Raw genomic sequence first — 72,089 nt, 5'->3', positions numbered from 1 at the left:
TCAATCAATAATTTATATAATTAAGTCTTTCTCAATGACTAACTCTTATAGAGGGACAGTATGTAACTATCTGAAAACGTTTTCCTTATTTAATTTAAAGTGCAGAACATAGTTCTCCTTTCAAATTTTTTAAATTATATCTTACCTTTGAAAAAGAAGTTAAAGTTGACAGTCAAAATGCTCTTGAAATGTACTTCAGGAAGTAGTAGTCAAAATGGCTGTGTTTCTCTCTCTTTCTTTATATATATTCAGGTACATAACCAATCAAATGTCTTGAAATAATAGTAGAAAATGAAAGTAACATTTTAATTGGTTGTCAATTCTAACACTTCATATGTGTTTCTGTCATGTAATTTACCTCAGGATATTTAGTCAGTTCTACAGCATAATTTTCTCAATGGAATTCCATCAAATTTGGATAAATGGTAGGGACTGCTATGTAGTAGGGCCTATTCTATATTTGATGAAAGTGTCTCCAGTGGTTTTTCTGTAGATTACTTTGCCACCTTTTTTTAGCGAGCGCTCACCGGTGCGCGCCCCGGTACGCGTACCGGCAGCGTTACGGGAGTCCTCCATTTTGTGTATCGGTAGAATTGAGACACAAGATGGAGGGGAAACAATGTTCGGAATGGGTAGAAGGGGGTACTGTAGACACTTTGTGACCCTCTAGGTTTTCAGAGGGGGGCTTAGGACGCTGATATATGCAAAAATAAAAAATAAAATTTGAAAAATTTTGCGGGGAGCGCCCGGTACGCGCACCGGTAAGCGAACCGGGGAGCGTACTTTGGTGAAAAATTGTGAAAAAAGTTAGAAAAAGATAAACGTTTAGAATGATCAGAGGTAGGGTAGCTCTGAAAAGAGCTATTGGGTTCTGTGGCTGATTTAGGTACCTACAAGTAGGTTCCAATGCACAGTTTTAAATTCAGGAGGAATATTCTATTCCCCTCATCTGAGAAGTGCACACCATCTCCTCTGTAGATGTCTTGCATGTTGTAACACAAGTTATTGTTGTATATTGAACCCATTCTAAAGTTTCTCATGTAAGCAGAAAGAGAATAATTCACATGTTTCCGTGCTTTCTCAAATTGTGGATAAAATTGGTTGGACCAGTTCCATTTCTGTCTTTGGCATATATTGGAATATACCAAGGCAGTTTGGGGAAAAAGTGTCATCAATTGATGAAAGGTCAGGTGTCCTTTAAAAGCATTTCCAGACCAACCCCAGTCATAGTCACAAAATCATTTCCACCACAGTGCACTATTAAGAGGTCAGGGTTTGGCAGATGCATAAAACAATTATAATAAAAACATATAAAATATATTTTTCATTTAAAAGAAGAATACATTTTACAGCTTTTGATATTTGCTATTAAAAAACCATTGAAATTCACTGAAAAAACCATAGGTTATAGACCATATATAGTTAGGGATTAGCATTTACAAAACCTTGAAAATTCACTGAAAAAACCATAGGTTATAGACCATATATAGTTAGGGATTAGCATTTACAAAACCTTATTTTACTCACACAAAACCATTGAAATTCGCATATATAGTTAGTTGCACTAACTATATATCGCGCACCCGCAATCCACTGCTGATGATGTCACATATTACATCATTCATGACATGGTCAGTGACATCACTGATGACATCACTGATGACATCTCAAATGACATCACTGATGACATCACTGATGACATCTCAAATGACAACACTGATGACATCACTGATGACATTTCATTTGACATTACTGATCACATCACTGATGATATCATTTATGTGATAATACAATGAACCTCTTCAGACTCTAATATAACCTTAGATACAATCAGTGTAAACAGACACTCACAGACTGTCACTCATCCATGGAGTTACTCACACACCTAGTCAGTCATACAAAGAATCAATCACACCTCCATTTCCTCAACTATACAGTTATACACACCTTACTTATTCAAACATATACTAACACATATTTACTCTCTTATACAATCCCTGATACAAGTTCACAATGATCCATACAGCCACTCACACATTCACTGGCTCTTATGCACAGTTATTTATATATGTCAACTCTCACATGTACTGTGTTTTACGTATGTACTTACTTTGACATGTAGCACTGAGATATCCATTCACTCACCAATACACTCGTGCACACAGTCAACTGCCCATGCAGCTGTTTCCACATGCACTTTTGAACCCATACATCTAGTGAATCAACTGCTCACACATCTATTCACAGAGTCGTACACCTCCCAGCCACTCACACACATACTCAGTCTCCCATACAAATACTTGGGCAACCAATCAATAACCCATATAGTTACTCATATAGCTACTGATTAACACATGCAGCAGTTTACAGAACAACAGACATAATAATGCACAAATTCAGACAGTTTAGTCACTAACCCATGCACTCAGTGAGACACATTTAATCACTCACTCATACAGTCAGTCATGCACCTACTGAATCCTTCATCCAGACACTTATACATCCACTCATTCTTCAATATGTAAGACATATTTTAACTTTACAGAAACATACAGTCACTGGATGTTGTCATCAGTGATGTCATCAGTGATGTCATCAGTGATGTCACTGACCATGTCATGAATGATGTAATATGTGACATCATCAGCAGTGGATTGCGGGTGCGCGATATATAGTTAGTGCAACTAACTATATATGCAAATTTCAATGGTTTTGTGTGAGTAAAATAAGGTTTTGTAAATGCTAATCCCTAACTATATATGGTCTATAATTTATGGTTTTTTCAGTGAATTTTCAAGGTTTTGTAAATGCTAATCCCTAACTATATATGGTCTATAACCTATGGTTTTTTCAGTGAATATATATATATATATATATTATACCTTTGTTTATGTAACCAAATGTACATCCCTGAATGGCAGCCGAAATGTGATAAACTTTATTAAAAAATGTAAAACGTCTGGCCCAAAATGGATTAAATACAGTCAAATAGTATGTTTTTGGTTACAATATAACCATAAAAGCACATATAAACATATATAAAATATTTCATAAACAGACCACATACAAAACAGTTAAAATACACATTACAAAATTAATGGACAAAAACTCAAATAAAAAAACCTCTAAAACAACCCTCAGATATACAATGAATAGAAGCCAGTAGCATGATTAATCAAGCATAAAATCCCTTACCCTCAATACAGCTCTTAAAAAACAGCACACTTTAATTGTATGATCGTCAGCTAATAGCTGGAGAAACATCAGGGTCGGTCATGATTGCCTAAAGTTAAAGGACTCCAGTAAAGGCTTATTTAACATTTTCCTTGGTCCAGTAAAATACCTACAAAACAACATGAAGGGAAGGGTATCTTGAGCACACTGATGGTCGCAGACAGAGGGACCCAGGAGGATAAGCAAACTTTCAGAACCAGCCTATTCAGCTGAGATTCCCTTCTCGTACACACCTTGATCTAACATGTTAGTGGACTGAGAGCAATCTTATCAGCTATATACCAGGTTCCTAATTCCCCATGCAGAGATACAGCTGGTGTGCTATGGGGAACCTGCAACACCTGCTTTAAAAACACAATTTTCATGGGCTCAATGCTGTCAACTCTCGTATATCCCCGCAGCTCTCTGCCATGGACTATATATAGAAAATCTATATAGGATACCTATCAGGTAACTCTGTAATATGGTCCAAAATTGCCATTGAGGTGTTCTAGTGACATCATAAACCATGTGGCCAAAGACTGAGTGGTTTGTAAATGTCATTAAAACCATGGGATGGCAATGCAGGACCATATCACACCTGGTACTGTCCTGTATATTTTTGTGTAGTTGGCTTAAACAGGCTGGTTACTTCTAAGTGCTGCTAAGAATAACCCTGAGGTAATTTAAGATGACTAGGTTTTGTTTACATTTCTTGATAATTTTGTTGATTAAAACCAACAGTAACATCAATTGTGATAGTCAGTGGATTTAGGCGATTCTTGGTTTCAGCTTTTACCACATATTTATGGATTTACTCCATTTGCCACAATTTGTTTCTCAGATGGATGAAATAATAATGATAGACTAAGCGTTGCATAGCTATCAAGTTTCCTAGGCCCATGTGTGAGTCGCTCATTCATCCAAGGTTGATGCTTTACATTCTGGAACTTGTAGTCTAGTTATACATAAAACTGGGCAAACAAGAGAATTCATGCTAAGAGCTGACACAGGGTTACCCGCTAAGAGCCAAAACTTGAGCCATGTCAATATGTAATGTGAATATAGTCTCTTTCTCTCATTCTTCCTCCAACTCGCTATGTGCCTCGTCTTTCTCTTTCTTCCTCCCACTCTCTTACCCTCTGTCTGCTTATGATTGGTTCTTGCTTTCCTCTGTTTCTTTCTGACATCACTTTCTGGCTGGAGTGGGCATTGGGGGGCTCGAAGAATCAAGCTATAGTGCTCAAAGAGAGGCAGAACCTACAATTTCTCGGCTCATGTGGCTTTTGGCTCAAGGTTTTTAGGGAACCTTGGGCTAAACCAGGGTCGGCCATTTGGGATGAGCCAGGCTCAAGCTGTCAATGGCCCACCCACCTCTAGGTTAACCCATTCCTAAACAGGACTACAGATCCCTAAATGCAAACATCGTGGTCTCTAGACTACAGGCTACTCAAATATGCACCTCGAAGAGGTTAAATCACTTTTTGCAGAGAATATTCACTACGATACACCCTCCTGTCCTATCATTCATCCCACTTAAAGACTCTTAGGTGAAATACTGCGAAACGCAACTAAATAGTTCTATACCTGGCTCAAAAATGTGTATTATTGTCTGGAGTCACAACATCCACAGCAGCAGATTTGAATGATGACAGAGGACACAGCCTAACTTTGATAACACCAGAGCTACCTATGAACAGTCCTGTAAGTTTAAGCTGACCAGATGACTTCATGTCAACAAGGACATAATGCGCCAGACCTTGACATGTGAAGCAAATCAGGCGATTGAGGAATTAGTGTCAACTTTGGATGGGGCAAGTTATTTCACAACATTAGACATGGCCTCAGCTTACCATCAGGTGCCACTCATTAAAGACTCACAGGAGTTGACAGCTTTTATAACACCCATGGGTGCTTTCAAGTTTTTGAGGATGCCATTCGGACTAGTTTCCGCAGTGTTCGTGTTCCAAAGAATTATGAGTCACTTGTTCAAGGGTGTACCTGGAGTTAGAAGTTATCAATACAATGTGTTAATCTGTGGGAAGGATATAAAGGAACATGATGCTAGGGCAGCTCAAGTCCTACAAAAAAGCTTAGAGCAGGATTATCCTTGAGACGAGATAAATGCAAGTTTGGCGCTACAGAGCTTGACTATTTGCGTCATCATATTTCGAGGCTGGGTGTCAGACCAAAGAAGTTACTTGGTGAGACTATTGAGTTGTTAAAAGAACCTTCTACGAAAGAAGAAGTTGCTTCATTTTTGGAGATGGCTGAATCATATAATAAGTTTGTCAAGAATTTTGCAGACAAAACCATTCACCTCAGTAGTTTAATGGGCAAGAATACAGAGTTTGTGTGGACCAATGTATGTGGTGCTGAGTTCGAACAGATTAAAAAAGATCCTAAGAATGCACCTAATTTGCAAAGTTTTAAACCGGGTGATCCTTCCTTCATAGTCACGGATGTGAGTAAAAAGGGTCTGGGGGCACTGCTTTACCAAATACAAGGAGGTCAGGAGAAGTTGATTGCATGTGCCTCGAGGTGCTTAAAAGGTGCAGAATTAAACTACTCTCTGATAGAAAAAGAGGCGTTGGCCGTCTTTTGGGCTGTTCACAAATGTAAAAACTTTGTGTGGGGCAACTCTTTTATGGTCAAGTCAGATCATAAACCACTTAAGGACATTTTGGAAAAAAAAGTTGTAGATTTCATCTCAACAAGAATCAAAAGATGGGTGATATCCTTACAAGAGTTCAACTTTAAGTTTTAATATGTTCCTGGTAGTATAAACTTGTCTGCAGACTGCCTGTCGCGTTTAGTTGAAGTAGTAGAAACTAGGGGTGATTCAGATGAAGATGTACTGGATAATGAAGAGTTCGATTTTAGTGTGTGTGATGTGACATTAGGAGCTATAAAAGAGGATGAGTGGAAGGAGGAATTTAAAAAAAGATGTTGAATTAGTGTCAGTTATGAGTTTTTTAACTCAAAACCAAACCCACTGCCTTATCAAACCTTGGTCCTTAGTAGATCATGAGTAAGTCATTGTAGACTTTATTTTAACAAGAGGTACTAGACTGATTCCACCATTGAATTTGAGAAACCAAATTGTTAAAATGTCACATGAAGGCCATATGAGTATTTCTAAAACAAAGGAGCGCATCCAGCAAGACTTTTGGTGGCCAGGTTTAGACCTAATGGTGGAACGTGCAGTTCAAGAGTGTGTCTCTTGTCAATTAAGTGACAAAATACTAAAACCAAGACATCCACCAATGGTGTGTAGGAAATTACCATGCTGTCCCTGGGATGAAGTAGCAATTGACATAGTGGGACCATTACATGGGGAACAACAAACTCCTTATTTAATTGTTTTATTGGATCTATATTCTCGTTGGGTTGAAGTCAGTTCTGTGAGGGAGATAACAACCCAAGCTGTTATCAAATTTTTAGATTCAATATTTAAACGTGAGAGCTTTCCAAATTCGTTACTGTCGGATAATGGTCCTCAGTTTTGTTCGGGAGAAATGGAAGAATATCTTGTCAGGTGTGGTGTTGTACATAAAAAAAAATCATTGTATCATCCTGAAGCTAATGGTGCCCTGGAAAGGTTCAACAAAACTTTGAAAGAGTCTATTCAATTGGCAAGAGTTAACTGTCTTGATTGGAGAAAGGAGTTACAGAATCGTATTTCAGCATACAGATTCACTCCACATTCCTCAACAGGTAAAACACCATTTGAACTTTTCAAGCGAAGGTCTGCTAATACATCTTTGTGTCCAGGTTGGATGGATTTAGATAAAGGATTGAGAATCAATGACATTGGGGTTTGGAGGGACAAAGAGCTTGATCTTCAAAAGAAAAGGAAAGCCTATGTTGATATTCGTAGGTCTAGTAAAGTTTGTCCGTTCAAGATTGGTGACAAGGTTAAAATTAAAGCTCCAGTGGGATGTCAGAGTTGGTCCAAATTTCCATCTACAAAATCCATCGTTAAACTTTTTAAGAATGCTGTTTAAACTGACGATGGTCGCATATGGAACCATAGTCGTGTGGTACATGTTGGCGATTATTGTGTGTCAGATCCTGACCATGTTATCTCCACACGTATTTTTTCTGATGCTAGTTTTAAAGCAGGGCCAGCTCGCAAGAGTGATAGGGTTCGCAAACTTCCAAATTATTTAAATGATTATGTGAAGTAAGGGTTTACTTAGACTTTCAATAAATGTTCGTTTGTTGCTCTTGATAATCTTTGTTAAATTAAATGTTTCATTGTAAAATGTAAGGTAAAATGTAAGGGGAAAGGAGTGTGATGATGTGTTCTGGTTCCATGCCTGTGTTCTAGCATGGAACCCGGCTGATGTGATGTTCTGTTACCGACAGTTGATGTTACAGAACTGTTGGCAGAGGTTAAATAATAAATACCTCTTACCTATTTGACATCTGCCTGGATCTCAAGTTATTACAGCAATCAAGCCTGAGCTTCAAAGGGGGGGGGCAGAGATTCCCCTGAAGGAGGATGCAGCAAGTGACTGCACCTACCAGCAGGGAGCTGCCAGGATCCATTTCACATAAGGAAGCACACTGACAAGGCACCACCTCTTTGTGACACATATCTTCCTGATAGTCTCTTTATCTTTGTGCCTTCATCTGTAATATTGCACGGCCTCAGAGGTGACATAGTCCTTCATTTGGATGGGACCACATCTCTATGCATGTGTGTCTGCAGCCCCTTCTGTAGTACCAAAGTGGCAGAGTTTTGCAAAAAGCAGGTGTACACGCCTGTTACGCCTCCGGGGCACTTTCTATGACGTAACAGGTACTGGCCATACGTGTGAGATAAACAGCATTGATACTGAGAGATTGACACATAAAATTAAGGTTGACACCGGAGATGTAAGAAGTGCTTTGTTTATGTAGGTTTCTTGTTCTTTTTTCCAAAACATACAACGCCAGTGTTGTATGATTTTACCTGCAAATCTATGGGCTCAATAGTTGGTGGTTCGGTTCCTCATTGGCTGCTCAATTAAGCCTAACAAGGAGCTGTTATCATCTTCTTTATGGATGTGACGGGCAAGTGCAAATTTGTTTGCTCATCAAGAGGTTTTTGAAATGCTGGCATTCGAGTACCCTTGTTTGTCAGAACCAGAGGAAGGGATGGTGGATTGGTCATAGGGAAGATACCCTACACATCTACTCGATGCATGCAAGTGCTGCATTAATCAAAGGATTTAAAGTGTCTACGTCCTTTATCTTCCACCTGACCTTCGTCCTGGGAATTCCTGTCGCCCTTCTCCACATATCCCTTCTGTCTAGCCCATCTGCTAATCTACCCTCCGTGCTCGGAAACTAGGTTTGCACTTTATAAATCTAGCTACTGACACACATAAAGGCACATGCTGTAGATTCAACTGGCAGCTATGCAGATTGTGATATCAGAGACATTTTCATGAAATTTTGTACGTGTCCCTTTTAAATTATAAAAAGCCAACTTTGAAACCATGGAATTATATATGTGCGCTAAATATTCAAATATTGTTTAAAATTTGCTAGTTCTGAAGTAGGATTAAAATAATACGATCTTATTTATTTAATTAGTTTTATTGTATAACACAGATCTAATTAAAGTGGTATTAAAATATTATGGGTAGGAGTTTGAAATGGCACCATTTGCTGATCGGGAGCCAGTGTTGTAAGCAGCGGCCCACACAGATAATGACCGGTGGCCGGGTGTGGGGTGAGAGGGGGCTGCAGGAAGCACGGAGGTGGAGAACACGGCAGAGAGGTTGAATAATAATTTTATAAAACAAGGCTTACCTGGTGCTGCCAGCCACATCGCGCTCCTCCGTTCCTGGTCCCAACAGTCCCTTGGACAGCATCGGACTCCCCATCCAATCCCCAAACTGCTCTCTAGTATAAGAGCAGCGTGGGGATTGGCCTGAGCAGGCTGGACTAATGCTCGCTCAGGCACAGGGAGCCTGTGCTGTATTTCCAACCCAGCTGTGCAATACAGCCAGGTTGGAGAAACCAAAGTGCTCATGTCAGTTTGGCCAGCCTAAGACAGCCAGCGAAACTGATACGAGCACTTATAAGTGCACATATACTTAAAAGTGCACATATACCACTCCTCCTCCCTCCTCCCTCCACCTATGGCCTGACCCCTCCCCTCCCCTCTATGTACTAAGTTGGCTCAGAGCCAGCGGACGAAAAATAATACAAAAGTAAAACATAGTTTTATTGTTCAGCTGCTGGCTCTGAGCCAGTGAGACGATGCTCCCTCGCCGTTGTGGAACATCCGCCACTGAATGTTGCGCTCTGGGATGAGGGGCGATGTGGATCCTCCTAAGTAGGTTGAGGATGAGCCAGGCTGAATAATCTGTAGTCTGTTTAGTTGGTGTGAGATGATCCCCACGTAGAGGGAGTTGTGGTAGTCCAGGCGGCTGGTGGAGGGCCTGGGTGACGGTGCGTTTGATGATAATGGGGAGCCACGTGAATATTTTCTGGAGCATGCAGAGAGTGAGGAAACAGGAAGATAAGACAGTGTTTGTTTGCTTCTTCATAGTGAGGTTGTTGTAGATGTATGATGCCAAGGTTCCATACATGCTCTGTAGTTGTGGGTGATGGGCCAAGTTCACCCAGCCACCAGGATTAGTTTTGAGTATCTCAGTTTTGTTGTTGATGTTGATTTTGAGACACCTGTTCTGCATCTAGCTGGTGAACCTGGTCATGCACCCGTGGAAGCTGGATTTGGTGGTGGGTGGCGAGGTCACAGGATAGGGTCAGGAGGAGCTGCATGTCGTTAGTGTAAGAAATGATGTTCATACCATGGGATCTGACCAGGTTGGCCAGGGGGCCATGTACGTATGGAACAAGGTTGGGCTCAGTGAGGATCCTTGGGGAATGCCGCAGATCATATTTTTGGGCCCGAGGTGTATGGTGGGAGGCAGATGCTCTGCGTTCTCCAAAGAGGAAGGATGCGATCTACTGGAGTACTTTTCCTTGGATCCCCATGTGGCGTTTAGGACGGTGTCTGTTGAAGTCAGCTGCAGGCGGTTGAGGGTTGAATTTTTTGTAGATGGTGGCAATTTTGTTGTAGAGGAATACTGCAAGCGCATTGCAGAGGTCCTGGGAGTGGGTGGAGTTGTTCTCTGAAGCTGCAGGGTTGTAGAACTCGTTGATGATGCAGAAGAGCTCCTTGCTGTGGTTGTTGCTGGCTTCGAGGTTGGAGGTTTTTAGGTGTTGGTGATATTCGCTGACAGCTAGTTTGAAGTTGTCCTGGTTTTCAAGCCTTTTACAGTTGCGTTAAGTGGATTTAGGTTCCGGAGTGAACCAGCTGGAGTGTTTGGAGGATCTCTCTGAGGGGGAGGATAAGAGGGTGTTGGCCCAAATGTATTTTGTTACTTTGCTCTAGTTCCTGTGGGGGTGCTGGACTCATAGGTGGGGATGTTACAGGTGGATGTTATGTCAAAGTGGATGATCGAATGGTCGGACCGGGTGATTTCGGAGGAGTGGCTGTACTTGGTTAAGTTACTGGCTGAAAATATGGGGTCCAGTGTGTGTTCGGTAATGTGTGTGGGTAGGTGACCAGTTGTGTGAGGCCGACAGTGCCCATGCTTTCAAGGAGGTTGGTGGTGTTGGCATCACTGGGGCAATTGAGGAGAACGTTTAGGTCCCAGAGGAAGTCCTTCGAGTTGATGGGCAGAGGGGCGATGAAGTCGGGGATGGCCTTGCAGAAGGCAGAGCCAGGTCCTGGAGTTCTCATGGCGAGAGTGCCTCTGACTGTCGTTTTGCATCGGTGTGGAGTTGAGGTGTTCCATAATGGAGGTTGTACTGTTGGTGGTGGCTTTGCAGATGAGAGATTCTTTGTGGATGTTGCCTATTCCACCTCTGTGTTTGTTGTGTTGGTCCCGGTGAATTATTTTGTATCCGTTAGCAGTGGCTGTAGTGAAGTCGGGTGCTGATGAAGGGTTGAGCCAGGTTTCATGGAGAAAGACGACTTCTGGTGTGAGGGATGTGATGGTGTGCCAGATCTTATGGGGTGATTGTGGAGTTGTGGGGGGGGGATGTTGATCAGCAGGCAGTGATCATGGAGATGCATGTGTGCAGTCATTGTTGTGAGGTACTGAGTTGAGGTCTAGAAGTTTGGTGCTCGTGTAGCTGTTAGTTGTCAGGAGCCAGGGACCCAGGCACTGGGCATGGTCCAGTCGAGTACGGGTGCAGGCGGGCTTGCCTTTGGCAAGCAGCGGTATGACAGCTGCGCAATCAAGCTGTGGCCTCCATTAAGTCGGTTCCCAAGTGGGGGAGGGCTGCTGTGTGGTTCAGCGGGAAGCGTGACAGATAGGGATGCGAGCGAGATGGAGGCGATGCGAGGAAAAACAGTGTTTACAAGGAAAAAAGTGAAAAAAAGGAAATATTTTTTAAGAAATGGAAAAACGAGAAAACTGCCAAGGAATTGCTAGTACAACAACAGCAAAAGTGGTGAAAAACGATGGATAAAGGAAAAAGGATGAGAAAACACAGCAAGATTAATGTGGAAGAATCGTGGTTAAGGAGGAGGAAACCACAGTAAGATGAAGAGGGAAACCCATGATTAAAGGAGAAAGGTGGAGAAAAACACAGCAATATTAATGGAAAAGAATGATGGCTATGGAGGAGAAAATCACAGCTAGATTAATGGGGAAGAATGTTGATTAAAGAGGAGAAAAACAGTGAGATTCAGGGGAAGAATGATGGCTAAGAAGGAGATAACACAGTGGGATTAATGGGGGAAAAACAATGGTTGAAGAGGAGAAACACAGCGAGATTAAATGGGGGAAAACTATGGTTAAGGAGGAGAAAACACATTGAGATTAAGGAGGAAGAAAGATGGTTAAGGAGGAGAAAAACAGAGAGATAATGGGAAAAAAGGATGGTTAAAGGAAAAAAGGATGGCGTCAACATCAAGCATGATGGTAAAATGATGGGTTGAAGGAGGAAGAAACACAAGGATGACACTGTAATGTTGTAGAGCTCGAGCACAGAGCACAAGTTAGGCAGTGGCAGCGGGGAGCTGGCCCGAGGCCCTGCTCCCTGTAACACAGGGAAAACACCACAAAAAGACTCCACACCAGGTTAAAAAAATAGAGCTTTAAAAAATAAATAAAATATAATGACAAAATTCCAATTAGTAGAAATTGAGATATGAATTTTTAAAGAATAAACTGGAAAATAGCGCTTATAGGCAAAAAGCACTTATTTGGGATATCAGGTAGCGCTGGACCAGGACAAAGTCAAGAGTTCAGGTCGACTCGGATGAAGGGTGAGCCAGATATAGGGACCCACTTGGGACCTCTGAAGAAAAGTACCTTGAGCCAGGATGCATTGAGGTTGAAAAGGTGGCAGGGTGTCGATCCATGCAGTGGCGGCGATACGCTGGTTCTGGTCCATGCAAAAGGGGCAATGCCTCAATTCTGAAGAGCGCAGGGGCTGTGATGTGGAGTTCTCAGTGTCGAAGCTGTTGTCATCGGAGATGTGAAAACATTGAGCCAGGATGAGTGTTGCTCAGTGTGGTTACGAAGGTGATGCACCAACATTGATCCTTGCAGCAAAGGTAATGTACCAGTTCTGGTCACGCAACAGGGAAAATGCACGAGTTCTAATCCACGCAGCGGCAATAATGTGCAGTTTTAGGAGAGAATGCGTGGACCTTGCTGAAAAAAGCTCCTTGGCCTCACTCAGAAGGGTCTAGGACTGGGATGGCACATCTTGGCATGGCAGACTCACAGATGGCAGAGTCTCAGTGAAGCAGGAGTGTTGGTAGCCTTTTATGTCCCTGAGACTTTGAATCAGGAGGCAAGCTAGCAAGCCCTTGGAATCACTCTGGGTTCAACTGACGCAGGTCCAGTCCTTCTCTCCTAGGCAGGGGAACAGCAAGCAGGAAGACAGAACAACAAGGTAGGAGTCCAACAAAGCAGCAGTCCAGCAGTGGCACAGCTGTCCTTCCTATGTGTCTGGAGGTCCAACAAAATTGTGGCCTCCCCCTACACTCCTTCACTTCATTTGGGCCAGTCCAGTGTTCCTGGAGAGCCCTGGGCTCTTTTGGCTCCATGTCTCATACTTTCTGGCCAGGCTGAAACTCCACCAGAGTGGCCTTCTGGTCGTACCAGAGTTTCATGACTTCATGGCTGGCATCTAGACTGCAATTGGCCTTGTTCCAGAAGTGGTGCATGTGGTTGCAGAGGGCCAGCATGCAGCTGACCACATCCTGGGGGATTTCTTGGGAGCTTTCTCCCACCCCTCTTTAATAAGGGTCAGGGGTCCCGTAACAGATTGGCCATAGTTGAGTTCAAAGGGGGCTGAACCCTACTCATATCTGTAGCACCTCCCTGCAAGCGAAGAGAAGGCAGGGCAAGAATATGTTGCGCTCACATCTCATGGGCTCAGGTAGGCCCATAATCATGCCTTTTAAAATCTTGTTGAATCTCTCACCAAACCATTTATTTGGGGGTGATAGGGTTTGCTGAACTTGTAATTTACAACACAGCATCCCACATGGACTTCATGTATGCAGACATGAAGTTAGACCCTCTGTTGGAGAAAACCTTCTTGGGGAACCCAGCGTGGGTAAAGATCCCCATCAGAGATCTAGCTACCACAGGTGCAGTCAACGACCTCAGAGGGATGGCCTCTGGGTAGCGGATTGCATGGTCCACCAAGACCAGGACAAACCTGTTGCCTAAGGCTGTTTTGGGATCCAAGGGTCCAATGATATCGATGTCCACCCTTTCCAAGGGGGTACCAATGATTGGTAATAGGATCAGGGGAGCTTTTTGCTTTTTTCCTGATTTCCCACAGGCCTGGCAGGTGGGATCAAACCTGCAGAATTCATCTGAGGCTGGCTTCATTCTGGGCCAATAGAAGTGGTATGCAAGCCTGGCAAAGATCTTGTCTTGCCCTAAATGCATGCTAGGGGTATGTTGTGAGCCAAGCCCAGGAAGGAAGGTCCTGTAACACTGGGGGGCCACCAGCACATGGGCAGCCCCAGCACCTGGAGCCTTAGGCTTGCTATAAAGGAGATTGTTCTCCCAGTAGATTAGGTGATCCCCAGAGGCTTCAACTCCTACATGGGCTACATCAGTCTGGCACCTCAAGCCCTCAAGAGTGGGACATTCTTTCTGCATTTTGGCACACCCTCAACCTACCACCTGATCACCTAGGGTAGCAATGGCTTTCACGGTTGCTCTGGGGACTCCTCCTCAGGGACCCCGTCAACATTTCCTGCGGAGCTTCAGTGGCTGGTTTCCCACTGCCATTTTTCATGAAGGCATTTCTTAAGTTGCCTTCTTTTCCACACAATGACTTTTGACACATAGTTACTCAGAAGCAATTACAGCATGGTCTCGCACTTACGGGTGGAGATGTCACTTTCGTGGTTGATGCTGAAGAAGAATGTAGGACAGAGGTATTCGAGTCATGGGTTACATTCCCGGCAGCAGACAACAAAACAGGGCTATTTCACTAATGTAAATGAGATGAATTTCTAAATAACCACACACAATGTGAAGAAATAGAAATACGTTTAACATACCTAGAATACAGGCGCCCTACCACACATAAGATGTTAGACTAGGTCCCCTTAAAAATGAGAGAGCAACATGGCCAGTCTTATCCAAATAAACACTGCATCCTAATTTTGACAATTTATCAGCAGCACAATTGCAGAGATTATACAAATACTTAGTGACAATATACAAATGTTTGACACAGTTCGTTATGCGTACAGTAACACTTAACTTTGGATGCACTGCTCAAGCTGCACAAGGGCAATAGTCTCCACCAGGCATCAGCCCACAAACACTATATGCAGTAATGGGTAAGGGTCCTTCCAGACGAGAGCAGATTCCGTGCATTAGACAGAAACAAGTCAGCTTGAAGAGGTGTTTCCCCATACTGGACAGCAGGAAAAACACAGAATAGAAAAAACATGCTTGCCGATGGGGATTGCTCCCCAGTGGAAGACTGCACCACTTAAGGTACAGTCTTTGATGCAGTTTATACCAGAACACATAATAGCCCTTCATCAGCTGTTTTGCCAGAGATGCTTAAACAGATCCAGAATAAGTGTGGGCAGTTGTTCTCACCAATGTTTTCAATGTCATTAGCTTAAAGGGTATGGGGGCACCAAATACCTGGTCGCAGTCTGTCATAATCCCCATTTTTAAGAAGGGTCAAAGGGGAGACCCTAGATGCTACAGACCCATTTCTTTGTTAGATTCTTCTTTTAAGATTTTGGGCAAAGTTATTTTAGAAAGAATTTCAACCTGGGCGACAAATAATAACATCTTGAGTGAAGCCCAGTATGGGTTTCGTGCCGGGAGAGGCACAGAGGATCAGTGCCTTAATTTACTTCTTACCCTGGGCAAATACACTGTGGCATCCAAGGGTACGGTATACTTGGCCTTTATGGATTTGTCCACAGCTTTTGACCTAGTAAATAGGTCAAAGCTGTGGACAATACTTTTGGAGTTGGGGTTAGACCAGGCACTGGTGAATTTTATGGCACAATTGCATAGTGATTTGAGGGCAACTGTACGTATGTCACAAGAGGGAAATTGCACTGCCTTTTTTAAATCAGGAAGAGGGGTGCGCCAAGGTTGCATTTTAGCACCAATCCTCTTCTCACTTTATATTAATTCTCTGGGCAAGACCCTGGAAATGGCCTCCATTGATGTACCGCGCATGGGTGATTCTTTAATGCCTGTCCTACTTTATGCCGACGACTCGGTATTGTTGGCTAGGACCCCAAATGGTTTACAACTCCTTTTAAATTCTTTTGGGGCTTTTATGCAAGGCTTAGACCTAGCAGTCAATATTGAGAAATCCCACGTTATGGCTGTAGGTAGTCGCAAAAATGGCATGAAAACCCTTACCTGTAATGGTTCAGTTCTATCTAAAGTAAAAGTTTTTACCTACCTAGGTGTGGTGTTCGATGAGAACGGGACATGGGCTCCACAAATTAAAAGTAAGGCTGTGGCAGTAAAAAGATCGGCTGCCGCCATCCTAGGCTTTGCTAAAAGGTTGGGTGGTAAGCCACCTGAGGCTATACTAGCAATTTATAAGGCAAAAACACTGTCCATTGCAAGGTATGGTGCATTGATATGGGGTTATAAAAATCTGGACCATATCCAAAGGGAAGAAAATTTATTTTTGCGATCCCTTCTGGGCCTCCCAAAATCCACCCCAGCCTTTCCCGTACATTTGGAACTAGGGATAGGGTACATTGAGGACTCCTTGACCCTGGCCCCACTACTGTCATGGATTAGGATATGGCTTAATCCAGCTTTAATCCTAAACCATATGATTATTAGGGACTGCATGGGGAGAGAAAACGTGGTGAAGATCGGGTGGTTAAAATACATTAAAACTACAGCAGATTATTTAGGCCGCCCAGAGTTATATACATACCCTGAGAGCATTGTGAGAGAGGACATTGACTGGGTAAAGAAAAACTATATTGAGAAAAAGGTAGCAGAGCGAGAGGCTATCGAAATTGTAAAACCAACTGTTAGGGCCCAGTACATGACGATTGCTTCATTATCTATGTAATCCTATTTAATGATAGTTAATAAACCTTTTCATAGGTGGGTCCTCACCAAATTTCGGTTCAATCAAGCACATTTTTTGTTAGGTGAATTTGAAAAATGGTGTAAGCCTCAGGAAAATGCTCCCTGCAAATGTGACCACTTCTCAGATCAGGACATATTACACTTCTTGTTCTTCTGTCCCTTCTATAAGAATGGAAGGGAAAGATATATTAAACCAATTCTGAGAGGTTTCGTGCAGGTTAAACCAGCCCTATTGTACTTACAACTTATGGAAAATATAGTAGTAATGTACGGGGTAGCAAATTTTCTGACTATGTCTATCCGGTCAAAGCGAATTAGACTAAAACCAAATAACTAACGCAACCTAAAAATGCCTGCACTGAATAAATGACCTTTGTTTATGTAACCCAGAGCTGTACAAATTATGAATGCTTGAGTGGCACATTTTGCACTTTACCCTAGGCGGCTAGCATTTCCCGTACCCAAAAATGTAAAGATTTGCTAGTCTTTTGTACTGTTTTTCTTATAACCTGAATACCGTTGTGATCATTGTAAATACGTTTGTAAAGATGATTTTTATATGAATTTGTTATGTGTAATTAACTTTTTAATTTTTTAACTTGTTTTAAAAAAAAAAAAAACAACTTGTGTGTATGATTGAATATGGTCCTGTAGCATACTTTTATGATTTTAAAACAATCGAATAAAGTGTTTCTGACTTGACTTGACTTGACTACCTGCCCTGGATTTGGGAAGAACACAATTTTAGCACAGTGTCTGCCATGATCTTAAGTAAAGGGGAAGCAGCAGTGTTAGCTACATGCCAGTGTCTACGGGATATGGCTCCAGGACAACAGAAGCGCAAATTGCCTAAAATTATCAAAGAAACCTATGCTACTCTGGGAAGAGATAATTTGGGAGCCAGCCCTGGTAAACCCCAACTAAAGAGTAATTTTGAAAAGGATAACTTAAAACAAGCGCCAGAGTCTTCTACAAAGAAGAAGTGAGATAATAAAAAAAACAAAGACAAAACTAAATCAAGGTGTGGGTCTTTCTCCACAGGAAGCCACTGAGAAGTGCTTTTGCCTGTGTAACCATGATGTTAGACTTCCTGACAGGTACCAGGATACTGATACACATTTGTCTCATTCCTTTCAGGAGTCATCTGAAAAATGTTCAGAGAGAGGAGCACGGTCAGAGCACAGAGCGGAAGAGTACATAAAACCGAAGAACGACTCACAATGCTTATCTGACTACATCATTAAACAGGAAGATATACATAAACATTCAAAACCTCAATGAAAAATGAAGCAGGTAGCTGGAATTAAAGTTAAGCAGGCCACAGATATTGAGTACACTGTTCCTGAGCAGTTAATGGGCAGTGACCATGCAGGACAGCGTGGCAGAGGTCATGATAGTTCACCGGAACCTGATGGATTTTCTGGTGGGAGTAGCGCTGAGTAAATATATTAAGGTGGAGACACTGGATACCAGGGTAAGCATCCCACATCGTTTTTTCAAAATAGAACTCCAATTGGAGGGGGATGTACCTAGGAACATCGAAGTTCTCTTTTAGGGGGACTTGTAATTTGGCTACAATATTCCCTTTGCTGAAAAGGATTTCCCACCTAAATTTGTGATGGATTGCCCAAGAGGAGAAATGGTAATTTTAGCTGCATTGTCCGACCCCATCCCCGAATCAGTTAACATTCATATGCCAAGGAGTGCATTAGTACTAGCCCCTGTGTTATAACTCAATCATGTGGGGTGGGTATGATGGTTCCCCTTATCATAAAATACCACTGAGGTCTCCCTCAAAAGTTCGAAGACAATACCCCATTAAAAGTGAGGCCAAAAATCTAATTTGGGAGATTCTAGAACAACTTGAATACCAGGGTGTAATAGAAATATGCACCTCTTCAATTAATAATCCCTTGTTTCCTGTGATGAAACCAGACCATTCATATTGTCTAGTTTTCGATTACAGACATCAAAACACAGCTACTCGCACATTTTCAGTACAAAACACACAGCATGGCACTAATGAACAACATAGTGCAAACAAAATACAAAACTACACTAGGTATCACTAATGGATATTTCTACCAAAATACAGTGCTTGAAAGCAGGTATTTGACCGCATTCAACACGTTTGGTTCTCAAGAACAGTTCTGTTGATTTACACAGGGTTATAGGAATAGCCCTTGGCTGTTTTCAGCCGCATTACAGAATGTCTAGAAAATGTTGATAAGCAGGCACTGTCCTTTGTCCTTTGTCCTTTGTCGATGATATATATTTGATGGATGATGACCTTTCTGTACATTTGACAAGAGTAGATCACATAATTCTGGGATTTGCTCACGTTGGCTTACTTGTGATATTGAGCTGCACTCGACTGAAACAAAGTCAACAGTTCAAATCGACCACGATGAAGCCGGACCGGTTACAGGGAGCCACTTAAGCCCGCTGAACAAAAGTACCTTGATCCAGGCTGCATCGACGTCGAAGAGGATGTGGGGTGCAACCGAAGCGAAGCATTGGTGTTGATCCTCGCAATGGCAGTAATGCGCTGGTCCTGGTCCGTGCAACAGCGGCATGTGTTGGCTCTGATGATCACAGGGGCAATGATGCAGAGTTCTTGTCATCGTCAAGGCTGTTGCTATCGGGAATGCGAAGACATTGAGGCGGGGTGAATGTTGCGCAAGTCTGGTTCCGAAAGCGAGGCGTCAATGTCAATCCTTGCAGCAGAGGCGATGCACTGGTTCTGGTTATTCCACAGAGTCAATAGCTGGTTCTGACCCATGCTATAGTTCCAATGCACCCGCTATGGAGAGAAAACATGGATATTGTTGAAGCAAGCACCTTGGCCTCACTTTTAAGGGCCCAGGACTGGGGTGGCATCTCTTGACAGGGCAAACTCACAGGTGTAGCAGCAGGAGTGTTAGAAGTCTTTTATGTCCTTGAGACACTCTGGGTTCAAGTGATGCAGGTCCAGTCCTCACCTAGGCTGGGGAACAGCAGGCAGAAGTGTAGCACAGCAAAGCAGGAGTCCAGCAATGCAGTGGCAGTTCTTTAGCAGTACAGCAGTCCTTCTTCCGGGCAGTCTTCACAGGTCCAAATGTGTACTGAAGTGGTGGTTTGAGAGGTTCAGTACTTATACCCAGTTGTGTTTTTGAAGTGGGGGGGTCTTTGAAGTGCACAGAGGACGCCCTTCCTTCCCTATCCCCAGAGTATGAGGCTGTGCCCTGCACCTCCCTCCCATATCCCAGGTTGCCCATCAATTCACACCAAAGCTCCTCTTGTGTGTGGCTGTCTAGAGGGAATACAGAAAGCCAGCTCCCACTCATGCCAGACTAAATAAAGGCAGGCAGCAGGCACCAAATGGCTAAACTAAGGAAAGGTCGACATTCTAAAAGTGACAATTTCAGACTTGCAATTTAAAATCCAACTTTACCATAATTTGTGATTTTGACATTTTGATTCCAGAGACACCAAACGTGAAAAGTCTATTTCTTCACAATTAGGAATTACACTTAAAAGATGTAATAAGTTAATTCCAATATGATCCTCTGGGAGAGATAGGCCTTGCAGTAGTGAAAAACGAATTTGGAAGTTTTTTACTCCCAGGACATGCAAAACTTATAAGTACATGTCCTGTCTTTTAAATACATTTCACTCTGCCATCTAAGTTACCCAGGACCTACCTTAAGGGTAACTTATATGCATAAAAGGGAAGGTTTAGGCCTGACAAGAAGCTTATCTTTCCTGGTCGAAATGTCAGAGTTAACTGAACAGACATGTCCTGCAAGGACAGGCCTGAGCCGGACTGGCCGTTGCAGGCACCGGGCAATCCCCCGGTGCGTCGCAAGGGTGGGGGGCGGTTTTGGGCCCCAATGGCCGATTTTGTTACAGGGCCGTTTATGCAGCATAGCTGCAAAATCAACCCTTTAACAAAATCGGCCAAAAAACGGCCCCGGAAAATGCTCGGTCGTACCCCCAACCTCCCCCCGGGGGGCCGGCCGAGCACTTTGCCAGGGCCGGTTTTGGTTCCCAGTCCGGCCCTGGCCTTGGTTTGAGGGCTACTTAAGTGGGAGGCACAATGAGTGCTGCAGGTCCACTAGTAGCATATAATTTACGGCCTTGGTCACATGTAGTGCACTTAACTAGGGACTTATAAGTAAATTAAATATGCCAACTGTGGATGAGCCAACATTACCATGTTTAGGGGAGAGAGAACAAGCACTTTAGCACTGATTAGTAGTGGCATAGTGCACAGAGTGCTAAAGCCAGAAAAAACGAGGTCAGAAAAATGGAGGTGGTAGGTAAAATATTGGGGGGGCAGACCACCTTAAGTAAGTCTGTGAGGTCTAACAGAATGTATAGTTGAAAAACTGAGCTCTGCAATAATTACCACTCATTTGTAATTCTGATGCCTGTGTAAACAATAGAATGTAACACATAGCATACACAAAGCAACACAAGGAAGGCATACCACAAAAAAACAGAGGCACACTACACCCAGTATCACGTTGCAGTAATGCAGCACAAAAACACAACTGCGCAAAAACAGAACACAACACTAACACAACAAAATGCCACACCACACATGCACAGACATTGCCGTTACTCATTCCACCTCCAGAAACCTGCATTCATAATTGGTGGTGAAAGGTGTTTGTACCAAGTAGTGCCTTTTACCTTGCTAACACCAAGGACATGAAATAGCACCAGTCAAAAATGATTTGTGATCAGCCACCTGTTGTTAAATAACGTGTCAATGATTTTCACTTGTTTTTACTTTGGGTAAAATGTGGAACTAAAATATCGGGATTTGGTGAATGCCGCCTCTGTGCGCGTGGAAACAGCAGCAGTCTCGCCTTCTGCTGCAGTAAGTTTCGCCGGTAATAATCTCCAAAGTCTGGCGCTGTCCCCAAGCATGACGCAAAGGTGGGCCATGAAACAGGAGGCAGGTGATGAAGATAATAGGCTATAAAAGAGCCGGCATTTACGAGGACCGTACGCTCGGGCCCCAGCTGAGCTTAAGAGACAGGCCGAGGTCTGGGATGTGGTTCAGGGAAGCTGCTAAGCGAGTTTTAATTACTGACGATTATTACATGAGAATAATTTTAAAAAAGGACTTTTTTATGCTGAACGCTAGCAAAGCTGAGTGATTTATGTCAATAGGCAATGGAATTCAAGAGAACATTTTCATTACGTTCTGTAAAAAGGAATAAAATGGGTTATGTGCAAGGTGCTGTGACTTGAGCCGACCGTTTCTGACATCTAATTAGCACAAGTATATTGCGTATATGCACATCTGCACGTGCGTGTTTTATATGTATATACAATATATATATGAAACACAGTGCCCGTCGCCACTGTGTAGTTATGGTTAAATCAGACTTTACACACGAAGAGAGTGTTTTGTTCTGTAATACTTCAGTTAACTAAAACAAGTTTTTTTTAGTTAAAAATGTTATGGTTTTACTGGCATTTTATTTTAAGTATAACGTCCCATTAGTTGAAATGGTTTACCAACTTCCTCAGACAAAGAAAACAGACTATTCTCCTAGGCCCACATCACTCTGAGGCAAGAGAAGTTCAATCTGGGGTACCTCAGGGCTCTAGCTTAAGCCCCATATTGTTTAACCTATATATGGTCCCTCTAATGAAACTTATTTCCTCTTTTGCTATCAGCTCAATAGCCTACGCCGATGACACTCAACTAGTTGTAATCCTAGATGAGGACGCGGCAATTGCTGAACGTTCCCTCAGAGATTGTCTGAAGGCCATTTTTGAGTGGATGAATATAAACCACCTGAGATGCAACACTGCAAAGACGGAAATTCTACCCTTTGGGAAAAATAATTTGTTTTCTCCCCAAACCTGCTGGCCACCTAATGCTGAAGCCCCGCCGAGCACCATAAAGAGTGCCCGAAATTTAGGAATTAAAATTGACGAGGCACTATCCTTCAAGCAACAGACCAGTGAAGTGGCTGGCTCCTGTTTTAATATCATCAAAAGTCTTCGGAAATTCTTTGACTTCCTCCCCCTATCAGCTAGGAAAACGGTAGCAGTGGCATTGATCACATCTAGGTTGGACTATTGTAACGGACTATATGTGGGTGCCAACAAGGCCCTCCTACATAAGCTGCAGATGGTACAAAATACTGCAGCAAGGCTGGTGCTAAAAATGCCAAGAAAATCCTCAGCATCTGCAGCACTCGACACCCTCCACTGGCTCCCTATCCAAAAGAGAATTCTATTCAAATTACTGATCATTTCCTTCAGAGCATTTCATAAAAGAGGCCCTACCTACCTGATTAACAAATTTAATCGCTACCACCCCGGACGCCATCTAAGATCTGTTACTGCCAACCTAATGACTATTCCAAAGTTTCGATTGGCCACCAGAGGGGGAAAGTCCCTGGCGGTCAAAGGCTCTAGAGCGTGGAACACACTCCCACCTCAAATTCGCGAAATCTCCTGTGAGAGCAAATTTAGGAAAGCCATTAAAACCTGGATCTACAACCAAACTGCCTCCACCTGCAAAACTCTGGTCTAATATCTACTTTAGGGGCTTTTACATCTCCCTTCTGCCTATTAACCACACAAATTGAACCTAGCGCCAAGATGCTCCCCGGAGCGATAGAGCGCTATATAAAATCCCCCCAAACATAAAATCCCCCCAAACATTAGCCTTTGTTTTTTTCAGTGCATTTCTGAGGTATTATTACCATACCTAGCTATAATATTATAATGTCACTTTAAGCTTTGTTTTTACAGTGAGCATACATATATACAGGGCCGTACTGGTAGCAGCGGGCACCTGGCAATTCACCGGAAGGGCCGCCAGGGCAGGGGCCGGTTTTAGGCCCCATAGGGGGACGGGGGGCGTTTTTGTTACCGCGGCCGGCAATGTCAGCCCCCGGTAACAAATTTGTCCGAAACCGGGCCTTGCAAACAGCTTGGCCGCACTCACTCAGCCCCCCCAGAGGGGCCCACCGAGCAGTTTCCCACTGCCAGAGCCACCAGTAGTTATAGTTAGGACCTACTATCCATAGGAAAATTGTGTAACGTTCTTTTCCCAATAACTATGGTGCCGGATGATGAATCTTCACAAAATTTTCAAAACTTGTGGGGCGCTCCGGTCAGCTCCTATCTCTAAAGGTTCTGGGTGATTCCGCAAGCGGGGGCGAGAACAAAGGGGGGTCCTAAAACATGTTTTCTCCATGTTAATTCCCATAGGAAACTTTAGACATGGCTACAGCCCGAACTGCTGAACGGAATTACACCAAATGTGGCAAAAAGGCAGCCCTTGCTTCAGAAAGAACAATTTGTGTTAAATGGTGTAAATCCGTTCAGTAGTTCTTCAGAAATTTGAAAAAGAAAAAAATATCGATATCTGGGCAGAGCCTAACCACACATGTCATCGTGAGATCTGATTGGCTGTCAGCACTTCATCCTGGAATTGCTGGCAGCCATCTTGGGACCATCATGCATGATAGTACCCCATTGAAATGCATTGTAGTGAATCGAGGATTTTGAGGGTCACCAAAAGGAGAACTGTAAAGGGTGATAACAGACTTTAGTTACATTAGAATTCATTTGTTGATGGTACCATACTAATTTCAGGAAATGTGGTGTGTTCTAAGGTTATTTTACCCTGTGAAAAACCTTCTGCTGGGATATCATGAATAATGTTTGAGAGAAAACAATTTTCACATGATTTTTGGAAGGTGCTCCAGAAGCTAAAATGAGAGCATATTTTCTGTAAATTCACATTATCTTTCTCAGTCATGTGAGAATGAAGTCTGACATTCTCAGTAAAACATTTACAAGGGCAGAGACTGTCAGTTGATTCCTTCGTGTTCTACTGCAGCTTCCCAGAGTGTTCTAAAGAACAACTAGAGCGCTAACAGACTTACTTAAGACAAAAGTATAGCACACCTGAAACCATCTTGATTGGAATAAACTGGTAACACTTAAAAATGTAATTTAAAAAGGAACAAAATGATGGGGTTCATTTTGTCATAGAAATGATGGTTAGTGCTGTAAAAAGAAAAATTAGGACATGTTTCAAGTGTGATCTCAAATATCTTCCTGTTATATTTCAACAGGAGCAACCTGTCAGTTGATGACTATGTGTTCTACTGCAGCTTCACAGAGTGTTCTAAAGAACAGCTAGAGCTCTAATAGTCTTACTTATGACAAAATGACGGCACACATGAAGCCAGCTTGATTAGAATAAACTGGTAACTCTTAAAACATTTAATTTAAAGAGGAACAAAATAAGGGGGTTCATTGTGTCATAGAAATTATGGCTAGTGCTGTAGAGAGAAAAATTAGGACATGTTTCAAGTGAGATCTCAAATATCTTCCTGTTATACTTCAACAGGATCACCCTGTCATTTGATGCCTTTGTGTTCTACTGCAGCTTCCAAGAGTGTTCTAAAGAACAACTAGAGAGCTAACAGTCTTACTTATGACAAAATTATGGCGCACCTGTAGCCATCTTTATTGGAATAAACTGGTAACACTTAAAACATTTAATTTAAAAAGGAACAAATGAGGGGTTTCAGTTTGTCATATACATTATGGTTAGTGCTGCAGAAAGAAAATTTAGGGCATGTTTTAATTGAGATCTCAAATCCTCTTCTATTTCATTAGAAAATTCTGACATGCAGACTGAAACAATCACTTTCCATACCTGCAGTAGACTTCCAGTTAACTCATTGGTGAGCAGTAGCTTTACTACAGTGATCTAATGAACAATCGAGTGCTAAAAAACTGAAAGCATTTCCTACTGAGGAGACTGCAGTAAATGAGGAAGTTAGGAAACTTCATAACAAATAAGTCTCCCAAGATGGCCACCAGAGAAAAAAGAGCCCAAATGTAGCACAAATAGCACCCAGATGTAGCCCACTTATAGCCCAATGACAGGAGTGTGCAAAACACTTTTTATGTTTAGTTTTTCTGCAGTTTTATAGAGTGCAGACTAGTCAGGTATTGGCGCGTTACATCTTACTTGGACCCCTTAGTGCGTATTTTGCATGAAGTACATGAGATTGATCTTGCGAAACATTGAACTTTACTTCCCTAAAACCCTAAAACACTACCCCCAGCATAACCCCTTCACTACTCAAAGACAATGCACTACCCTAAACCCAAAAACACTACCCCCAGCACGACCCCCTACACTACCCAAACACCACTGCACAACCCTAAACCCTAAAACACGACCCCTACACTACACAAACACCACTGCACTACCCTAAACCCTAAAACACTAGAACCCAGCTGGAGTTCTGGACTTTTTGGTTCCGTCCAGAGGTGTCAGGGATAACACCCGAAGACCCCGGAGTTCTACCTGTCTCGGTGCACAAATAAACAGAAACACGGGCTTCTCGATGGTGGCGTCAAAGACCAAAGGTTTATTACCGCAGGGACACAGAAGTCACAGAAACTACACACGGGCAGATTCTAGGAGCCTGTTCGATTTGTACGAAAAGGGTTGCTCCTTATATACTGAATATTGGGCTTAGGGCAAATTCTTTACATGTTAGTACATTCCAAAACCTTTGTGTCCTAAACAATAAATATTTGGCGTTGCACAGGGATCGTCAACAATATCTGATGTCAAAACATTACGAACGAGGGGTTCCCACTGTTCCATCATAATCCCATGTCAACTTTTCATTCAAGACCCGGACCGCCTCATCGTAAATTTCGTTACCTCCCCCTAATAAAGGCCCAGAAGGAAAGGAGCAGAGCCAGGTGCAGAAGATAGAAAAGCAGGATAAGAGATGTTTGTGGGTCGTAAATGGGCAAGGCTACCAGCTTCGGCCGCCTAATCATGATCAGGCCAACGAACACGAGAACCAGTATAGCAGGACTGGCCTCGGGCAGAGGAGGCAGTTTCTGTCGAGTCATGCAGCCATGGCGTGTTCTGTTCTAAGGTGCACGTGTCACTAGCAAGGTGAATCTCCGGCTAAAGCTTACGTGTCCTTAAGTGAAAGAGGTCACTGCATGTCCATTGTCTATGTGAGGGCAAGAAACACAAAATGGCTTCCGTGATCTAAGATGGATGCCATGGGTAGATCAGAAATGTGCTCGTAACAGGAGTGCTCTTGCTCGTAGCATAGCGAAAACACCAGGATATGCTAAATGGATCATTTGCGGTTCACTGATACCAAAATTATGTATTTACGACAATGTTGAAAACACGGGTTCAAATCGTCACGGAACCTCAGACCCTCCTTTTGCCCTTACATAGGCAATTACTCTATGTCCGAGTCTATCTCTATGCTCATCAGGTCAGTGACATGTTGTTGCATCATCATTCTTTCTCGCGCCTTTTCTCCAAACGCAGGTGGTTTTCTGAAACATGTTGCAGCACAAAGACTACACAAAGCGGGACCACACTGGATAATCAGGCAGCATGAGAATAGAAATACTAGGATGACACCGATGACCATCAGAACCTTCCATCCCCACGCTGATATCAGAGTCCAAAACCACTCCATGAAGGACCAGTTTCCCTTGTCTACGTGTATAGAGTCGGAAATCTTGTGTAGCTTAGAGATCGCCTCATAGACAGTTGGAGCGTTATTGGGAATAAAAACACAGCAGCTCGATTGGATCATTCTGCATACCCCACCTCGATCTGCAAGTATTACGTCTAGAACCATACGGTTCTGCAACGTTGCCGCCTCCCTCCTAGCCCTTAACCCCGGTCGCGCCCCCAACTGCGTCCAAGCCGCACCTGGACACACCCATGGACCTTTCTCTTGCTACTCCTGCAAATTTAGCGGCACCGACAGCATCTCCGCTACGACCACACCACAGTCTCCCGACCCCAATCACCTACAATGCATCCTCCTCAACACCCGATCAGTCCACAGGCACGCCATTGACCTATGGAATCTACTAGACACCATTTCTCCGGACATCGCCTTCCTTACGGAAACATGGATGAATGCCTCCTCCGCACCAGACATCACCATTGCCATCCCCGAAGACTATAAGATCACTCGCAAAGACCGTACCAGCCACACAGGAGGAGGAATCGCTATCGTCCATAAGAAATCAATCCGCATCTCAACCAGCTCTGACGCCAACCTCGCTAACTCCGAACACCTTCACTTCCAGATCCACATCGACCCCAAAACCACACTCAGAGGCACCCTCCTCTACAGACCACCAGGACCCCGCGCAAAATTCAGTGAAGACATCACAGACTTCATCACTCCTCACGCGCTCCCCTCCAAAGACTACATCCTTCTGGGAGACCTCAACTTTCACCTTGAAAAGACCAACGACCGCAACACCGCCACCCTCGTCGACAACCTCGCCAACCTCGGACTTAAACAACTAGTCACTTCCCCCACCCACATCGCAGGTCACACACTCGACCCCATCTTCACCTCCAGCAACCATGTCTCCTTCAGCCACACTACGGATCTCCTCTGGACTGAACACAGCTGCGTTCACTTCACCTACAACAAGCCGAAACCCATCAACCACCCCCAACCAACTCTGCAAAGAAACTGGAACAAAATCACCTTCGACCAGATCTCCTCATCGCTTCTTCTAAACCCCCCAGCCCTCTCTTCTAACGCTAACGAAGCCGCCGCCAACCTCACCCTATGGTTATCCAACACCGCCGACACCTTAGCACCACTGAAAAAACGTCAAAGCAAACCTGGCAGCAAGAAGACCTCATGGTTCAACGATGATCTCAAGAAGTCCAAGAAACTCTGCCGCTCCCTTGAAAAGGCCTGGAAAAATGACCCAACCACCAGCACCAAGGACGCCTTCAAAAGCGCCACCCGCACTCACCACCAACTGATCCGAAAAGCCAAGAAAACAGCATTCAAGGATCGACTTGACAACAACGCCCACAATAGCAAGGAACTTTTCAACATCGTCAAGGAATTTTCCAATCCCTCGGCCAACTCCAACGACATCACCCCCTCTCAAACCCTCTGCGACTCCCTAGCCTCATTTTTCCACAACAAGATTGCAGACATCCACAACAGCTTCGACAACCAACCCGGAAACCAACCCACCCTACCATCTGCTGATCATCTTCCTCCCGTGAACACCCTTAACGACTGGAACCCAATCTCCACTGAGGACACCATCCGCCTGATGAATTTCATCCACTCAGGATCCCCCACAGACCCTTGTCCTCACCACATCTTCAACAAAGCAGACTCCGTCATAGCACCGCACCTCCGAGACGTCATCAACTGCTCCTTCAACTCCGCCACCTTCCCGGAAGACTGGAAACACGCTGAACTCACCGCCCTTCTGAAAAAACCAACAGCGGACCCAACCGAACTCAAAAATTACCGCCCCATCTCACTTCTTCCATTCCCGGCCAAAGTCATCGAGAAAGCTGTCAACAACCAGCTCGCCGCCTTCCTCGAAGCCAACAAATCCCTCGACCCCTCACAATCTGGCTTCCGAGCAAAACACAGCACTGAGACCGCCCTCATCGCAGCAACAGACGACATTCGAACTCTACTGGACAAAGGAGACACAGTCGCCCTCGTCCTCCTTGACCTCTCTGCAGCTTTCGACACAGTCTGCCACAGCACCCTTTTACAACGCCTCAATAACATCGGAATCCAAGGAAAAGCACTTGAATGGATCACCTCGTTCCTCACCGGAAGAACCCAGAGAGTCCGCCTTCCACCATTCAAGTCCGAGGCCTCTGGAGTCATCTGCGGCGTACCACAAGGTTCCTCACTCAGTCCCACCCTCTTCAACGTATACATGAGCCCCCTCGCAGCCATCGCACGTCAACACAACCTCAACATCATCTCCTACGCTGATGACACTCAACTGATCCTTTCTCTCACCAATGACCCCAGCACCGCCAAAACTAACCTACATGAAGGAATGAAAGAAGTTGCCGAATGGATGAAACAAAGCCGTTTGAAACTGAACTCAGACAAAACAGAAGTCCTCATCTTAGGTACATCCCCCTCTGCATGGGACGACTCATGGTGGCCGGAAGCCCTCGGAAAAGCTCCCATCCCGACAGACCACGCACGGAACCTAGGCGTCATCCTGAATTCTTCACTCTCAATGAACAGACAAGTCAATGCCGTATCCTCTTCCTGCTTCAACATTCTTCGCATGCTCAAAAAGACATTTCGCTGGATCCCCTCCGACACAAGGAAAACAGTCACCCACGCTCTGGTCACGAGCCGACTGGACTACGGAAACACCCTCTACGCAGGCACTACCGCAAAACTCCAGAAGAAACTCCAACGAATCCAAAACGCCTCAGCCAGGCTCATATTAGACATCCCTCGCAACGAACACATCTCTGGTCACCTTAAAGACCTCCACTGGCTACCCGTCAATAAGAGGATCACTTTCCGACTGCTTACCCACGCACACAAATCACTCTACGACATCGGACCAGATTGCCTCAACTCACGACTGTCCTTCTACACCCCCTCCCGCCAACTACGATCCTCCAGCCAAGCCCTCGCCACTGTACCTCGCATCAACAAGACCACCATGGGAGGCAGATCCTTTTCATACCTGGCTGCTAAAACATGGAACTCACTCCCCGCTTACCTTCGCCTTACCCAGAACCACCTGGCATTCAGAAAGCAACTTAAAACGTGGATATTTGACAAATAATCCTCCTCCCCTCCCTAAGCGCCTTGAAACCCTCTGGGTATGTAGTGCGCTATATAAATTCTATGACTTGACTTGACTTGACATGAGACGATCCGCCTGAAGCTCAGCTGTCAAGTTACTAAGGGCACCAGCAGTTTCTGTAATAGTAGATTCAACTACCCGTGTTAGCTGACGTAGATTTCTACTATTGGCCATAGGCCCCCAAAACGGAAGGAAACCTTTGAAGAAGTCTCCAGCTTCTTGACCAGCGGTATCTTCCTTGTTGAAAACACCTCTTGCTACTCTGGTCTTGTGATAATCTGAAGAAGCAGTGTACGTTGGAGGCAACAATCGAGCAATATAACATGAACCTGAGAGGTCAGCAGGCAGCCATGTATACGCTCTGTCTTGACAGATGAAGTAGGTACCCCTAGCAGTAAGGAAGGCAGGGGAAGAGTTAGACGGAAACACGTAAGTCTCAACGCACTCACTCCTCCCTAGCTGAGCTCTCGGATTTCTCCCATTTCCTTGCAAACAGACCTGACCTCGGTGAGGCACGACCCAGACTGGAGTTGAGCTTTTACGCTTGCTTTCTCCCAAACTAAGGCGATACTCTGTAGAGTTCCAACTCAAATATACCCGTAATTCATCTCTAGGGTAAGATGGAGTATTATTGACGTTTTTAATCATGTCAATAATTCCCTGGACTAAAGCTTTGTTGGCTGAGTTGTATTTAGTGGAACGTGGTGGACGCGGAGGATAGGTCTCAAGGGCATAGGCAAAAATGGTCTGAAAGGCCTGAAATGATCCATTATAGCTAAAAGGCAAGACTAGATAGGGAATGCCTTTATCCATAGTGTGGGGTATCAAGCCACACACCCAGCAGTCTGTAGTGTTAACTACCAGTTGGTGTTGATGCAAGAGCTGTACAAAAGTGTTATTAATAAATTCTGAGCGTCGAGCTTGCTCATGTTCAGGAAACGAGTGAAAAGAATGCATAGAAGAAACAGTAGAAGTAGCAGGATCAAGGGGAGGTACTGTAGTTACCGGCATAAAAATTAAATGCACACCAAAGACGATTCCACCCACCAACGTTATTAAAACAATCAAAAACGTAACTGCACATTGCATTAGAAAGCATTTGCTGTGAAGAATTTTATACAGTCTATTTCTGCGAACATAAATTACATTCTCTCGTTGCAGCTCAGGAAGCTCCATCTTCTACAATCCGCTCGCGACCACTGATGATGTGTACGTAGATGAAAATGCCTCTATCAGCCCTGGGAGTTCCCAGAACTAACAGAAAGATCGACCTTGTGTCTGACCCCCGCAGATTCAACTAGGCACACAGCCACGACCCTACGGCTACCCAGACGGCAAGGCAATTTTAAAACAACAAAACAATAGCAAACTTCCTAGCTGGAGGCAATGTATCAAAATTCAAATGTGAAAAATAGGCAGTTTCCTGCTTTATTTGTCCATATTGCGAGATCGTAAATTGTATCTCAGTTTAGCAGGAGCTGTTTGATCTGGAAACAGTGTATTAGCAAATGTTCTTTTGTTGCAGATGGCAAATGTTCAGAGTTCAAAAGAGTAGTTTCAGAAGGAGAGTCAGAGTTCGATGTGTCAGTGATTAGTTCTGCATCGCTGAAAGGGATAAACCTGGGTATTTGTTCTGTTTCAGAGGCACCGATTCCCTTCTTCACCCAGTTATCGTAAGGAAGTGGCAGGGGCACACGTTTGACGTGTGTCGTGTGTATCCAGTTCTTTCGTCCAGCCACACGAATAGCAGTTCTCGTTGCTAACAGCACCTGGTATGGGCCGACGAATCTGGGTTGAAGATTTTTCGTCCTTGCAAAATTACGAATGACGACTTGATCTCCAGGTTTCAGCTGATGACCTGGACTCTCCGGTGGCTTTGGCAATGCATCGAAAACCTGTTGGTGAATAAGACTCAATTTAGCAGTCAATTCGAAAAGGTAATCAATCAACATTGGATATTCCAGAGAACAGAATTCTTTTGGCCTTGGCACTCCCCAAACATTGGCGGGACGACCAAAGACTATTTCGTATAGACTAAGCCCTACTCTAGAATGTACAGTTGCTCTCGTTGATAACAAAGCCAAAGGTAGTGCATCTGGCCAGGACAAACCCGTGGATGCCTGTATTTTAGCAAGTTTCAGCTTGAGGGTGCCATTGTAACCCTCAACTAAACCAGCAGACTGGGGATGGTTTGCACTGTGGAACTTTTGTTTAATCCCTAAACCGGCACACACACTCTGCATAACTTTCCCTACGAACTCACTTCCGTTATCTGACCATACAATCCGTGGCATGCCATATCTAGGGAAGTATTCTTTGAGAAGGATTTTAGCAGTGGACAAGGCAGTATTGTCCTTCAGTGGATATGCTTCGATCCATCTGGAGAAAGCACAAACTACCACTAGGACGTATTTTAGATTGTTGCAACGATCCATGTAGATGAAGTCTAACTGAATTACTTCAAAGGGACAGGAAGGAGGAGCGAAGTGACCAGCGGGTGTGGGGATTCCCTTGCCTGGATTATGCATCAGGCATACCATGCAATTTTTCACCACTCTCTCTGCACATTTACTAATCCCATCATTCTTCCAGACTGGAGCCAACATCTTACAAATCCCTTTAGAACTGATATGCGCTGCTCCATGTGCCATCGTTACTACTGCAAGCACATACCCATCAGGCAACATCCAACGCTGTTGTTCCGACAAATCAATCCAACACCCACTCGAGTCCAATTTACCCGTACTCTCTTTCCATGCAAGCCTTTCCTCCTCAGTCGCCTCCTTCTGAATTTCTTTCACACTTTCCACTGTGTCCTCACACATTCCAGACTCAGAAATCCATCTTGCAGATGTAGCAACATACATTCTACTCATCATATTTCTAGCTGTCTGTTTAGCGGTCGCATTAGCAAAAGCATTCCCACGACCAACATCATCCGTGATTGCTTTATGAGCGCTGCACTTCACAATCGCAACTTCAGTCGGCAAGGTTAGAGATTCCAACAAGTCATTAACTAGCTGACCTTGTTGAATCTTAGTCCCATGGGACGTAATGAAACCTCTCTCTTTCCACAAACGGCCAAAACTATGGGCCACGCCGAACGCGTACTGACTATCTGTGAACACATTCACTCTCTTTCCCTTAGCTAAAGCACACGCTCTCGTTAACGCGATCAATTCCGCAGCTTGAGCAGAATTCTGACTCACTCTTGCAGTCTCCACAATCGTACTCAAAGTCGTTACTGCATAGGCAGCAGTCACATCACCATTCTCCAATTTAAAGCAAGACCCATCAACATATAACGTGCCATCTGGATCTGACAACGGAGTGTCTTTTAAATCAATTCGTCCTTTTGTCTCTTCCTCGGTTCTGAAACAGCAATCATGGGGTTCAGAATCACTCGACTCCTGATTAGTCGGCAACAATGTTGCTGGATTCAATACATTGCATCTTTTGATCTGAATATGACTCGCTAACAGTGTCAGCTCATAGCCTGATAATCTAGCACTGGTAAGATGTTGCGTCTTGGTTCGATTCATGAGTGTGTCCACAGCATGAGGAACCATGACCACTAGCATGTTGTTCATCACCAAACCAGCAGATTGTCGAATGGAAGCCGCAGCTGCCGCTGTAGCTCTCAAACAACTAGGCAACGCTCTAGCTACCGGATCTAATGTTGATGAAAAATACGCACAAGGGCGTTGTTTATCACCAAATCTCTGTGTCAGAACACTCAACGTGCAACCTTCTCTCTCGTGAACATAGAGCGTGAATGGCTTACTGTAATCGGGTGTACCCAATACAGGAGCTGAACATAGTGCATTTCGTAACTCAGAAAAACTCTCCTGACATTCGGCAGACCATGGCACTGGACTCGGAACACCTTTTCCAGTCAAGGCTACTAATGGTTTTGCCAAAAGGGAAACATTTGGGATCCACTGCCTACAGTACGAGGTAATACCTAAAAAGGCACGTACTTCTCTCTGTGTGCTGGGAACATTCATCTGCGTAATTGCTTTTATTCTCTCTGGGGTCAACTTCCTTCCCTCCTTTGACAAGAGATGACCTAGGTAGGTCACTTCTTGGCAACAGTATTGCATTTTCGAAGGTGACACCTTATGATTCAAATTAGACAAATGATGCAATAAGGAAATTGTAGCTGCTTTGCAAGTTTCCTTGTCATCGGCAGCCACTAGAAGATCATCTACATATTGCACTAGAGCAGAAGCAGGAGGAAGTACAAAGGAATCTAACTGACTTTTTAATGCCTGGCTGTAAATGGACGGACTCTCACAATAGCCTTGTGGAGCACGTTTGAACCTGAAGCTTCGACCTCCTAGAGAGAAGCCGAAAATATCTCTGCTTTCTTCGGCTATCGGAATGCTGAAGAAAGCATTCTTCAAGTCGATAACTGAAAACCATGTGGCTGTAGCAGGAATCAACGTTAACAATGCAGTAATGTCTGGAACCACAGGAAACTGCGGAACCACAATTTTATTAACCTCTCTAAGATCGATAACAAACCTATACACTGGAGGCTTTGAAGGATCAGTACGCTTCAAAATTGGTAATACAGGACTGTTACAGACATTTCCTCTAGTTTCCTCAACCACGCCTTTCTTAATCAAATCTTGCACAATCAATAAAAGCGCACGTTCACCTTCACTAGAAATCTTGTATTGAGGAATTCGTGGATATTTGACATTTGCTTTCAAAGTGACTACATAAGGTGGAATTTCCAAAAGGCCTACATCGTTAGGACCAGTCGCCCAAAGAGTATCAGGGAGTGAACGCAGCTCTGGCGGGAGTGCATCCATTGACAAGTACATCGGAGAGGTGATTCTTTTACCCAATGTAAGCTGTACTCCTGACGGAGAACAGTAAAGTGTCGCATATAGGCGTTTTAACAAGTCTAAACCAAGCAGATTTTCATTACAACCGGTTGTCAAAATCAAGGGTGCTTTCAATTGACACGGTCCAACAGAAATAGTCAAAGGACCAGATACGGGGTTGTAAACAGGGGCGCCTGAAAAACCTACTGAAACATTTGTTAAGCCGGACAAAGGTGCGCCAGGGAGTTTCGCATGAATGATAGAACTTTTTGCTGCACCAGTATCCAACAGAAACGGTTCGACTACACCTGATGTAGCTACTGTGACATAAGGCCCACTCTGATCCACTGGAACTGATACTACTCCCTCTCTTTGTCCATGGCTGTCCTAGTATTCAGTTTGTTGAAATCCCTCATCAACTTCACAATAGTCCTCAACATGATACTGCTGAGATCTATTTTGTTGGGCAGACTGTCCATTCCGCTGATCAAAATGATTAGAAGGGCGATCACTCGTTTGTGGAGGCATAGCACCTCGTCCTCGACCTCTAGAATTCTGCATGGAACCACCACGACCTCTCTGAGCTGCTGCAGCATTATTCTGCGCTAAGACTGGACAGTCATTCTTATAATGACCTTCTTTTTTACAGTACGCACATTGGTTCCACTGATATTGAGGCCTCGGCGAACTATATTCTGTCCTTTGATATGACCCTTGCTGTGTATTAGTCTGATTCGTGCGAGGCGGATATGCTTGCTGTAAAAGAACTTTAGTTTTTAAATCTTTCGTCTTCTTTTCTGACTTTTCCTTCTCCTCTTTATCCCTATTTTCATAATACTGTGCAGTCGCAAGTATTTGCGCAGTCGTAGAGACAGCCCACGCACTCTCGGAATCTTTCAATTTATTACTAAGCTCTGGCAACAAATTGTGTACAAATTTATCAACAAACAGTCTCTGTCCTCCTTCTGTGCTCATATCCTGACCACTGTGATCTACAAAAGTCTCTTCGAACCTTGTGAAAAAGTCAGAGACACTTTCGTCTTTCTTCTGCCTGCATGCGGACAACTTGTCCCAGTTAACGCGTAATGCTGGCATCAGAGTCTTCATTAAGTCAATTATTCTACCTGGTAAATTAGCAATTAGAGGTTCAGGTTTGGAACCACCTATTTGCTGACCATCTGCCGCAATTATAGCTGCCCAATCACCACCTAGGGCAACGGGATGATTCTCTTTACGAATTTTAGCCCAAATTGGTTGTGGAACTACATTCCCAAATAACATGTCAATGTCCGCTAAATTCATCACGCAAGCCTCAACTGTCTGCGCTAACTCCTTATAATATCCGGCTGGATTTTTACGCGGATCTGGCAAGGCCTGTTTCACTGATAATACTTAAGCTCGTTTCCACGGAATGTGTATCCACACTCTCTGGAATTGCGCCGGAGCGGCAGCAATACCAAGGACCGCATCAGCTTGCACAGCTTCCCGCCAAATTGGAGGAACCTCCCTTATTGGATATTGGCGATTCTGTTTCGTACTATGTTTCTCTAACTCTCTCGGTGAACGAAGGGATGGATCATTCCTGTAGCTTAAAATTAGTTCCATCGCTTCTTTTATATTTTGACCAACTATCGTACCAGCAGCAAACTCTTTCTGAACATTAATTAATTCTTCTAAATTTGAGTCAGAATCATCCTTTTCCAATTCCTCACGTAAAAGGGAGCACATCTCATCGAACACATATTGTTGTGTCGGTTCATTCCATTGCATAAATGTATCTAATACATCTCTAGTACTATATCTCCTACTTTTCGAAATCCATCTAAGAGCCGTGGAATCTAATATTCCCCGTTCCTCAGTACTTGGAAGCTGACTACGTCTCTGTACAGAGTCAGAGGCAGGAGTCTTAATTAAAGTTTTATAGAAGGGAGACAGAATATTAGAGACAGAATCAGTGATTCTCCGACGAACAGAAAGTGGAGTCATAATACTAGCAGAAGTAGAAAACACAGTAGCAGTTGGAACAGATAGAACAGGAACAGTAGGAGTATCAGGCAAAGTAGCTTGTGAAACAGCAGGTATAAGCGATACAGGTATAGGCGAAGAAGCCGGCAACCCTGGAAGAGGGGGTGCCGAAGGAACATTAACATTGACCACAGGAGGTACAGGAGCTTGATTCAGGGGAGCAGGAGCAGGAATACCAGGTTGTCCAGCAACCGGTAATTGAACATTCGGTAAAGGTGGAGCCGTAGCACCCTGTGCATACGGTGGGGGTGACCGTAACAAGTAAGACAACAGAGGATCGTTTTCGGGGTCCTCTACTATCTTAGCTGTACTCGATGGCAAGGCAGGATAGCACTTGTCTATCGCTAAATTACGCTCTCTAGTAGCCACCTCCATTGCTTTCTCAGACTCGTTGATTTGCAGCTGCTTAGCAGCCTGTTCTAAAGTCAACTCTTGCTCTTTCTGTTCTTTCTTCAACTCTTTAATTTCTCTCTGTTTAGATTCTTTTCGCCAGTAACGGAAAGAATCAAACATTGCCGACCGGGCTTTCTTCTTAAACAATTTCACTTCTAAATTATCAAGGACTTCGGGTTCAAAACTACCATGCAGTGGCCAACTAAGGACACCGTCTTTCTCCGTATATCGGACCCATACCTCATTATAAGATATAGGACCCACACCGTGCTTACAATAAAGGTCATATAGAGGAGTTCCGATCGGAGAAACCAGACATGAGTCCTCCAACCGGGAATCACTGTTGCAACCAAAACACGACAACATACAATTTTTCCGACTTACCATTTTATAATCCGGAACACAGAACGAACAAAAACACAAACAAAAATGTGCACTCGAACCAAGAACTTAGGCCTACCAAAAGCGAACAAATGTATCGATACCCAAACTAAACCAATAGATTATCGTAACCAGAACAACCAGTGATAATCTTACGAAACCAAACCAAACCAAGAACTAAAAGGATTTTATCCTAACAGGAACAACCCTTACGAGATAACCAACTAGCAACCACTTAATACTTAACTGAGGCACTGAAGACGTCACCAAGGAGAAACCCGTCTTGTCTCGCCGTACTAAGGACTGCACCTCGGGTCCAAGACAGGGCGACGGTCAAGGCAACGGACCACTGCAGCCGTCCTGAACGGGAACCCTCGTGGAAGAGAACGTCGGGCCACTTTTGCAAAATGCCGGGATCGATGAAGTGGGGCGCCTCCCTCAGGAATCTTCACACGAAGCTTCTCGAACTCTTCAGGCTTTTGGACCGGTACCGAATGACGTCGCCCTACGTTGGGCGCCAATTGGAGTTCTGGACTTTTTGGTTCCGTCCAGAGGTGTCAGGGATAACACCCGAAGACCCCGGAGTTCTACCTGTCTCGGTGCACAAATAAACAGAAACACGGGCTTCTCGATGGTGGCGTCAAAGACCAAAGGTTTATTACTGCAGGGACACAGAAGTCACAGAAACTACACACGGGCAGATTCTAGGAGCCTGTTCGATTTGTACGAAAAGGGTTGCTCCTTATATACTGAATATTGGGCTTAGGGCAAATTCTTTACATGTTAGTACATTCCAAAACCTTTGTGTCCTAAACAATAAATATTTGGCGTTGCACAGGGATCGTCAACAATATCTGATGTCAAAACATTACGAACGAGGGGTTCCCACTGTTCCATCATAATCCCATGTCAACTTTTCATTCAAGACCCGGACCGCCTCATCGTAAATTTCGTTACCTCCCCCTAATAAAGGCCCAGAAGGAAAGGAGCAGAGCCAGGTGCAGAAGATAGAAAAGCAGGATAAGAGATGTTTGTGGGTCGTAAATGGGCAAGGCTACCAGCTTCGGCCGCCTAATCATGATCAGGCCAACGAACACGAGAACCAGTATAGCAGGACTGGCCTCGGGCAGAGGAGGCAGTTTCTGTCGAGTCATGCAGCCATGGCGTGTTCTGTTCTAAGGTGCACGTGTCACTAGCAAGGTGGATCTCCGGCTAAAGCTTACGTGTCCTTAAGTGAAAGAGGTCACTGCGTGTCCATTGTCTATGTGAGGGCAAGAAACACAAAATGGCTTCCGTGATCTAAGATGGATGCCATGGGTAGATCAGAAATGTGCTCGTAACAGGAGTGCTCTTGCTCGTAGCATAGCGAAAACACCAGGATATGCTAAATGGATCATTTGCGGTTCACTGATACCAAAATTATGTATTTACGACAATGTTGAAAACACGGGTTCAAATCGTCACGGAACCTCACAGCATGACCCCCTACAGTACACAAACACCACTGCACAACCCTAAAACACTACCACTACACTACACAAACACCACTGCACTACCCTGAACCCTAAAACGCTACCCCAAGCAAGACCCCCTACACTACACAAACACCACTGCACTTCCGTAAACCCAAAACACTACCCCAGCACTAACCCTACACTATCCAGAGACCACTGCACTACCCTAAATCCTAAAACACTACCCCAACATGACCCCCTACACTACACAAACACCACTGCACTACCCTAAACCCTAAAACACTACCCCCAGCATGACCCCCTACACTACCCAAACACCACTGCACTACCCTAAACCCTAAAACACTACCCCAGCACACCTCCCTACACTTCCCAAACACCACTGGACTACCCTAAACCCTAAAACACTACCCCCAGCACGACTCCCTACACTTCCCAAACACCACTGCACTACACTAAACCCTAAAACACTACCCCCAGCGTGACCCCTACACTATCCAAACACCACTGCACTACCCTATACCCTAAAACACGACCCCCTACACTACACAAACAGAACTGTACTACCCTAAACCCTAAAACACTACCCACAGCATGACCCCCTACACTACACAAACACCACCCCGTCCCCTAAACCCTAAAACACTACTCCCTACACTACACAAACACCACTGCACTACCCTAAACCCTAAAACACTCCCCTAGCAAGGCCCCCTACACTATACAAACACCACTGCACTACTCTAAATCCTAAAACACTACCCCCAGAATGACCCCTCAAGACACAAACACCACTGCACTGCCCTAAACCCTAAATCTACCCCAGCACAACCCCCTACACTACCGAAACACAACTTTCATACCCTAAACCCTAAAACACTACCCCCAGCATGAACCCCTACACTATCCAAACACCACCGCACTAACCTGAACCCTAAAACACTACCCCAGCACTACCCCTACACTAAACAAACACCACTGCACTACCCTAAACCCTAAAACACTACCCCAGCGCTATCCCCTACACTACCCAAACCCCACTGCTTCACCTTAAACCCTAAAGCATTACCCCCAGCACAACGCCCTACTCTACACCAACACCGCTGCACTACCCTAAACACTAAAACACTATCCCCAGCACGACTCCCTACACTACCCAAAATCCACTGCACTATCCTAAATCCTAAATCTACCCCAGCACGACCTCCTACATGACCCAAACACCACTGCACTACCCTAAACCCTAAAATACTACCCCCAGCACGACCCCCTACACGACCCAAACACCACTGCAGTACCCTAAACCCTAGAAAAGAAACCCCCACCCCATGCCCAATCCCCCTTACCTCTCACTCCTTGTGGTTCCTCTCCTCGTGGTTCCTGATTCACGTCGTCTCTGAGGGGCGGTGCACGAGGTGAGGAAACGGAACAGCCTCTGTTTCCTTACAACGATGTGGATCGTCTACATGTTTTTTAGAACGCATGTCCCATTTACCATACATATCTTTATAACAAAATTTGCATAGTAATGACTTTGCGATGTACAACACATGTGTGGTAATGCATGCGTTTTAATGGTATCGCAAAGTAAAAAAGTCGGTGTAACGGCTGTTTACCGATCTAAGCTGGCCCCTGTTCTTCAGTGAGACATTTATTTGATTAATTAGGAGGAAGGAATGTGGGGCATATTATCAAGAAACAGCATTAAAATTATCACCGCTTTAAAGCGGCGATAATGGGTGATAATGGGCTTGATGGTGTGAACCTGGGCTGCTATTGGAATTCTCTACGGCATATTATCAAGCCCATTATCGCTGCTTTAGCGGCAGTGTCCTGCTGCTAAAGCGGCGAGAATCTTAACTCCGTTCTTGACAATATGCCAGTGTTTTTTGTAACCAAAAAGTGCATTCCCGGCTGTTGATTTGTGAAAGTGTCCGCGTGGCCTGGTTTCACTTTGGGTGAGAGAGTGGAAGAGTCTGTTTGGATCTTAAGGAGTTGTGTTGTTGGACAGGGCCGGCGCGACATGTCATCAGAAAACATAGCTAATGGAAAGCGTCCTCCATGAAGTGTGGAGCAGTGCCATGAGAAGTCAACAAGTGTCCGTCCCACCGCAGTATGACCGTGCCGCCTACAGTACGGGAGGCAGAAGCGGCATCACGGGTCCTCTTGAAGACCGTTGTAGCACTAATTCAACATTTTGGTACTAGGGCATTTTAACTTCGTTGTTCCTGCCAGATACAAAGAGAAGATCCTGTGTTATTCAGTGCCCTTGTTACCTTTTTTGTGGGTTGTGGTGCTTGTCACTTCGCTACCCCGTCGGTGCACACGACTGAGCACCCCACCTCGATTGTCATCTGCAGGGCCTCTGCCCTTGGATCATTGGTTTCGGTTTCTGGAGTGGCAACATCAACAGTTGCTCCCAAAGGACTAGCTTGAACACTTAGGTGAATATCTCCTTCACCAGCATTCCACAGAAATTCTTTCCTAGCTCTCCTACGTCGACGAGAACATCATATTAGCACGGCTCCACAAGCGACACTGTATGACGTCATCGGAGCCATAAGAGGGCCTCGGCGGCATGCTGATGTCAGTTCCACCCATTTTTCCGTGTCAATCAGGCAAACAGGCGGGCCGAGACATTTTCACATGTTTACATAGTGTAATAAATATATATATATATCCCCACACAAGAAACGCAGATTAGAGGAGCCTCAGAGGAGAGTTAGTGCCTTTATTCACAGGATGCTGGCAGCACAATACAGCAGCAGAGTCACTCTTCATTTGATGAGCCCAACGCGTTTCGAACGGGAAAGTTCTTGTTCACGGGCTGAGGCAGTGCTGATGGCAGGGTTAATTGGGAGTACCCTAATAAGTAATCCTGTTTCCGCCTCCATTCTCGAGCGCTGCTAGGCATGCTGGAGCCAGTAGTTCCACATTGTTTTCCCAAGTGGGGACTGACATTAATCACCGAAGGTATCCATGTTTAAAAAACCTTTGTAGGTGAAGTTGACTCCGAGGTACTTGCGCTACCTTTATTTACAGTCCTGTGCGCAGCCTGTCCTCTCTGTGCGCTCAAAACCTTCCAAGCGCTCGATCTGCCCCAGATTCGGCAGCGGGCTTCCTCGCGATCGGGCACGGCCACATAAACATCACCACACAAGAAACACCCATTAGAGGAGCCTCAGAGGAGAGTTAGTGCCTTTATTCACAGAATGCTGGCAGCACAATACAGCAGAAGAGTCACTCTTCATTTGATGAGCCCAACGCGTTTCGAACTGGAAAGTTTTTGTTCACGGGCTGAGGCAGTGCTGATGGCAGGGTTTATTGGGAACACCCTAATAGGTAATCCTGGCTCCGCCTCCATTCTCGAGCGCTGATAGGCATGCTGGAGATAGTAGTTCCACATTGTTTTCCCAAGTGGGGACTGCCATTAATCACCGAAGTAATCCATGTTTAAAAACCTTTGTAGGTGAAGTTGACTCCGAGGTACTTGCTCTGCCTTTATTTACAGTCCTGTGCGCAGCCTGTCCTCTCTATGCACTCAAAACCTTCAAAGCGCTCGATCTGCCCCAGATTTAGCAGCGGGCTTCCTCGCGACCGGGCACGGCCGCATAAACATCACCACACAAGAAACATCCATTAGAGGAGCCTCAGAGGAGAGTTAGTGCCTTTATACATGGGATGCTGGCAGCACAATACAGCTGCAGAGTCACTCTTCATTTGATGAGCCCAACGCGTTTCGAACGGGAAAGTTCTTGTTCACGGGCTGAGGCAGTGCTGATGGCAGGGTTAATTGGGAACACCCTATAAGTAATCCTGGTTCCACCTCCATTCTCGAGCGCTGCTAGGCATGCTGGAGCCAGTAGTTCCACATTGTTTTCCCAAGTGGGGACTGACATTAATCACCGAAGGTATCCATGTTTAAAAAAGCCTTTGTAGGTGAAGTTGACTCTGAGGTACTTGCGCTACCTTTATTTACAGTCCTGTGCACAGCCTGTCCTCTCTGTGCGCTCAAAACCTTCCAAGCGCTCGATCTGCCCCAGATTCGGCAGCGGGCTTCCTCGCGACCGGGCACGGCCGCATAAACATCACCACACAAGAAACACCCATTAGAGGAGCCTCAGAGGAGAGTTAGTGCCTTTATTCACAGAATGCTGGCAGCACAATACAGCAGAAGAGTCACTCTTCATTTGATGAGCCCAACGCGTTTCGAACTGGAAAGTTTTTGTTCACAAGCTGAGGCAGTGCTGATGGCAGGGTTTATTGGGAACACCCTAATAAGTAATCCTGGCTCCGCCTCCATTCTCGAGCGCTGATAGGCATGCTGGAGATAGTAGTTCCGCATTGTTTTCCCAAGTGGGGACTGCCATTAATCACCGAAGTAATCCATGTTTAAAAACCTTTGTAGGTGAAGTTGACTCCAAGGTACTTGCTCTGCCTTTATTTACAGTCCTGTGCGCAGCCTGTCCTCTCTGTGCACTCAAAACCTTCAAAGCGCTCGATCTGCCCCAGATTTAGCAGCGGGCTTCCTCGCGACCGGGCACGTCCGCATAAATATCCCCACACAAGAAACATCCATTAGAGGAGCCTCAGAGGAGAGTTAGTGCCTTTATACATGGGATGCTGGCAGCGGTACACAGTCAAAATATTGAATCTTTAATTTCGACTTACACTTATATCGAGTTGCTAATATCGAAGGGACAGAATATCGATGTCCAGAATATCGATGGCCAGAATATCGACCCTAAGGTAAGTAATATCGAAATTACTTATATCAATAGCATATATATCGATGTAAGTAATTTCGAATTACTAATATGTGTTAGCAATTTTAGTTAAGTATTTAAATTAATTGTTATAATATGTGTTTAATATGTTTTAATAAATAAAAAATATATCAAAGTAAATTATATGTTTTACTACCAGAGGGGGTTGTGGGTTTTTAGGGGAATAGGGTGGGAAGTAATTTATTTGTAATTAAAGAATTCTTTTTTAATGATTAATTTATTTTGCAATTAAATATTAATTGGCAATGAATTATTTTAATTGATTAATTAATTCATAATTTATGTATATTTTTAAGTAAATTATATGTTTTACTACTGGAGCGGGTTGTGAGTTTATAGGGGAATAGGGTGGGAAGTAATTTAATTGTAATATTAATTAATTTTGGGTAAAGGAGTATTTTTAGGGTTCAGGGTCAGTTTTCAGTTTTTGGGTAAATGGGTATTTTTAGGGTTCAGGGTCAGTTTTCAGTTTTTGGGTAAAGGGGTATTTATGGGGTTCTGGGTCAGTGTTCAGTTGTTGGGTAAAGGAGTATTTCTAGGGTTCAGGGTCAGTTTTCAGTTTTTGGGTAAGGGGGTATTTTTAGGGTTCAGGGTCAGTTTTCAGTTTTTGGGTAAAGGGGTATTTATAGGGTTCAGGGTCAGTTTTCAGTTTTTGGGTAAAGGGGTATTTTTAGGGTTCAGGGTCAGTTTTCAGTTCTTGGGTAAAGGGGTATTTTTTGGGTTCAGGGTCAGTTTTCAGTTTTTGGGTAAAGGGGTATTTTTAGGGTTCAGGGTCAGTTTTCAGTTTTTGGGTAAAGGGGTATTTTTAGGGTTCAGGGTCAGTTTTCAGTTCTTGGGTAAAGGGGTATTTTTTGGGTTCAGGGTCAGTTTTCAGTTTTTGGGTAAAGGGGTATTTTTAGGGTTCAGGGTCAGTTTTGGGTTTTTGGGTAAAGGGGTATTTTTAGGGTTCAGGGTCAGTTTTCAGTTATTGGGTAAAGGGATATTTTTTGGGTTCAGGGTCAGTTTTCCCTACTGTTGCACCCTCTAGAGTGGGAATAGTAATTATTGTTAAGTAAGTATATATTATATATGATTTGTTAATATTATTTTTTTTAATTAAATATGTATTATTTTTTTTACCGTTATTAAATATATTTAAATATGTTTAAGTAATTTATAAGTATTATTTACAGTATTTTTCATGTTATCTTAAACAAAAAAAACCGATATATTTGACAACGATATTTTTAACATCGATATTATTTTTTCGATATTTTGGTACTTACCATGTTGTATATAGGGCGTCGATATTCTTGCAATCGATATAATTACGCCGATATTTGTGTAGGTCGAAATTCTGTCAGTCGAAATTCTGTCATAGATCCGCTGGCAGCACAATACAGCTGCAGAGTCACTCTTCATTTGATGAGCCCAACGCGTTTCGAACGCGAAAGTTCTTGTTCACGGGCTGAGGCAGTGCTGATGGCAGGGTTAATTGGGAACACCCTAATAAGTAATCCTGGTTCCACCTCCATTCTCGAGCGCTGCTAGGCATGCTGGAGCCAGTAGTTCCACATTGTTTTCCCAAGTGGGGACTGACATTAATCACCGAAGTAATCCATGTTTAAATACCTTGGTAGGTGAAGTTGACTCCGAGGTACTTGCGCTGCCTTTATTTACAGTCCTGTGCGCAGCCTGCCCTCTCTGTGCACTCAAAACCTTCCAAGCGCTCGATCTGTCCCAGATTCGGCAGCGGGCTTCCTCGCGACCGGGCATGGCCGCATAAACATCACCACACAACAAACACCCATTAGAGGAGCCTCAGAGGAGAGTTAGTGCCTTTATTCACAGGATGCTGGCAGCCCAATACAGCAGCAGAGTCACTCTTCATTTGATGAGCCCAACGCGTTTCGAACTGGAAAGTTCTTGTTCATTAGCTGAGGCAGTGCTGATGGCAGGGTTATTTGGGAACACCCTAATAAGTAATCCTGGCTCCGCCTCCATTCTCGAGTGCTGCTAGGCATGCTGGAGCCAGTAGTTCCACATTGTTTTCCCAAGTAGGGACTGCCATTAATCACCGAAGTAATCCATGTTTAAAAACCTTTGTAGGTGAAATGGACTCCGAGGTACTTGCGTACCCTTTATTTACAGTCCTGTGCGCAGCCTGTCCTCTCTGTGCGCTCAAAACCTTCCAAGCGCTCGATCTGTCCCAGATTCGGCAGCGGGCTTCCTCGCGACCGGGCACGGCCGCATAAACATCACCACACAACAAACACCCATTAGAGGAGCCTCAGAGGAGAGTTAGTGCCTTTATTCACAGGATGCTGGCAGCACAATACAGCTGCAGAGTCACTCTTCATTTGATGAGCCCAACGCGTTTCGAACTGGAAAGTTTTTTTTCACGGGCTGAGGCAGTGCTGATGGCAGGGTTAATTGGGAACACCCTAATAAGTAATCCTGGCTCCGCCTCCATTCTCGAGTGCTGCTAGGCATGCTGGAGCCAGTAGTTCCACATTGTTTTCCCAAGTGGGGACTGACATTAATCACCGAAGTAATCCATGTTTAAAAACCTTTGTAGGTGAAGTTGACTCCGAGGTACTTGCTCTGCCTTTATTTACAGTCCTGTGCGCAGCCTGTCCTCTCTGTGCACTCAAAACCTTCAAAGCGCTCGATCTGCCCCAGATTTAGCAGCGGGCTTCCTCGCAACCGGACACTGCTGCATAAACATCACCACACAAGAAACACCCAATAGAGGAGCCTCAGAGGAGAGTTAGTGCCTTTATTCACAGGATGCTGGCAGCACAATACAGCTGCAGAGTCACTCTTCATTTGATGAGCCCAACGCGTTTCGAACGGGAAAGTTCTTGTTCACGGGCTGAGGCAGTGCTGATGGCAGGGTTAATTGGGAACACCCTAATAAGTAATCCTGGTTCCACCTCCATTCTCGAGCGCTGCTAGGCATGCTGGAGCCAGTAGTTCCACATTGTTTTCCCAAGTGGGGACTGCCATTAATCACCGATGTAATCCATATTTTAAAACCTTTGTAGGTGAAGGTGACTCCGAGATACTTGCTCTGCCTTTATTTACAGTCCTGTGCGCAGCCTGTCCTCTCTGTGCGCTCAAAACCTTCCAAGCGCTCGATCTGTCCCAGATTCGGCAGCGGGCTTCCTCGCAACCGGACACTGCTGCATAAACATCACCACACAAGAAACACCCAATAGAGGAGCCTCAGAGGAGAGTTAGTGCCTTTATTCACAGGATGCTGGCAGCACAATACAGCAGAAGAGTCACTCTTCATTTGATGAGCCCAACGCGTTTCGAACTGGAAAGTTCTGGTTCACGGGCTGAGGCAGTGCTGATGGCAGGGTTAATTGGGAACACCCTAATAAGTAATCCTGGCTCCGCCTCCATTCTCGAGCGCTGCTAGGCATGCTGGAGCCAGTAGTTCCACATTGTTTTCCCAAGTGGGGACTGCCATTAATCACCGAAGTAATCCATGTTTAAAAACCTTTTTAGGTGACGTTGACTCCGAGGTACTTGTGCTGCCTTTATTTACTGTCCTGTGCGCAGCCTGTCCTCTCTGTGCGCTCCCACCAATGGGAGGGTGCAGGCCATTACATCAGTGCAGGTGGGGCAGCACCCTGAACAAACAGAGGCATCCGATGAAGGCTTGAATAAGCCGAAATGCATTAAGCCAGTATGCTGTTTCATTAAAGGTGCTTCCGTGGCAATACCCCGTGTGGCCTCTTCCTTTCTACACAGGAGGGTTGTTTGGATATATATATATATATATATATATATGTCCAAAGGTCGTAGTTAAGATCCTGCCTTCCGCAGAACAACGAAGGAAGCGAGACCACAAAGTAGGTGCAGTTTCTTAGCGTGGTTTATTCAGTGCAAAAAGTCAAAGCCTGCAACATCGCCATGACGCGTTTCACCTCGTAAAGAGGCTTGCTCACACAAAGTGTCATGAACATAAACGAGGGTTTTTAAAGTGCAAGTACATAATTGATCACACCTGTGCAAATTGCATTCTTTACACTCCAAAAATTCATGGAAAGTGAAGACAAACTTCATACTTTTAAGTCTGGATAAAGGGCATAGTGCCCGAAGGGTTCTAATGTGCAAAAACGCAATGTTTTAAAATAGTCATAATTATTATACAAATATAGATAAATTTCATTCTATATACATATATACATGGCTACAAAAATATATAGATCTTCATTAAGCTATAAACACATTGTTTCGGCCCCAAATATTTCATTTATGTACACATAAAGTTAAGAAAAAATTAAACCGTAAATGGCAAACTCAAATGACCATATCTTCATATATATACCTACATAATTAGTTCAGTATATATAGCACATTTAGTTTGAAGAACCCTCATTTATCATCACTGGGCGTGTCCGCCTTCACTTAAAAAACGATAGATGTTTTGCCCTAGTGGGCATATCCAAAGCAATCTTACAAAGTGTTTATAATGAAAAATGTGCACTTTATAACAACCTCTTTTAGTTACTGCAGAGCAGGAAAAATGTTTGTGAAGTGAATTTAGTGTCTATACTAATGGTTAAAAACATGCTACAGTTAACAGCAGGTAGCAGAGTCAGATAAAAGCACGTAGAGAATTGGTATAGGGGGAATTTACTATTTACATCCGGACAACAATAAGTAAATACATACTAGGGGGGAAAGATTGTGTTACAATCAACTAGAGGCAAGTATAAAGATCCTCGCTATTGTTAAGACCTCCCGGGCTCTTAGTGTTGAACTCAAGAATGAATCTGGTTTCCAGGAGACGCAATTTTGCGTCCCGGTTACCCCCTCTTTTCAGAGGCAACACTGTATCAACCAAGAAGTACTGTAGGCTACTGGGATCACTTCCATGTACGGCCTCAAAATGTCTGGCCACTGGGTAGGCCTGATCCTTCCCAGAGATTGCCCTTAAATGCTGTAATATGCGCTTGTGTGCAGGTGGGCGTGTACTTCCAACATATTGCAATCCACAAGGGCATAGCAAGACATAGACAACATATTCTGTCTTGCAAGTTAATCTTTTGTTGATAATAAAGGGTTTATCTGAGAAAGGACGTTGGACCTGGGTTTTGTTAATCCCGTGGCGACAGGCCTTACATGTGAGACACTTTTTGAAGCCAGTGATGTTATCCATCCAGGACTTTGTGGGTTCTAGCATGTTACTGACTAGTGCACTAGCAAGGCTAGGGGATTTGCGAAATGTTATACTTGGTTTGTCCGGTACCAGGTCCCCTATGATAGGGTCACCCTTGACCAGGTTCCAATTTTTGTTCAAGATCTTTCTAATCTGGGAGTGCTGGTTGCTATAGGTCACAATGGCTCTGGATGTAATACGCTCATTGTTGTCCCCTTCCGTGTTAGGTTTAATTTTTGGCATGAGTGCATCTTCCCTCGAGATATTCCTGGTACGTCTAATAGCTCCTTCTATCAGAGTACTACTATACCCTCTTTGTAGGAATCTCGCTTTGCTGGCTTGTTGTGCCAGATCACATTCCAAATTGGAACTGCAGATTCTCCGCAGTCTCAGCATCTCCCCGTAGGGGATGCTGCGGATCAGATGTTGGGGATGCTGACTGCTGGCATGTAGAATCGTGTTGCCAGCAGTCGCCTTCCTATGCAATCTAGTGTGTAGAACTCCCTCCCTGATATACACCTCCACATCAAGGAAAGTGACCTTTTCTTCATCAATGTGTGATGTAAATTTCAAGTTCAGATTATTTATATTCAACAAATTCGCAAACTCAGTAGCCTCATCGTGTGTACCCCTCCAAATGAAAAACAGGTCATCAATATACCTCAGGTAGAGTACAACCTTATGTCGCATTGTTTCCATGTGTTCGCCCATTAGGACCTGCTCCTCCCAAAGCCCCATATGGAGGCAAGCAAAGCTTGGGGAGAAGCAGGCCCCCATGGCCACACCCCTCATTTGCTGGTATATTTGATTATTAAAAACAAATAAATTTTGTTCTAAACAAATTTTTAACATACCAACAAGCATTTTGTTATGTTGTATGCATTGTATGAATATATATATATATATATATATATATATATATATATATATATATATATTCACTGAAAAAAACATAGGTTTCAGGCACATTATGGTTAGAAATTAGCATTTGAAAAACCTTAGAAAATCACGGAAAAATCCATAGATGTCAAGCACGTTATAGTTAGAAATTAGCATTTAAAAAACCTTACAAATTCACAGAAAAAACATAGGTTTCAGGGGCGTTATAGTTAGTTGGACATTTCACTCATACAAAACCAAAGAAATTCCCCCTTCATAGTGAGTTCAGCTAACTATAACTCACACGCCCGCAATGCCCTGCTGATACATAACATGTTACATCACTCATGACATGGTCAGTGACATCACTCATGACATCACTGATGACATCTCAAATGACATCACTCATTACATCACTGTTGACATCATCCAGTGAATGTGTGTTTTTCTGAAATTTAATTATGTTTTATATGTGTATATCTCAAGGTCAATGGAAGAATAAATGGGTATATAAGCATCTAAATGGATGATTTGTTTTGGTAAAATTGATTGTATAACTGAATGATTAAGTGTATCTTAGTGAATACATGAGATAGTGAGTAATGTTTAAATATGTAAATATCTCTATCAGTCTCTCAAGTTTCAAGTTTTATTTATTTATGATCTTGGAACTCCGAAGAGATCCACATAAATTTGAAATTTACATTTTCGAAACATTCAAATATGATATACAAATGCTATAAATATAGAACACATCAGAGAAAACCAATTTTAGATATAATACCCACCATATAAATGTTTTAATATATGTCTAAAAAACACTTAAAAAAGTTAAAAATTCTATGAAAAAATATTGCATTCGGTGGTACATAAATGGAATCTATCAGAGCCTAGGCAGAGAGAATAGATAAAGATAAACAGATAGGCTTTATCCATTTACGTCGACATAATAATAGGGCAGGACAAATAAACAGCACATGAGTAACATCCTGGACAAGATTATTGCACAAAATGCAGGCTGGAGAGGAACCATACCATTTAGATAATAAGTTGCTTAGAGGGAGTAGACCTTGCCTCATTAATAACCAAAAATGGCACACCCAATGGGACAGGTTCCAAGAAATATAAGCATGTACATTGTTTATCACACAGGAGTCAGTAGATGGGTCGGTGCCTCTCTTTAGGTTGCGGGCTTCCCTATCCCTGGTGAAGCTCAATTTCCAGGTAGCCTGTTTCAGAGTGGCTTTTAATTGATATGGTGATAGGATGAAAAGTACGGTTTCATCCAGTTGAAGCAAGTCTACAGCAGCTCTGAAATGTTTTACAATTAAAGATTGCTCATTTAAACTTCCTAATAATTCTTTCCGGATAAAAGATCTTATTGTACCTAGCTCACCCTTTACAAGGCTTATAACCCAACATACTATACCCGCGAGTCCCTGTACCCAGGTACTTCTTAATCCAAATTCCAACCTTAAAGCAGCCACGGGACAAGCAGAGTTAACTGAGGCTAGGCTCCGTAAAATTTTACCTTCTGTTGTATTTAGGAAACCCCATTTTCCTAAGTCAAGTAATTCAATACCATACAACAGAGAGGCAGGAATTTTAGCACGAAATACCTCTAATAGAATTCCAAAGTGTCTCCTTCCAGTTGACCTATAGAGGGAACCCAAACTTTTCCCCTGTGTGATTGCTTTATGAATATTATTTTCTATGTGTTCTTTATCACTTAAATTGCTACACACCGTTTTTATATAAAGGGAGAAAAGTAGAGGGGCCAATAAACATCCTTGTTTTAGGCCATTTACAGTAGGGATTATTTGGTAGAGTCCTCTTTCCCCTCCCAATAAGACTCTACACCAGGTATCTGTATAGAGGGCACGGACTAACTCCAAGAGGATGGCTGGCATACCCAGGTCCAACACTTTTCTCCACAGCAATGGTCGATCTACTTTATCAAATTCTGTGGAGAAGTCTATCAAACGCTGTGTACACTCTTCCACCTCTAACTTTGACATATTTTTCGTTTATTACCTGTAGAGCCGTTAAGTTATCGATAGTTCCATGTTTTGACCTAAACCCTGTTTGTTCAAAAGGTAAGATTTCACCCCCGTTCACCCAGTCATTTATTTGCATTAAGAGGCATTTAGCAAAAACTTTACCTACTGCATCTAAAAGAGCAATTTGACTATAGTTTTTTGGGGCATCTCGGTCTCCCTTCTTGAATAGGGGGACTAATATACTCCCCTTCTAGGATGGGAGGACCGTTTTGCTTGTATAGCAGTAATTAAACACCAGATAGAGGATTTTACTCTACATTTTACTGTTTTGTTTTAAAACCGTAATTGGTAGCTCATCCGGGCCCGTCGCTCCGGAGGACCGTATCCCCTTGATCGCCATTTCAATATCTTTTCCAGATGGCGAGCCATATAATGATAGATCTTCCTTTAGTCCAATGCGGTCCATTGTAGTTGCATTACTCGCCTATAGGTCCTGTATATAGCTAAACCATTTATGCTCCTCAATGGCAACTGGTAGAGTTATTGATCTAGCTCCACATCCCTCCCCAATCAGGGACCAATATTTTCTTACTTTGCGTTTCGACACTGCTTCTCTCAAACTAATCCAAATATTGTCTTCCCTCTCTTTTCTTAACTTAACCTTTGCCCTAGTCATCCTCCTCTTTAATAGTAATATTGTACGATATCTATCAGAGGAGTAGTACAAGTACTGTTCTCTCATCAATTTGTTTATTATAAGATAAAACGGGTGTAAGGATACTGGGGCTACTTTAGTACTTCTTTTTTGATTTGACTTCTTAGCAATATCTATCAACTTAATCATAAAAACATTAAAACTAGCAATTTCTGATCCATTCCAGTTAGACAAAATCTCTACAGTAGCCTCTACGATACTATCCAGACCCAAAATGGCCTTAGTATTCCAGTAACATTTCCCGTAATTCTTAGCAAAACCAACAGCTTCACTGTTTAGTGACCATGGATCACTCAAAAGTAGATCTAGATTTACAGTGAGAGTTAATATTTTATGGTCACTATAGAGAGAATTGGAAACTTTAAGATCTTTCAATAAGAAAAAGGATGTACTTCCCACTGCCACATAGTCTAGAATAGATTCTCTGCTATTATATTTACAAGTAAAGTACGCCGGTGTATCAGAGGGGTCTCCATTTACTACAATGCCATCAACTTTCGTTAACTCATCAAGAAGCATTTTCCCTCTCTTTTTTTGTCCTAATATTTTGTGGAAAAAGTGCTTGTGGGATCTGTAGGGATTTTTCTTTTTCCTTATTTCGGAATATGTCCAGAGTGGAGTTAGAGATTTTACAATTCAGATCCCCTACCAATACTATATGAGGGGAGAGTTCTACTTCAATGACTTTCTTAATGTATGAAAAAACCTTCTTCAAGAGTACATTGCGACAGGCGTCAGGAGGAATATAAGCGTTTATCAACGTCAATGGTTTACATTTTACATTATTATCAGAATTAGACAATGTTATTGCCAGAAAAAGGTTACTAAGATCTTTATAGTAACCATAGTTCCATTTTATCTTATTTGACAACAGGCATGCCACTCCTCGCTTTGCATGTCCTCTCCTAAATGGAACTGCCTTAAAATCTAAAATAAAATAATCCTTACACAGAAATTCCTCCGTACACCAGGTCTCTTGTAGACAAATCACGTTTGCACCAAGTGCACATAAGTATTGTAACTTTTCCTTAATATTCTTTTTTCCTGCAGCATTCCATGATATTATTTTTAATTCATTGCTAGAAGGATGGCTGCTGTGGAAGTTTATTATTAGATCTGCTCGATAGAACACCAGGTAGCCAGTTCCAGTTTGAACTCTCTTCTTTACAGTTCCCTTGAGAGTAGAGTGGGATGGAATCTTTAAAATTCACTTGTCTGCCATTATTTGTAATACCGATTTTTAATTCCTCCGTTTCATACAGTCGATCTTTACTGCATGAAACTACATGTGTTAACAAGGACTTATTATCAAGGGCTCTATTTTGGGATTTCTCAGAAAAAGGGATAACATCGATCCCCCTACTTTTCTAGGTCTTCTGACCATTGAAATATAGGGTTAGCAACAATTTTGAAATTAAGCCTTACCCTCGATTTATAGCCAACTTCTGTTTTTAGGATGGAGACTAAGCTTATATCACTGCTTTGAATAGGTTTCAAACTTTCAATCTCCTGAAAACATTTGAGAAGCAGAGTCCTATTTAATATTAGATCTGTATCAAACAGAGGTATAAAATCTAATTGGAGTGTGTCTGTACTTTCCCTGATGTGTTCAACATCTGTTATCTCAGACTTAACTCTACTTTTTACAATGTCAGAAAAGGGGATAGCCAAAAGATTAAGTAAAGAAGAGAATAGGCTAACGGACTTTCACTGCTCTGCTGTTATCAGAGATGGAAAACCCTCTGTAGTGGAATTATCAAATACTGTTATAGGATATGCAATGTTCGAGGTGGGAGCTTCATAGGCCAATATTGGCCCTAATGCTAGATCTTTAAACTCCGGATTCACAAGATCAGCTTCATTTTCCTGAATCATATCTTGTGATGCATTTTGCAGTGATTCGGAGAGCGATTCCTTACTACCTGAGGCTACCATGTTTTCTTTCAAACAAATTCTCCTCTGATTCTTTTTTGAGATTCTTCGTATTAATTTCATCTTTTTCCCTCTATTCTTTTCACTTTTGCCTTTTCTCTCTTTCTTTCCAAGTGTAAAGCTCCTAAGCATCTTCTTTCTCATACCTTAACTGGGTTCTACAAATAGGGAAGACTTCCCTATCTATCCTTTTTGCTGAGTCTACCAAGTCTTTTAGTTCTTGAGCTAAATCATAATTAAGCTGTACCGTTTTATTCATTTGCTTATCAGTTTGAGAACTACAGTCATGCTTAATATAGGTTAGATGACTATTTGCATTCTCAAGTGTATTCACCACAACCTCTTCTACTTTTACTTCTGCTTCTACGTGTTTGAAATCAATTTTTAAACTAACCTCCTTCTTCTGTTTACTTTTTAACAATACCTCTAAGATTTGGGTTACAGTTTCCAACACACAGTCAGAACCTCCTACAAATTTTTCAAGGAACGTTAAAATAGAGGATAATAGATGTTCTAGGGATAATAGTGAGTCCTAGGTATTTGACTGGGTGAGGTATCATTAATATTTAAATCAGGGGTCATAGAGGTGAGGGAGTGCAAAAGGGAGCTATTTGATTTATTTGATGGAGTACTGCTGAATAGTTTTAGACCTATAGTAACTGTTTTTGTAGGAGTATTTTCTAGTTCTATAATTTTGCTGGAATCACAAGAAACATACCTCCTGCAGTGGCCTAAATCTAGATCCGGGAGAGTGAAATATTTACTTTGAGCATCCTCAACTAGATTGAGACCAAGGGGCTCTTCTATGGAACCATGGGGAGCGTGTGGAGTTCTGTGTATAGTCACATCTACTGTTTTTCGAGCAGGTCCCAAGGCTACCTGTGGAATTGGAGAGCTGATTAGATCCTCAGGACTTTGCGCTGAATGTCTCTGGGGTTCTTGGCATTCTCCTCCTCTAGTATTACCACCAGGAGTATGGAACTCTACAGCCTCAACAGTATTTACCATTTCAAACTCATTTCTAATCCCACTCGCATTTGCCCCTCTGTCTCCAATAATTACGGTGTTTGATCTAACTTGGGAGTTTGTATCCTTTCCCCTTTTCCATAGACTAAATAGTTGATTTTTTCCTTTCGACAGCATGCCAGAGACATCCTTGTTTCGTAAGGGATTTGATTTTGTTTTTGCACAAGTCCTACCCACCAATAAACGCCCAGACCTTAATTTTTTTGCTGTCATTATATTTAAAAATTATACAAAGGGGAGTACTGAAAACAAGGGAAAAGGTGGGCAAAGAACGCTGCAAAGAAACACTGCTGATGTATATATAAATATATATATATACAAGACTATAGTTTTCCCTTTCCTTTCAGACAGTGTTTCTTCAGTTTAATCGGCGTTCAAAAGTGTTCCTCCAGCGACAGTGTTGTTAGTTAGTTACTAGGTGGCGGCGGCTTCCACGGTGTTCAGCTTTGCAAACAACCTGCCTGCCTTCCTGTTCTCAGGTGCTCCGAACTCTGAGCTCTTCTTGGGCTCTGCTCAGGCAAAGACGTGGAGTGGACTTGTGTCTTGCTATGTCTGCCCTTGGACTTCGCTGCTGAGGTGGTGACAGCACCAGCGCTGGTGTGGTCCCTCCGTCGAGGAGCCGCCGAGACCACGGCGAAAGAACACCCAGCACTCTATCAGTCTCTCACTTTGTGTATAAGTGGCTGCATGAGTTGGTGAGTAGCTACATGAGTCTCTATATGGGTTATTAATAGGTTTTTGAGTATCAGTATGAGTGCCTGTATGGTTCGGCAGGCGGTATTACTTAGTGCTAGATGCATGAATGAGTCAATCACTGCATGTGTTGAAGACAGCATGTGTGCTGTATAGGTGGATGAGTGAGTGTGGGAATGGGTGTGTTAGTGAATGAATGACTGTCTCAAATGTGTCTTTATGAGTAACTACATATCTTTTAAACTGGTATAAGTTAGTATTGTTTGTATATAAGTGAGTATATGTGAGAGTGAGAGATTGGAAGAGTTCCTGTACAAATAAGTAGGTGTTTATATAAGTGATTGTTTAAGAGAGTAAGTATGTGTAAGGTTCTGTGGAAGTAAGTGTGGTAGTGTGTGTATAACTATATATGCAAGTAAATGGATGTTTGATACTTTGTTTACATGTGTGACTATGTGTGTGAGTAACTCTATGGATGAGTGGCGATGTGTAACAGGATGTATAGGTGTATGAGTGCATATGATGAGTGAGTACATGTATGAGTATATGAGTGACTGTATAGGACTGTTGGTGAATGAGTGGATGTGTGTAGATCAGGGGTCTCCAACCTTTTCTGTTTTGAGAGCTACTTATGTTCAATAAAACACAATAACAGCTACTAATAGTATTAGTGCAGTATAATTTCAATTTCTTTATATGTATATTAATTCAACCAAGCAAAATCTTTCTAATTTAATAAGCTGGACTGCACACAGGTGAGCTACTCAGAGTTATCAAGAGCTACAGTAACTCACGAGCTACTGGTTGGAGACCCCTGGTGTAGATCTTGGAATTACTGAATAGGTGTATTATAAGTGGTATTGGTATGTCCATTGCTTTGACAATGTTAGTTTCTATTTTTGAGTGTATGTATCAAAGGTTATATTAGGATGAGAGGAGGTCTGCCACTCTATCACAAAGAAGATGTCAGTGATGTCATTTGAGATGTCATCAGTGATGTCATGAGTGATTTCACTGACCATGTCATGAGTGATGTAATATGTGACATCATCAGCAGTGCATTGCGGCGTGCGAGTTATAGTCAGCTAAACTAACTATAACAGGCGAATTTCTATGGTTTTGTACACGTGGCCAAACTTGGCACAGGGGGCCGAAGTCCCACATGCACCCAACCCCATGCTGCACTCAGCCTTTGGCTGTGTGCGGAGGGAGTATGATGTGTGAGGGTTTTTTATCCATTGGGCCTCAGAGCCGGGTGCCCATGCGGATAACCGTGGATCCCCGATTCAGGCCCTAAAAAAAGAGATTTTAGCCAACTTATTGCCAATGAGGGTTTCTTCAGGGACCCCTCAATGTGTCCTATGTTGTGTGAGTTTTTTTTCCAATGGGCCTCAGATCTGGGGTGACATGATCGACCACGATCTTCTGGTCAACGGTGTCAGTGACACAGAGATACAGGGCCTGGCCCTCAAGTGGCTTACATCGTTTCTAGATTATCGCTTGCAAGCTGTATGCATCGCTCAATTCTACACCTCCAAAGTCAATTTGACATGTTGGGCGCCCCAGGGCTCCTTCCTCTCACCACACCTTTTACATTTATATTTGTATCCTTTTATTCAATCCCTGGGCAACAAGAATGCATGCACCTTCAACTATGCTGACAAACTTCAATTGATCATTGACATTGACAACTCACCCGCCTCTGTCGCTAACTTTCAAACAACTATGCAATATATTAGTAACTGATTGAACAGCAATCACATGAAGTTAAATCCAGGTAAAATGGAATTGATCACAATTGGAGGGCCCATGAACCCCTTGAACTCTAACTTCCGGCCGCCAGCGCTGGGAAACCACCCTCTTCTGTCTAGATCTAATAAAAGCCATGGTATCACTATTGACAGTGATCTGTCGATGAAATTTCAGATTGCAACAGTGGTTTCTACCCACTTCTTTCATCTCCAAAGGATCAGGAAGATTAGCAGATTTCTTAACACCAAAGCCCTGGCCCAAGTAGTATTGGCTTTAATCATCTCTCACATTGACTACGTCAATTCACTTTACTTTGGTATACCAGCATATCAATCCAAAAGCTTGGAACTGGTGCAAAATGAAGCCAGTAGATTATTTTATCAAATAGCACCATGTCACCCCTCTGATGTAAATGTTACATTGGCTCCCAGTTGTTGATCGTAGTGCATTCAAGCTGGGATGTATCATCTTTAAAGCACTCCATGGCAAATGCCCAGTGTTTGTTTCTACTCGGGTACAGAGATACTCGCCTTCTCAGAATCTTAGATCTTCCCACCTCAGTCTCCTGGCTACTCCATCTTTCAAACGCAAGAAACTGGGGTGACAAAGATTTGTGGTCCTAGCCTCTCAATTTTGGAACTCTCTTCCTCTGGACATCAGATCGACGACATTGTATCCTCAATTTAGGAAATTCTTAAAAACATGGCTCTTTGGCCAGGTGTATGAATGATTCACTTATCAGCAGTACTCTCTGAACCTCAGCGCCATGAAACCCTAAGGTGTGCATGTGCTCAATAGGTATTCTTAACATAAGCTTGCCTAGCAACAAGATGGGCGCAGCTTGAGTGAGCTCCGTGAGATGCCCGCATTATACAGCAGGAATCTGCTTGCATCCAGGACTCATATCATCTGGTACGAAGCCGATGTTGTATCATTAGTCTAGTTCAACCCAGAAATCCTTCATTGACAACTGGCCGAGCCTGCTATGGCCACTTATAATGGAAAAGGTGTGGAACAGCTTAGCGGAGTGTGAAGACCGGGGCAATTACTTGAGGCGATTGGAGACCCTGACGTAATCCTGTGCTCTCCTGTCCCGGAGGGCAGAGGCTCATACACCAGGGGCTGCTCCGACTTCAGGCGAGTGAATTGCTGCCAGAAGGACTGCGTAGCTGCACTGCCCCACCGCTGCGGGTCAGGTCGGCAGAGGCTGGCCTATGTGACTCGCGACCGAACAATGAGAAGGCTCAGGGGGCCACGGCTGAGACCTGAATAGTGGCAGCAGGCAGCAGGCAGCGAGAAGCTAACAAAGTGGCACGGGCCCCCAGCGGCTGTAGCTGCTGGTTGGAACCAGGGGGCACATCCAGCGGGTCCACGCGATGCTTGGAAGTGGCCCGCACATATTGCTCTAGCATCGGTCAGGGATCGCAGAGTGGCTGCCCACACCCCCTTCGTTCTCCCCCTTGCCATCTAGCAGATGAATAGTGTGCTTCTGGACCCGTACGGAGAGATCTGGCCCTACAGACTGCGGGAGGTGCCCACGCTGCTGCCATGGCTCGGCATTGCTGTCATGTGTGTGACCAGGGACCCCACAGTTCACAATATATTTTTTTCTTTTTCTTTTTTCTTTTTTCAAAACCTTTATTGACAAGTTCAATACAATTAAAATACATTTTGAATCAGGTCAGAGCGACATACACAGTGAATGTGAGCCATGTATCGTAAAGGCAATGACATTACCCAAATACACAAGACGAATTCTGTGAGGCACTGTCAAGACAACAAAAGTGACAAATTTTTCCCTCCAAAAGAAGTGGGGCACAACTGCAGGGTTGGGGGCGAGCAAAGCGAGCAGGGAAAGCAGAGGGATAGAGGGAGGCAGTTACTGACCAGCACCGGCGGCCGCCGTGGGCGAGGTGCCGGTGGGGAGCGTGGGGGAGGCAGCATGGCTCAAAGGAAGTCGGGAATGGAGATATGTCACTAAGGGACCGCATATGTTGACTGGGCGAGACCTCGTGGGGAGTAAATCCCAGAACTCTGATAACAAGGTCTGACATCTCGAGGCGTCTTTGAGCCAATGAGCAAATTGGGGCGCTGGTTTGCGACCCAAGTACATGGCGAACCTAAGCCTAGCCAGAACGAGCAGCATTGCAATCAGGTGGCAAGAAGCATTCGGGCAGAACTTTACAAAGCCAAGCAGACACAGCGGTGGGTCGGGCTGTTTCAGTGTGGAGGTTATATCGGAGATAGCGGTGCATACCGTGTGCCAGAAGTTCGACACCTTAGGGCACAACCACGCTAGATGAGCAAAATCCGCAGCGGGGGGCTCACTGCGCATGCAACTATTGCTAGGTATAAGTCCCAATTTGTGAAGCTGAGCAGCAGTGCGATATAGCCTATGTAAATATTTGAAATGAATAAGACGAAGCCTGTAGTTGGGTGACTGTTTCTTTGTCTGATTGCAGCAGTAGAGCCAGTCAGCCTGGGCGATGTTCCATTCCCAAGTCCTCGCCTCAAGCCGCGGGTGCCCGATCTGTGGAGATGGAGGTGAGCGATAGCGTGAGGGCGTATAATTTAGTGACTATTTTGTGAGGGGTTGGGGATGTATATATGAAATCAAGAGCAGGCACCGTGGGTGGAGGCTGAGGGAACATAGGGTTTAACTCCCGAAATGTAGCGCGCAACTGATAAAACAGCCTCGTGTGGTTGGTAAGGAGAGGGGCTAATCCAAAAGTGCAGAAAGCTGGACTGGGTGCTTAGGGCATAGAGCTTAAAATTGGGAGCTCCCATACCTCCCACCGACATAGGGAGAGTGAGGATATCATACACAACTCTAGGCCGCTTGCCGTCATCGCAAGAGAGATGATCAAGGAACGGATTTTAAGAAAGAAGTGAGCAGTGAGGAGGATAGGGATGTTTAAAAAGAGGTAAAGGAACTTTGGCAGAAGCACCATCTTGGCAATGGCTATGCAGCCGGCAAGAGATAGCGGAAGCTGATTCCAGTGCGGAATTTTGGACTCCAGCCAATCCACCGCACGCCTGAAGTTAGACCTCCAGAGGTCGTCTAAGTCCCTACTCAACCAGATACCCTGATAGCGGGTGGGGCCAGAGGCCCAGACAAAAGGAAAGTCTGGCATAAATGGTTTGGAGGCATCTGTAAGGGGGAACAGCACGGACTTACTCCAGTTCACCTGTATGCCCGACAATCCCCTGAAGCGTATTATCTCACACACAAGGGGGCTGAGATTGTCTTGGGGGTGGCGAACATATAAAGTGATATCATCAGCATACATAGAGACCAGGAGGGATCGGGCCGAGAAAGCTATACCCCTCTGGGTATGATGCTACTGGAGTCTGGCTCAAGAGGCTCCATCGCGATGGTGAAGAGCATAGGCGATAGAGGACACCCCTGCAGAGTACTGCGTCCAATCGAGATGGGACCTAATACCTGCCTATTGATACGAAGATGAGCCAGGGGCGGTGTAGAGAAGTAATCTTTCGTATGAACATGTCACTAAAGCCAAGGTGTGTTAGTACAAAAAATAAAAAGGGCCCTTGGAGCATGTCGAACGCCTTGGCGGCATTCAGAAGAGCGGCAACAGTGGGGAGACTGGGGTTGATTTGATGAAGGTTGTGCGAGGTGGCCCGACCAGGAATGAAGCCAGACTGGTCAGGGAGAGCGATGAGAGGCATGAGTAGGAGAAGGCGGAAGGCTATTAATTTAGCGAAAATGTTACTGTAAATAGTAATTAGAGAGAGGGGACGATAGGAATTGTGACAGCCAGCTGGTTTGTCAGGCTTGAGTAATAGCGTTATCATCGCTTCACAGGGGCACTGAGGGAAGAGGCCATTGTCGAACGAGTTGTTGTACATGGCAGCCAAGCGTGGTTCTAAAAACAATGCAAATGTTTTATAAAAAGAGGCTGGAAGCCCATACAGACCAGGGGCCTTATCACTAGGTAGGCTATTTATGGCAGCAAGTATCTCCTCCTTAGTAAAGGCCTCATCTAAGAATTTACAATGATAATCCTTCAGCTATACCAACCCGATGGTCTCGAAATACTGTTCGAAAGCCTTTCGGGAGGGGTGGGGTCAGAGGTGTAGATCTGCGAATAATAGTCTGTGAAACGGACCTTGATTTCCCCGGGAGAGGTGGGGCCAGCGTCACTAAGAGCAGTAATGTACGAAGCAGCGTGGGAGAGCTTAGAAGGTTGGCTAAGCTCTTTCCAGAGCGATATCCTTCCCCGAAGCGACGACCGTAGGCCTTTCGGCCCAGAAAAGCAAGCTCTCTATCTGCCTCCTCAGCGAAGTCAGTGTGCTTTTGCCTTAGAAGCACGAGGGTCTTGGGCCTGGGGTGGGCAGCCTGAGCGGCATCCAGAGCCTTGATTTCAGTTTCCAGTTTTGCCAGAGTGGAGCAGATAGAACAAAGTACAACGGCCTGCTTAGAGATGCACTTGCCCAATATTACTGTTTTGAAGCCTTCGCAAAGAACGGAAGCAAGTCTACCGAACCCACATTTAGATCAAAATAATTGGTGATAGCTGTTTGCATCTCATCACAAAAAATTGTATCCCGGAGTGCGTTCGGAGGGAGCCGCCATGTGAATGCTCGCTGTGGGGAGTGAGGGAGATGGAGACAGACTTGAATCGGTGCGTGGGCCGAAAAAGTATGTGCCATATGAGTGGCAGAGATGAGCCAGGTGAGGACGTCCGGGGAGGTGAGCCATGAATCAATGCATGACCAGCAGCCCTGAGCTCCAGTGATGCAGGTACCCTCGCGGGCATCGGTCCACACATGGCCACACGCGCATCATACAGCTTGTTGTCAGTAAGTATGGACAGTAGTAAGGTGGTAGCGCGTGGATGGGAAGAAAGGAGGCCAGAACGGTCCAAAGCCGCTGAAAGAGTAACATTGAAATCCCTCCGCCAGATAAGAGCCGCCGGGCCGAGGGAAAAGATACGATGCCATACATGGTTGAAAAAATCAGGATCGTCCGAATTGGAGCTGTATACTGCAGCGATCGTCATGGATTGAGTCAACAAGGAGCCATGAAGGATCACGTATCTACCGTAGGGGTCCGTAAGTACCTGAATAGTTTGCCAGGGGATACCCCTGCGTATCAGAATGGAAACCCTCCTTGAGTAAGAGGAGTAAAGCGAGGAATGTGATTCTCCCCAATAACGCGATTGGAGTCTGGAGGAGGTCTCAAGCAAAAGGTGTGTTTCCTGTAAGAGACAAATGTCTACCCTGTGTCGCTGCAAGTGAGAATGTATGTGCCTGGCTTTTTGGTGATCATTAAAACCATGGATGTTTCAGGTCCATCAAACTGTGTCAGTCATGTTTAGGGGTGGGCGGAATTTGCGTAGTCGCGCTATGCAAAGTTCAGCAAAACGGTAAAAAATCTCCGTGAACACGCAGAAATCTGCGAACACGCAGAATTGCTTGTTTGCGGTGATTTTTTCCTGTTCGCGATCGCTGTTACCTAGTAGGCTGTCCCAGAATCGTAACTCAAAAAAGAAAAAACATGAACTTGTCCAATTCCCCAGCCACACACCCCATAGACCAACCCCAACAGACCAAAGAGCAACACCAAGAGGACTCCCAATCCCGCACCCACTCCAACCCCTCAATCAGGCTGAGATACCCCCCAACCCACCCCAGATACCCACAACTTGGAGAAGAGGAAACAACACTGAGAAAGGGAATTATCCTGTGGGGGCATAAACCCCTGCAGTAAAACAGGGTGTCCAAGCTAGAGAAGCATTGGTACAAGAATAAACATTTTACATGTCACAGCATTTCAATCGTTATCGCTGAGATGTCCAGTCATGGCAAGCTGAGAGCTGGATGGGGTAGAGCATTCTGTCAAGTGTTTTGGTATAGGCTAAAGCGTCTCTGGGATCTGGGAATACAAGCGTTTTTGCGCCCTTCCTGATTCTCAACTTTGCCAGGAAGGCCAGTGAGTACAAGACCTCATGTTTTTGTAGAATACGATTTGTGGGAAGGAATTCACGATGGGCATCCTGGACAGTGAGGGTATAGTCCGGGTAAAATGATAGTGAGTTGCCCTGAAAAATTATTTTGCCTTTATCACGAGCCACGCGGAGGATAGCGTCCCGATCCCTGAAATTTAGGATTTTCGCAATGATGGGATAAGGCAGCAGCCAGGGACCAGGCCGAGGGCCAAAGGAACGATGCGCTTGTTCAACAATAAAAACTGAAGAGAGAACGTCATTGAAAAGTTCCTTGACAAGTTGCTCCACAAGTCCTCCATGCGGGTGATATTGGTGGACTCCGGCATGCCAGTGATGCGGAGGTTGCTCCGGCGCCTCCAAATCCTCATTTTTCTCACGGTTCACAGCTAGAATTTTGTACATCTGCAGCATTCTGGTGATCCCGGGTGGCAGCATCCTCGGGATCTGATACCCTGGACTCGACGTGGATAAGGCTATTGTCGTGGGAATCAATCCGGGCCTTAACCGAGTCCAAACGGACGAAGAGTTGGTCCAATTGCGTTGCAATGCTGGTGTCCATCGATTTCACGTCTAACATGATTGCTTTGAGGTCGTCATCATGAGCAGGAGTCATATCCTTGAGGGGTACTGAGTCACCGCCATCCAAACCGGCGCCATCCTAGCAAGTGGACTTACGCTGTTCGAATGCGATTTTGAGCTGTTTGGGATCTGTCCGACTCATGATGGAGAAGACAAGACGGAGGGCCCCACCAGGCAGCAGAGGAGGGGTGGTGCGATCAAGATGAGCCGCAGAAGGAAGTCAGAAGAGCAGGCCCCCCCACTCACAGTCAGGAGAGACAGGTGAGGTGACTAAGGGTGACGGCGGCCACGGCCAGCCACCAGGAGCAGCAAGCACACCAACCGCTGTTGCAGAAGAGCCGCCAATAGCACATGCCGCAGGGCGTCTGTAAGTGCAGCGAGTATCCCACCAACACAGCACCTCACTGGAGCCAAGGACCCAAAGGAAGACCTGCAGATGGGCCAGATGCCACAGCAAGGTAAGTTGAAAACCCCCAGCACAGGCTCCACCCAGAAAAGAAAATGGCGATTGTGTCACATGAACAGTTTAGATGGCAGAAAGGAGTACAGAATGGCTCCTCGGGGTTCCAGACGCCTCCCATTCAAGCACCTGGTGTGTAAAGGAGGGAGATCGGAGCCCATCTAAAAAGGTTGTTAAAGCGTGGCCACAGTGTGCACAGGTATCCTCCAGGGGTTGCGGCACAACCAGAATTGATGGCAGCGGCCCAGGCCCCCGGCAGAGCCAGGCACAGTCGCAAAATAAGGGCAGACCCTACTCCTGGGGAAGGCAGCAGGGAGAGTGCAGAGCAGCCACATCCATAGGAACCGCAGCGGTGTCAGGCATAAGTGGTGGGAGCCTCAGAGGGATGTCATCAGTGTTCCATTGACTGCACTTACTGTTCCATAAATGGTGGCAGCACAGCAGCGGCAGGCAGAGCAGACCACAGAGCAGCAACACAGGAAAGGAGTCCGGGGTCCTCACCCGGGGCTCGAATGAGCCCAGGGAGCCAGCGTAGTGCCACACCACCAGCAGAACCCACCGGGAGAGAGCAGGATGCAGGTGAAGCGAGGGCCCAAAGCAAAGCCTGCCCAATCTTCAGAGGGCGGTCTGGCTTCCAGTAGAAATAAGGACCGGGAACCACAAACAACAGCCCAGGTGATCAGGGGTTCAGGGGAGTTGAGAGCACCCCGTACCCCACAGTAGGCGGCAGGCCGGAGGACGCACGCCAAGCCGGGGCACCGCCAGCAAGGAGACGAGGGGGGCCCATTGCTCCCTTCGCCCTGTCCAGGCACTCGGTCCGCCATGCAGAGCTGCAGGGTTAGGGTGAAAATGGTGGCTCAGCCGCCATGGCCCAGACTGGGTGGTGCAGCCTGTGAGCCCCCACCCCATCAGAGAATGCCAACACGGCCGCGACACTCACCAGGCCACACCCCGTGGAGCACACCAATGTCCCGCTGGCATTGGAGGTCCCGGTATTTTCATGCAGTAGATGTTGGAGGAGGGCCAGATCTGATCATCCCCATCACGCAGGGCAGGCGCAGACTTCAGGCAGTGCTGCTCGAACCCAAACTGCCGCCAGGAGCCTGAAGCGGGATCAAATGGTGCCGCCGGAGGCCCCGACTTTTAAAATGCTGTAAAGAGTCTGGTTAGAACACAATGTCTGTAGGATGTTGATGGATAATAGAGCTTGGCCGGCAGAGCCCACTCAGACTGCAGCCATCTTGCAGTCGGCCAAGCCACGCCCCCTCCCCACAGTGCACAATATCACCTTCTGGGCAGCGTGGAAAGGCACGTATGCGCGATCCGGCGACCCTCCTGTGAGGTGTTCACCCCCGCAGTATCCCCGCCTGTGGCAGAGCAGCACAGGCCAATCCATGGTGAAGACTGATAAAGTGCAACTCAAGATTACTTTTGAACAGCACAAAACTGTTGGGGCCCGTGAGGATGGGACGGAATCCTCCTCAATTGATCAAGGGGACACTGCCACTGAAACAGGTGGGGACATTCAACACAGAATAATGGCAATGCAATAAAGTCTGTCCTCTATAGACGGTAAAATGGACTCTTTAGCATATAGAATGGATCGCTTGTCTGAGCGTGGGGAAAAGCATACTGACAGGTTAAACATGGTAGAGCGCCGGATGTCTGAGGCAGAGGATGCAAAGGCTGAAGCTGGATCAGCACAGAAGCAAACGGGCAAAACACTGGTAACTCTGTGCGACAAGGCTGAGGACTTGGAAGCGCACCCTTGGCACAACAACGTGCGCAAACTACCGCCAGATAGTTGCAAGTGTTAAAATACAAAGGTTTGGTGTTGGCTCTTTTCCTAGAGTTTACATGTGCAAGAGGCATGCAGGCAATTACCTCCCATGAAACGCAATTTGAGAGAGCTGCAACTAGAATATGCAATGTTATATCCAGCCAGATTGAGACTGACTTTCGATGGCAAGACCAAGATATACAATGACCCTCAAGAACTGCAGCAAGAACTCAAAAAGCAGAGCAAAGAAAACAAGAAGACACTTTCACAGAAGTCTGTGGGTGAGAAAGACGATGAGCAAGGCTATTCAGAATAGTCGGACTGGCAGTATTGGAGTATCGGCGGCTGGTGACATTTGAAAGTGGTGGGCAGAAACTGATAATCATACTGCACCATAGCGAGCGAGCGCAGCGAGCGATCCCATACCCCCTAAGGAGGGTTCAGGGGGATTTCCCCCCCGAGAAAAGTTTGAAAAAATAGTGGGAAAATGGTGCATTTCCAAGCAAATTTGAGAAAGCAGGAAGGTTAATAAAGCAATTGTGAAAATGCAGGTATTACATTATTAAAGAGCTGTCCTATAACATACTAGGTAGCTGCTTATTCAGTATAACAACAGAGCTTCATAACAGACTTCAAGATACAATGCTGAGAAACTCACAGATTGTTTTTACCTATAGAAAATGGTCGTGGGGCCACGGTCTGTTCATCCCCTCTTTTTATAGGCTGCTTTCAATTCTCGGTACAGTGGGACTGGTTGTGCAGTACCCGAAAGGTCCAAGGAAGAAAAAACTCATGAGGCCACATTGGAATTACGGTCCCATGGGACCTGTCACCTACAGTCCAGTGACGCCTACATTGTTATCCCCTTCAAGACCACTGTGGAAACCAATTTAAAAGCAAATTGCTCAAAAGCAGTGAGCTGAATAGATTTACACCAAGTAGGCAAGTATGGGAATTAACATGGGAAATCAATGGTTTGTCTTGGCTCGGGTCAGTTAATTTGCACGCGGAAGCCCTCGAATGCTGTAGCTGTTGCTGGCTTGAAGGAAACCACCTTCTTTTTAATTATGATTTGAACTCTTTACTTTCGATGTAGACAGATGTAGTAGTTTCTTCTAATACGTTTTTTAAAACAGAAACCATCGCATTTCAGCTTAACTTAAAACATCTCGTGTTGATTTCAAAATGTCTCTTCACACATATTTCTCTGTCTGCCAGACTGCTTAGCATGGCAGTATCAAGGCCTGCAATCAGAGCTGCAGTTCTCTGCTCAAACAGAGCCCTGGGCGAAATAAAACTTGGCACAAGGTACGCATTTGTCATCTTCAATTGTCAGTGTGTTGAGAAAGTAGGGGAAGGTGAGGGGGAGCGAAAGAAGGGAGAAAGACAGACAGACTTAGAACAGTATGTTTACTTCAATTTTCTTTCTAGCCCCAGGTTGGAGGGTGGCTCAGCTGTTGTACGTCACTCCTGTACCCCTCTGAAGATTGGCGCCCGGTTCCCCAATGCCAAAGGCTAGCCCTGCTTGCAGTGTTGATGGGTGAGCCTAACTGTATCAAAACCACGTGACGTCACATTACCTTGATAAGCGCGCGTACACCGCCGGCGCCAAGCCACGCCATGCAGAAATGGCGCTTGTGCGGAGCCTTCATCTGGCACTGCAGCGGCTTTGCAAAAAGATTTACTTGCAGCGTGCCGCATGACTAAAAGGCCTCTGCATTCAATCAGCACCATTTCTGTTGGTAGAAATCAGTTTGTTTTGATTTCCCGATAACACGAAGGACTGGAGAAGGATTTTTTGTTTATTGGCAGCCGTTAGACGGCGCTCAGACTCTGACGTTTTCATACCGAGCTGGAGTCTGATATACCGGGCCCGGCCACACACATGGTCAATACAAACACATGAAAGGCACTCGATTATCGAAGAATGCTTCTGGCCCTGGTAAAATACTATTTTAGGACAAGATGGCTGTCCATAGAAACACTAGCCGGCTGTTAAGTAAACACACATAATATTGCCTTATATTATATCAATACTGCCATGTCCTTTAGAAATAGTAAAATCTGTATGCTCCGAGGTTCTCCCCTAAACTGATTGTTAGCCAGTTAACAAGAATGACCTGACTGTGACTGAGACTCGTAAAGGTCCGTCTTTGTTTGAACTACTACTAATATGACAGGGCCCGGCCACTGGCACTGAGTCACTCATGCATCATTACTAAAAATAACGTTATGTATAACCAAACAAAAAACAGATTTGTCATGATGACACACATGATGATCATAAATAAATAACTGTCTTTCTTACGTGGGTGGCAGCAGGCGGTCCGACCATCGAATCCACACACACACACGACACGCAGTACTGGTGGTCACGACGACGACTCCCACAACAATGAGTAGTCAGTCACTCCGTCCTCAGACTCAGTCACGCGCCCACTGACTCTATTCTCACTATGACGCCCCCAATGGTGTTGTTGTCATGACTGGCCATGAGCAGCTCTCTGGCATGATTCCAGCACGCGCAGTGATGAGGCGGGACAAATGGCCAATCACCGACGAGTCTGGCTCAGACCAGCCAACACCCATGTGCGGCACCATCCTGCTGCAGCATCCAATCCTGGCGCAGCGTTAGCAGCGCCACTGCGCCAGGATTGACTCACAGCAGACTGAAATCTGCCCATTTTGAGACCCGGGGCCCCGGTTCCATGCCTGTATTCCATAGTGGTACAGGGGGGAGTGTAAAGTGTGCGCATACGCGGGCCAGTTGAAATCTGGTCTTCTCTGGCCTTTTACATGCACACTCGCAGTACAGTCACGTCACCCTCTGCCTGTGCGCTGCCTGCCTGTCACTCTCTGGCAGCCCCGCCCCCCACGGGCCGGCCCACTTTCTTATGGATGCCCGATCCTATCGGGCTTCTCCCGGGGCCTTAGTGCGCTCGGCGCACCGATTCATTTTTCAATTTGGAATTAAAAATACTTATTTATTAACACATGTTGGCAGTGCAGTCGGCGGTCGTCCAGGCTAGTGGGGCAACGCCCCAACGCCCCCAATGGACGCACCGCCACTGTCCCTGAGACTTGCTTTGAACAGTGCAAAAACGAATAATGGTATAACGTGCATGAGAAGCACATGCCCCATTCACATCCTGAAGATGGATACGTTGATATATTAGGAGTGCTCGGGGGGGGGGGCATAACAAATGCATAAGTAAGATGTGTTGTTTTATAACTGTAGTAAGATGTAAAGGGCTGCACTATCTACAGTCATCAGTAGTAGTTTCTACCTGGCTGGTATTCTATTAGCAGGGCAGACAGAGGCCATCATTAGGCACAGTTAGGTGGGCATCCACTGCCCCTAAGTGTAATACACACCAAGGAGTAAAGTAAAAAATGTTTTTTGTTATTGGGAAGGGTGGGAACCAGATATTCAAGTCAAGCCATGTCGCAAATAATGGGCTATGGTGTGGGCGGGGCGAGGGGGTGGGGTTAACACAGTCAGTTTGTCAGCAAGCAAGCCTAGGTAAATTATGCTTAGCCCGTATGGTTCAGGTGAATGGTTTCGCATTGTGAATATTCTTTATCAACTCAAAAGTACATACTATGTCCACAGAACAAACCACTAACACTAATGTCCATTTAAAATTTATGTCATAGAATGTAAGGGGCCTTAATAATCACAGGAAAATTTGTAAAGTAGTTGCCTATTTACAACAACACCATGTGGATATACTCCAAGAGACACACCTTCCCCCAGGCACCGGCCTAATGTAATTGAGGAGAATGAAGGGCACATGTATTGCGTTGGGGTTTACGTTACACGCCAGAAGGGTGCAGATTTGGGTGCTCAGGAACTCTGGATTGCAAGTACAGGAGGTTGAAGTGGATACTGAGAGTAGATACGTAATAGCTAGATGTCATAAGGACGACTTTCACATGCTATTAGTCGGCATTTATGGACCTAATCATGATGACCCTCAATTTTATATCATACCTTGCACACCAAAATCATGCCACTCTCAGATATGCCAAAACTCTGGGGGGAGGGGAAGTGAGGGGGGGATTGATTTTAATTGCACACAAAATCCAGATTTAGACAGATTAAAATGCCCCCCTAGATTCCCTTTAAGGCTGCGAGAGCGATAGCTGACATTACAGAGGCGGAGGAATTAGCAGACATCTGGCGAAACCGCTCACCCCTGGGCAGGAGAAATACACACTATTCCTCCCCACATGACACCCACACTAGGATAGATTATTGGTATGCATCGCAGGTACTGTTGCCCCTCCTGACCGAATGCCCACATACGGCTTGCATGCATCTGACCACTCTGTCGTAGTGTTGAAATGGTCTATAAGTGATATACAGCACAGAGTATCCATGTAGCGATTCCCGCAATACTCCTTACTAGACCCCGTCTTTCGAGACGAGTTGGGCAACGCAATAGATGGGTTTTTTACCACCATTATGGGAAGCATACCCAAGATGTGCACTATCTGGGAAACGTTTAAGGCTTACATCAGAGGTATGACCATTGCGAAGCATGGGGGGTACTTAAATCAGGTCGCAAGTAGATGAATTCAATGAGCTAGCGGGCACTGAGGTTAAACATCTGGGGAAATATGCCACGGCGAAGAATTATGCCAAAGGTGATAGATCCAGCTCGGTATTGACCAGGTTAACACTCCCTCCTAGAAATGAAAATGATATATCACAAATATATAACATATAGGGAGCACACCCAAGATAGTGGAGGCTTTTAGTGATTACTACAAAAAA

This window comes from Lissotriton vulgaris, chromosome 2_1 (genome assembly GCF_964263255.1).
Source record: "Lissotriton vulgaris chromosome 2_1, aLisVul1.2, whole genome shotgun sequence".
NCBI classification, from domain to species: Eukaryota; Metazoa; Chordata; class Amphibia; order Caudata; family Salamandridae; genus Lissotriton; species Lissotriton vulgaris.
The sequence above is the reverse complement of the archived record's forward strand: the minus strand, read 5'-3'. Positions refer to the sequence as shown.